At 48.1% G+C, this 63502-nt stretch overlaps 2 protein-coding genes across 2 annotated transcripts; both read left to right on the top strand.

Annotated features, from left to right (window-relative positions):
• The first annotated feature begins 23669 nt into the window (after positions 1 to 23669).
• Positions 23670 to 35229, top strand: PIRT (phosphoinositide interacting regulator of transient receptor potential channels). The gene is made up of 2 exons (XM_070479106.1): positions 23670 to 23930; positions 31560 to 35229. The coding sequence occupies exon 2, from the start codon at positions 31673 to 31675 to the stop codon at positions 32078 to 32080; it is 408 nt and encodes a 135-aa protein (XP_070335207.1). The 5' UTR covers positions 23670 to 23930; positions 31560 to 31672; the 3' UTR covers positions 32081 to 35229.
• Positions 35230 to 46357: 11128 nt separating this feature from the next.
• Positions 46358 to 46597, top strand: TMEM238L (transmembrane protein 238 like). The gene has a single exon (XM_070478414.1). The coding sequence runs from the start codon at positions 46358 to 46360 to the stop codon at positions 46595 to 46597; it is 240 nt and encodes a 79-aa protein (XP_070334515.1).
• The last annotated feature ends 16905 nt before the right edge of the window (positions 46598 to 63502 follow it).

Here is a 63502-nt window from a genome sequence, read left to right as displayed (position 1 = left end):
CCAAATGCTTAATAAGGGCCTGGATCTATGCTCTCTGGGCTAAGTTGCTTCAGTCGTGTCCGACTCTTTGCAACCCCATGGACTGCAGCACGCCAGGCTCCTCTGTCCATGGGATTCTCCAGGCATGAATACTGGAAAGGGTTGCCATGCCCTCCTCCAGGGGATCCTCCCAACCCAGGGCTGGAATCTGCTTCTCTTATGTCTCCTGCATTGGCAGGCATGTTCCTGCCACCTAAGAGCCAGCTAAGAGCTGCCAATCAGTGCAACAACCCTAAGAAGTAACTACTGGCATGCTTTTTTACAGCTGAGAAAACTAAAACCCAGGTTAGGTAACATCACTGGTTTCAGGAGAGCTGAGATTTCTATACTGGCCTGTCTCCGGACAAGAAGAGTAGATTTCTATTCCAATGGAAACACAAGAGTCTTTAGAAAAAGTGCTAACATGTGAAGCTGTCTTGTGAGCTGCCAATGAGCTTACATAGGTGCTGCATCTGAAACAGAAAGGAAAAGAAAGTTAGAAATGAAATGTACATCCCAATTAGCAGACTGCTTTTTCAGCGAAAATGGGACTCACTTTCTAGAACATTTTGCAAAGAGTCTCTGATATCTGAACTGGCTGCATCTCCACAGGGGCATCATTTAAATCCAGCCAGGCAGAGTCTTCCTGCTACAAACAAGCTTAGCCGTCCTTCACTTAATTCCATCCTGAATCACTAGGGCGGTGAACGAAAGGCTCCCGAGCTCTCTTGAACATCAAACATTATATGTTTCCATCAGAAGCCCAGAACTGTGGTCACAGCCATGCCCAGAGGTAACCCACCCTTGTAGACAGCGAATCTTTAAAGGAACAAGAAACTGCTCAAAGGGACAGGGGCAGAGCTTGCTGTAGGTCATGGCCAGGATGCAGTCCACTGGCAACTCTCCAGTTCCTCCCATCACTCAGGCCCTGAAAACCACTGTCCTGGCAGCTCCTCCCCGGCAGTCTCTGTCCTCCCGCACTTGGCTCCTGACACTTAGCATTTTATGCAGCAAGGAATGAAAGACAGAAAGAAACCCTGAGGCAGTTCCCACTCTGAGAGACAAAAGAACCTAAAATATGGGGGAGAAGAAGCAAGGAAAGATGATGGACAGTCATCACGGCATAATGCTCATGTCTGATTCCTGGCATGAGGCCCCTTCTGCTGCCAAGACATAGTAGACCCCCCTCACTTAGAAGCATACTCCGTGTATTCACTTCATGGTTCCAGACAATCAAGATCTGGAAAGGAAGGAAAGGGGTGGGGGGAGGTATTTATCAAGTTTAAAAAAGAACACATTTGATTTCATATAATCCTTCAAACAATACTATTATTATCTATATATTTCATGGAGAAGGAAACTGGAATACAGAGAGGTTAAACAGAGACCAAGTAGGATGGAACCCATGCCTGAAGGAGTGGAAAGTCCCTACTCTTTTCACTAAAGCACAGACTCATCAGAGAAGGGACATTTGCAAGTTTACTCACCAAAGTTTCTAAGCTGAAATGAGTATTCTTGAATGTTATATATGGCAGTACTTTGTCCTTTGTCCTCATTTTGTCAAGGTGCACCTGTTAGGCAGAATGATGTCCCCTTCCAAAGTTGTCCATGCCCTAATCCCTAGAACCTATGAAATTATAAGTTCCTTGGAAAAGAGGAATTAAGGTTACAAAAGGGATAAAGATTGCTCTGCAGTTGGCCTTGAGATGGGGAGACTAGCCTGACTTATCCAGGTGAACATGATGCAATCACAGAGACCTTAGACATGGCAGAGGGAGGCAGAAGAGAAAGCTGGGGACAAAGAGATGAGAAAGCTGCTATCTTGCTGGCGCTGAAGATAGAGAGAGAAGCCAGGAGACAAGGAACCCTCCAGCAGGAACCGGGCAGCCTCCGGAAGATAGAGAAGGACAAGGAAATTGATTCCTTCCTAGGGCTGCTGGAAGGAACACAACTCAGCCCACCCTTTGATCTTAGCTCCAGTGAGACCCATGTCTACTTGAATTTCCAACCTTCAGAACTACAAGTGATAGAATTATATTGTTTTGCACATCAAAGTGTGGTTATTTGCTTCAGCAGCAGTAGAAAACTAGTACAGCACATGGAAACCAAATTGCCATGCAAGGAGGTGCTAACTTTCACGGGGCAGGCCACGAAATCTCAGAGGGCCCTCTCCCCACCCATGGCTCTAATCCCTGCCTGACCGTGTCTGCTCGAGATAGCCCAGTGGAACGTCATCTCACTCACAGTAGGAAGATCTTACCAAGGCAAACTGAGACAGATCTGTTAGCTAAGATTCCATCCCGTGAGGAATGGTTTCATTGCATATCCCTACTCACCAAAGCTTAAATTAAAAAAGGAATGCCATTTAGAAGCAGAGCGAGACTTAAGGAACCAGAAAAATCAGTGGGTGTTTCTCCTCCCTTCCTCTCGTCCTGCTTTTCCGTACATAGCTTATTCATTCTTCTTTTCTGGCAGACACTTGTAGTCTTACTCCTCTTACAAGGCTGTCCCTCCTCTTACAAGGATCCTCTTACAAGAATCCCAAGACGCTGGCTTCTCTCCCAGGGACCATCCAACCTTCCAGCTTGGTTCCCCCACAGCCAGCTGATTCAGTCTCCCCACCCTTGATCCAAAACAGGGCACTGTGGTCACCTGAATGGGAAGGAAGTCCAAAAGGCAGGTGATACGTGTCTGTGTGTGGCTGGTTCATTTTGCTGCGCAGTAGAACGTAACACAGGCTTCTTGGGTGGCTCAGTGGTAAAGGACCCACCTGCCAAGCAGGAGATGCAGGTTCCATCCATGGGTCAGCAAGGGAGTTCCATCCGTGGGTCAGCAAGGGAAGATCCCCTGGAGAAGGAAATGGCAACCCACTCCAGTACTCTTGCCTGGGAAATCCCATGGACAGAGGAGCCTGGTGGGCTGCAGTCCACGGGGTCGCCAAAGAATTGAATATGATTTAGTGACTAAACAACAAACAACAGAAAATAACACAACATTATAAAGTGGCCATACTCCAATAAAAAGTAACTTTCATAAAAACAAGAGAAAAATTCCTTGCATGCCTGCCTTGTCCCCACAAAATGTTCAGAACACAGAGAAAATCATAGACTGGTATTAATCTGGTATTGGGTTTTATTCAGTCCAGTGGGAATATCAATCCGGCATTCGCTCTGTCCTGGTCAGCAGGGCGGCGCTGGGAGTAAGGGAATCTGCTACAAAGACCTCTGGCATCTGTAGCTGCGGGGTAGGTGAGATCTTTAAGAGGCATCGGGTGTAGGGAGGCGATGATTGGCATCTTTTGTGCGTCTGCTGACTCCAGGGATGGCCTTATCTTCGGAAACAGAAATGCACCATTCCAGGGGGCTGAGATGCCTTTTCTCCCTGCCCTGGCCAAGTTGAGCCCATTTGCATCTGTGATAACTTCTTCTGTCTCTGCATTCTGTGATTGACATACTGTCTTTTAATATGTTAATCTATTCAACCAAGTTACATTCAGATGTTGCTGGTCTGGGAACCAGGCTGTATCTTTCTGGTGACTTTGCATATTTCACAATTTAATTCTCCAAGGGAAAGAATGACAGCCTGGCTCTTGAAAGAAGGGATGCCTCAGTGTGAGCCCCAAGTTCCAACTGTTATAATCTCTAATGATAATAATCCAGATAACGACGAGTTTATTTAGGGTTTCAGAGTCCAGAAAAGGCCCCTCTACGATAATCTAAGGTGGCAGAGAAGATAAGAGATAACACAGATCATGAAAATGAGGCTCAGAGAGTCGAAACGATTTGGGCAAGGCCCCAGAGCGTTGTGGGATGCTTTGAGCTAAATAAAATGGGATGATAAAGCACTGCCTGCAACTCCATACTTGTTGTTTCATATCCCCACAATGCCCTTTTCAGGTAAGACTTTGCCCAAAGTCCCACAGTTAGAGGAGCATCTAACTTGAAAGCCCAGGCTTCTCACCAAGGACCCCATCCGTTTCCCTAAATTCTTGGAAGTGCCTTCGATGAGGGCTTCCTGTGTCTGTCCTTCAAAGCTCAGCTCAGACACTCTCTTCTGTACAAATCCTTCCCTGGCTCTCCGGCTCCCCCTCCCTGGCGCTCGGCTCATCCACAGATGTGCACTGAGGGCCGTCCGTGTGCCGGGCATAACACGGATGGCTGAGCATATGGCTTGGCATAAATCAGACATGATTCCTACTCTAGGGAAGCTAAGGTGTGGTAGGGGAGGGAAGGGTGGGGAGTGCCAAGCGGGGTCCCCCTCCAGAGGGGCAAGGGCCAGCCTGGGCACTCAAGACAGCTGGCTTCCTGAGGACCCGGCATTTACCTTGAGACTTGAGGAAGGGCAGGGTGGGCATTGAGGGGACCCCAGACAGCTGCATGACAGGGTCAGGGACCGAAGAGAAGATGGTATGTCCGGGATCTGAAAACTGCCTGTGGCAACTGGATTACAGAGAGGAAAGGGAGAAGGGACCCCAAGAAGCCTAGAGAATCTACCAGGGCCTTTGGGCCACCTGGGGAACCTGCTTTTGTGTCCCAGTGTCCAGGGGAGCTGGGGGTGGGGTTCACATGATGATGTCAGTGTGAGCGAAGACCGCTTGGTCTTAAGGAATGGAAACCAGGGCGGCTCAAGTGAAACTGGTGCATTTCTTAGAAATTCCCAGAAATTGAATGGAATCTAAGAGCATGAATAGTTCTCAGGAAGGATCTGGAGTCAGAATCTGGAACACTCTTCTGGAATCTGAGAGTTAGTCTCTCTCTCTGCCACATCCACTCCTCTCTGTGTCTGCTCTATTATTTTCTCTTTCTCTTTGCATGTTCTCTTTCTTTGCTTCTCCAAAACTAGGGTAGACAATGGCCAACCTTTCAGTGCTCAGGTTATAAGCTGTGTGGGTGCATGTGCCTAGTCACTCAGTTGTATTTGACTCTTCGTGACCCCATGGAATGTAGCCCACCAGGCTCCTCTGTCCATGGGATTCTCCAGGCAAGAATACTGGAGTGGGTTGCCATTTCCTTCTCCAAGGAATCTTCAAGACCCAGAGATCCAACCTGCATCTCTTGCATCTCCTGCATTGGCAGAGTTTCTTTACCACTGTGCCACCTGGGAAACCCCATAAGTTACAGTTCTAGCACAATGGTGTTTATGAGTCCCAAATCAAAATGCCTGGAGACAGAACTCAGTTGCCTGGGTCAGAGTATTTGCCCCTAACTCACTGAGCTATGGGTCCAAGAAGCTCAAGACTTTGTAATAAAAACGTGCTTTCCAGGAGGTGGGACGGGTCTCAGACAAGAGGGGGCACTGGCTCCTAGGCTTAGCACACCTCCAGTGGCAACTACTGCGGACATAATCAGACCCACATGTCACACAGATAACCACGCCATCCCTGGGGGAAAAGACAGGAGGGAGGCTCCGATGGAGCCAGAGACACCAGGAAGGGACTCCATGCAAGTGAGAGGTGGTGGCTGTGGGGCCGGGGGGATGCCCAAGAGACGTTGGGGAGCTCAAACTAGCAAACTGCAGGACAAGCTAACAAACAGGCAGTATTGGGGAGGTCCAAATAACAAGACGATGATTTGCTGTCCAGGAGGTCTAAATGGGGGAAGAATGTCAGGTGATGGTCAGGTTTAAGGTCGGACCAACTCGGTGGACAGTGATGTCATGGATAAAACTTAGAGAACATGGGGAGAGAAATGGGGTGGGGTGGGCGTAGTGCAGAGAGCGATTAATTCTGTTTGGGACAGTGGAGTCTGGAGTGGTCTGTGGGCTGTTGGATAAATAGGTCTGTTCTTAAGAGACTGGCAAAGGTGGTGGTTAAAACAATGGGAGTGAAAGAAATGACCTGGGGAAATCGTGGGGCATGAGAAGAGAAAGGGGTTTTTGGGATAGGTCCCAGGAGTTTCCAACTTCTAATTGTTCTAAGTATCCAGGGCATGGAGGAAAAAGAAGTCCAGGACAGAGACAGGTAAGAGCAGCCCAACAGATGAGAGGGCCACCAGGAGAATCTCACCAAGGAGATGTTTCAGAAAGAATAGATATGCTATCTTTGATAAGCACCACCTAGGGACCAGGGGGAAAGAGCCCACTCAATTTATTTATCGTCTTATACTTTTTATTAGTGTGTCTATTTCTCTACTAGAATGAAAGCCCCTTTAGTTAAGATGTTTTCATGCCTTTATTCCCAGCAGTTAGCCCAGATGCATGGCATGAAGTCTTAATAACAGTTGAATGAATGAATTAATATGTCAAGGGCATTGAAAATATTAAGGTTTGCATCTGGCTGATAGAGGAAACATACCCTGAGTCTTTAGTAATTTACAATAAATGAACAGGGCCGTTGATGGGACCTTTGGAGAGAAATGCCATCTCACTGTTGTCCTTTGTATGAATAACTCAAGGATGGCTTATGGGGACTGTCTTGCTGTAATTGGAAGCACTTCAGTGACTGCCGTGTAAAGAGCAACTTTGGTGGTGCTTGAAAATGGTTTTATATATATGTTCTTAGTATTCAAATGTATCTGAATAATTAAATCTAATTATCTCCAAAGTCAAGGTCATCTTGTCTAATCCTTGCCTGAATTATCCAAAGACTCTGCCATTGATGGGATTTTCTTCTGTTTATGAAATTCAAGTGCAACTGTGTGTATCAGTAGACATAGTCGGGGGTCAGTGCTTGACCCTAGCTGCCTAAGAACAAAGACACAGATGGAAAACTCTAAAAAAATATCCCTTTTCTTTTTGTTCGTTGGTAATGTAAACAGCTACTAATTCATAATGTGGGTACTGCTCTTCCCTAAGGACATGGGGTAATACTTAAACTGTTTAACCGTGGGCAAGTCAGAGGTACAGATGTCCTAAAATAAGGTCCTGATAATGATGCAATGTAGGGGCTTCCCAGACAGCATTACTGACAAAGAATCTACCTACCAATGCCACAGATGTAAGAGATGTGGGTTTGATCCCTGGGTTGATTCCCCTAGAGGCAGGAATGGCAAGCCACTCCAGTATCCTTGCCAGGAGAATCCCATGGACAGAGGAACCTGGTCGGCTACAGTCCATGGGATGGAAAAGAGACACGACTGAGGATCTGAGAACAGCAATAATGCTGTGTTAAGAGCTCCTGCTGGACCAGACATTAAACCTTAGTTGATGAGTGATGGCGGGGGCGTAGGGGAGCGTCAGGGGAAGGAATCTGCAGCCAGAGCAACAGAGAGGCCCTGGCAAGGGGTGTGGGCAGGGGGCGGGTGGGTTTCTGCGTCAGTGCAGAAGTGGATCAGCATTTTAATAACTGCACTGGCTGTGCCCCTTTGTGCCTGCTGACTCCCAGCTATGGGCAGAAGCCAGAGGCACTCCAGCTCAGACTTTCAGTCCTATTGGTTTCACAGAGAAAGAAACTGAGGTTTAGTGAGAAAAGGTTTGGGTAAAAGTCCATAAACCAGTGGCAGGAGAAGTGGCAACAGAACTCAAGTCTCCATATTCCCAAACCTGATGTTATCATCCCTAAGTTTTCCCAGGAATTTTCATGAGACAGAAATTCTTGTCAGGAATGAGCACACAAAACCTGGATTTGTTCAGCAATTGTTCCGGCACAACAACAGCCATGTGGTTAGAAAGAGATGCCGTCCACCACAGAGACACAGTACTGTTTTATCATGAATTATGCAGTCTAAAGGGCTTCCCTGATGGCACAGTGGTAAAGAATCCACCTGCCAAGCAGGAGATGCGGACTTGATCCCTGGGTCAGGAAGATCCCCTGGAGAAGAAAACGGCAACCTGCTCCAATATTCTTGCCTGGGATATCTCATGGTCAGAGGAGCCTGGTGGGCTACAGTCCATGGAGAGAAGAGTCAGACACTACTGAGCGATGAAACAATAGCAGTGCATTCTGATGAAGGCTGTCTCAAGGCCCTTCCAGCAGACAAGCCCTGAAATGTTCCCAGGGGAAGCCGACTGCGAGTGATCCATTTCAGGACAAGGAGGATCCTTCTCTGTGACTTTTCCACACACTTACTATTCTAGGTATGAGATACGATAATTAATTTCGTGTTCTTATAAACTGAGAGACAATTACAGGGGAGGTTGCTAAGCGGTCCTGAGCATGCTTGCCTTATGAGATGTACTTTTCATATTTTGTGACAATGGTCGGGAAAAAAAAAGCACATAATGACTCCTTGTGGATGAGGCCCCTGCTAGTTATGTTTTCATTATTAACCCAATTATACAGGTGAAGCAATAGGTGATCATTTCACTTCTTCACTGCCGCTTCATTCCTGCTCCCCCAACCACCAGCCTGGGGGACCCTTCAGAAGTCATTTAAAGGGGTTTGTTCTAGAAAACAGCCAGCAACAGCCGGGTCCCACCTCCTGGGTCTCTCACCTCATTTCCCCGAAACGCTGAGGCAGGAATGGGTTGGAGAGTGGTCAGGAAAAGAAGCCATGTGTCCTGGTAAATGGTCGTGATTGGATGCATGAGACAGCAGAGCGGAAGTAGCCCAGGCGGGGTCTGGCTTTGTGTGAAAGTCTGGGTGTGTCGGGCATCATCTGAATCTCAATTCCAGTCACTGAAGGGGAAGATGGAAAGGGGGAGTAACCTGCTTGGATTGGGGGGGATTTTTCTGGACACCCCTCCACCCTTAAGAGATGGGAGTACAGTAAGTCTCATACATACCAAAGAGTTCCATTCCGAGATAAGTCCCATTTTGTTCCTAAGTCCAGCAAAATTAGCCTAGGTACCCAACTCACACAATCAGCTATCTAGGACTGAAGAATCGTCGGCAACAGGAGATGGAGGGCATGCTGCAATGCCACTTACACCTGACACTGATGGAATGCATGTTTGCATCTTTGAAAGTTTTCAACTTGAAGGGGACTTACCATATGGGTTCAAGGTTTCTGTAGTTAGTATTTCTCCCGCTATTGCCTTCCATAAGAGCTTTACATAGTCTTACAGAGCCACTCCGTTCCCCTTAGAAAGATAGGGGCATCTATTTAACTGTGATACCTCTCTGACTTACCAGTGGTAGATAGACCTAGTGGGGAGGACAGAACATGATGGAGGAAGGAAACAAGAGAGAATATTGGGAGGATAATGACCCAGGGAAAACACATCCTGGGACTTTTCCTGGAAACTGGAAATGCAGTCAACTTCACAGGAGATTCAGGCAGCCACATTGGGAGCCCAACCTCAAGCCTGGACCCTGCAGCCAAGATCGGGAGGTGAGGCTTAATTCCAAACCCAACCCAGAGGGGGTGCTGAGCCACTGATGACATGGTTAGCACCTCAGTCAAAGTTAGTTTTAAAACATGGGGCAAGAGAGACATTCATATTTGTGATCTTTGTAAATACAGATATCCATGGCCCACACCTTGAATACCAAGGACTTAGAGCAGGGTTCCCCAACCTCAGCAATCCTGACATGTGGAGCCAGGTAATTCTTTGTTGCCGGGGGCTGTCCCATACATTGTAGAATGCTTGCTCAGTAGCACCACTGGATTCTACCTGCTAGATGCCAGAAGCACCCTGACCGCAAGCTGTGACAACCAGAATATCTCCTGAAATTGCCAGATGATCTCTGGAGGTCCAAATCACCCACTGGTTGGAAGCATAGAGAACTAGAAGTAAGGTATACCTCAGAAAGGGGCTTTAGTGTGACTGGCATCTCAAATGATGGCACCGTGTCTGGTATGTGATTTGCTTAACCTGTCCAGAGTAATTAATGAGAACTTCTTACATATGAAGTAGTTTAACTCTGCTTATGTACACTTCAAATATTTGCTCCCTTCTGGGACTTCCCTGATGGTCCAGTGGTTAAGACTCCAAGCTTCCAATGTAGGGGGTGCAGGCTCGAACCCTGGTCTGGGAACTAAGACTTCATGCTGTGTGGCATGGCCAAAAAAATTAAAAGACAACAAATACTTGCTCTTTTTGATGATCTGCCTTAGTTCAAATTATGCAGTAGTCAAAATGTTGATATTTCCTTCCAAAGGCAAGGAAAAAAAAAAACTCTATTTTAATCATGTTACTTTTTAGACAAGGAATGCTCAATTATTTGGGAATATAGGGTAGACCAGTGCCTTGTCAAAAAAAAAAAATTTCTGCCAGTGTCTTCATTTAACTGCTGAAAATTACATCCCCTGTGATACACCAATGGCAGAGCCATTCTAAGGAAGTGCAGGAAGCGCCCTTTGCAATACACACCTTAAATCACACGATGTGATGGCCACCTGCTTCGCCTGTCCAGGTGAACATCTGGTGAACCATTTCATCGTCCAGAAAATGATGCATTTCCCCCTTGCTCTCTCAGAGGGATTGTAGTGGTAAGACGAGCAAAGACCTTCTTAACCTACACTGTCCAGTGCAGCAGCCGTTTGTGTTTAGGCAGCTATTTAATGTAAATTAACGAAAAAATTAAACAGAATTTAACATTTAGTTTAGTCACATTAGCCACCTTTTCCATGCTCACAACCACAGCTGGTTGTCGTGTTAGTTGCTCAGCTGTGTCCTACTCTTTGCGACCCCATGGTCTGCAGCTCACCAGGCTCCTCCGTCCTTGCGATTCTCCAGGCAAGAATACTGGAGTGGGTTGCCATGCCCTCCTCCAGGTGATCTTCCTGAGTCAGGGATGGAATCCAGGTCTCCCACACTGCAGGCGGATTCTTTACTACTGAGTCACCAGGGAAGCCCTGCTTAGTGGGTAGTGGTTAATGGACAGGTAACAGACACGTACATAGAGGACATCTCTGGGACTGGAGAAAGTTCTACCCACATCACTATTCTCAATGATACAACCTAGTGCAAATAAAAAATAAGTCATAGTCTTGGGGCCACTGCTGGAGGTTAGGCCCGGGGTACACACATGAGGAAACACACCCATTCACAAACAGCCACTCGCCTTGAGCACCAGCATCGCAGACTGCCGAGGCGCTCGTATGTCACTGCTGCGTCATAGGCAGTCACAAAAGCAACAAAAACATAATTAAAGCCTTGGTGGCTCATATGGAAAATAGGGGCAAGGGTCAAATACTTACGGGTCATTGCTTTCACTAAATGTCATTGTCTGGACTACAAATAGATAGTTCCATGAACCTTTTAATTACAGCAGCAAAAAACAAGATGAGCACTCCTTTCCTATAAAATTACTAGCTTTGATTAGCTATCTATAAAAAGGCATGTTATCTTCTGGGTTCTAGTATCCTTTACTTGTGTTCTTCAAGACTGAGACCCAAGGCTGTGAGTGCAGAGAGCGGGAAGCAGCTACAGAAGAGCTGCGTCCCTGCTCACAAGGTACTGAGGACACGAGGGCTCCGAGGATGCACAGGAAGGACAGTCACAAATAACACGTCCGTCCCAAGGACTTAATGAAACTGTCATTGAGAGTAACAAGCGTAATAATACCCAACATTTATCACATGCCAAGGCTTATGCTCAATGCTTCAAAAACCTTACTGCATTTGTCAAGCGAAAGGGAAAGTGTTAGTTGCTCAGTCGGTCCGACTCTTTGTGACCCCATGGACTGTAGCCCACCAGGCTCCTATCCATGGGATTTTCCGGGCAAGAACACTGCAGTGGGTTGCCATTTCCTCCTCCAGAGGATTGAACATGTGTCTCTCGCATCTCCTGCACTGGCAGGAGGATTCTTTACCAGAGTCACCTGGGAAACTCAAAATAGTGATGTGGTGGATGTTCAGCATGTTTATGGATTGTACAAATTTACAGAGAAGGCTCAGAGAGGTTAAGTAACTTGCCTGAGGTCACTAAGTAAATAAGTATCAGAGTCAAGGATCAAACTTAAGTGTGGCTGACTCCAGAGACCATGGCTCATGAGCCCTGTTCCCAATCAGGGTGACCCCACATGGAGGAAGCCATTCCACCTGCTCCTTTGGGGAAGGGCAGTTTGGGTGGGGGTGGTGGTGGGGGTCTCACCCTCCCGTTCTTCCCCACCTTGGCTGCATCCTGAGTTGGATGGGGTCTCCCACAGCTTTTGGACCAACCCTCCCTTCCCCCGCCAACCTAACCAATACCTCCACCTCCATTCATTCTCTTTTCCATGTCACATGAAATGACCCCATGCAGGTCCTGCAAGCTGGCTCAAGGCTGCCTAGACAAAAAGTCTGGGATCTCAAGTGCCCAGAGTTTGACCTAGGAGCAGAGAGGATGGGTCCTTAACCACATAGACATCTTTGCTTTGGGGGAGGGGCAAACTGGAAGAGGGCGATGCAAGGGTCCTCCAAAATCATTTCTCAAAGCCGGGTCCAGCAGCAACATCCCCTGGGGGCTTGTTAGGAAGCAAACTATTGGTCCCCACCCCAGACCAACTGAATCACCAACTCTGAGCAGAGCCTGTGTTTTTACAAGCCCTCCGGTGATTCCGATGCTCAAATCAGAATCCTCTGAGGTTCTCTGAAACCTGAGGGCCACTGATCTGGGACAGCTTTTTCTACTTGTGGCCCAGGGACCAGCAGCAACAGCACTGCCTGGGAATTTGTTAAAATTGCAAATTCTTGGTCCCCTGCAGATCCGCTGAACTAGCACGGGTGCGGGTGAGCCCAGCAGTGTTCGGGTCAATGTCCTCTCCAGGTGATTCTTATCGCGGGAAGGTCTGAGAAGCAAGAGCTTGAGGCAGCCCCTCTTCCTTATCCTCCCCCTCACTGTTAGTAAGGTCAGTAAGGACTGTTTCTGACCAGCAGGAGGAGAAGAGGACAGAGGAGGATGGTTGAATGGCATCATTGATTCAACAGACACGAGTTTGAGCAAACTCCAGGAGACAGTGAAGGACAGGGAAGCCTGGCATGCTGCAGTCCATGAGGTCACAAAGAATCAGACTCAACTGAGGGACTGAACAGCAAAGTTCTGTCTCTAGTTCACAAGAGAGAAACTCATCTCATAAATGGGTTTAAGGGAGAAAAAGGAGTGTATTAGCTTAAATAACTGAAGAAACTGTGTTTGCAGATTTAGCACCAGAGTCTGGGGACCAATTACAGGCCAGGGGCCAGACCGGCCCACTGCCTGTGTTTGTAAATCAAGTTTGATGGGGACGCAACCACACCCATCATTTACGTACTGTCTATGGCCACCTTTGCACAGCAACAGTAGACTTGAGTAGTTGTGGCAAGGACATTAGGGCCCACGAAGCCTAAAATACTTACAGAAAAGATTTGCTGAGCCCTCCTCTTAAGCATGGTGGCAAGGACAGGGATCCTCCTGCCCAGATGTAAGTGAATGATGGGGATAAAAGATGCACATTCACCCCACATTCACCCCTGTGGGTTGTTATACGTTGTTTATTCAAGGGCAGGAATGCCACCAGCAGTTTCAACGCTATGAAATGGAACATCCAGAAAAACTTTAAACTGAAGAGGCTCAGAGAGGTTCGAGGTTGGTGACCCCATGGAGGAGCTGGGGGGTGGTGTGCTGGTGAGGGCATTGAAATTCTGCCCCTCTGCCACACACACACACATCCTTGCACTCACTCTGGGTATCTAGTGCATCCAGCTCTGCCTAAGGGTATCCTTCACAGTAAACAGGAAACGGAAGTCAACTACTGCTGAGTTGTGTGACATGTTCTAACAAATCATGGAACCTGAGGAGGGAGTCGAGGGGTCATTATATGTGTCAATGTATAATGTGTCAACTGGTTGTCAGAATCAAACTGACAACCAGTTGAGTACCCAGAGATTTGGAAAACATTTCCTAGGGGGCCTCAGACATTAATTTATAGGATCCCAGGAGTAATCACTTTGTGACCTATCCACGTGTGTGTGCTAAGTCACTTTAGTTGTGTCTGACTCTTTGCAACCCGAAGAACTATAGCCCACCAGGCTCCTCTGTTCATGGGATTTCTCAGGCAAGAATACTGGGGTGGCAAAGCAATCTATAGATTCAATGCAGTCGCTATGAAGCTACCAACGGTATTTTTCACAGAACTAGAACAAATAATTTCACAATTTGTATGGAAATACAAAAAACCTCGAATAGCCAAAGTAATCTTGAGAAAGAAGAATGGAACTGGAGGAATCAACCTGCCTGACTTCAGACTCTACTACAAAGCCACAGTCATCAAGACAGTATGGTACTGGCACAAAGACAGAAATATAGATCAATGGAACAGAATAGAAAGCCCAGAGATAAATCCACGCACCTATGGACACCTTATCTTCGACAAAGGAGGCAAGGATATACAATGGAAAAAAGACAACCTCTTTAACAAGTGGTGCTGGGAAAACTGGTCAACCACTTGTAAAAGAATTAAACTAGAACACTTTCTAACACCATACACAAAAATAAACTCAAAATGGATTAAAGATCTAAATATAAGACCAGAAACTATAAAACTCCTAGAGGAGAACATAGGCAAAACACTCTCTGACATAAATCACAGCAGGATCCTCTATGACCCACCTCCCAGAATATTGGAAATAAAAGCAAAAATAAACAAATGAGACCTAATCAAACTTAAAAGCTTTTGCACAAGAAAGGAAACTATAAGCAAGGTGAAAAGACAGCCCTCAGATTGGGAGAAAATAATAGCAAACGAAGCAACAGAAAAAGGATTAATCTCAAAAATATACAAGCAACTCCTACAGCTCAACTCCAGAAAAATAAATGACCCAATCAAAAAATGGGCCAAAGAACTAAACAGATATTTCTCCAAAGAAGACATACAGATGTCTAGCAAATACATGAAAAGATGCCTAACATCACTCATTATTAGAGAAATGCAAATCAAAACCACAATGAGGTACCATTACACACCAGTCAGGATGGCTGCTATCCAAAAGTCTACAAGCAATAAATGCTGGAGAGGGTGTGGAGAAAAGGGAACCCTCTTACACTGTTGGTGGGAATGCAAACTAGTATAGCCACTATGGAGAACAGTGTGGAGATTTCTTAAAAAACTGGAAATAGAACTGCCATATGACCCAGCAATCCCACTTCTGGGCATGGACACCGAGGAAACCAGATCTGAAAGAGACACATGCACCCCAATGTTCATCGCAGCACTGTATAATAGCCAGGACATGGAAGCAACCTAGATGCCCATCTGCAGATGAATGGATAAGGAAGCTGTGGTACATATAAATCCATGGAATATTACTCAGCCATTAAAAAGAATTCATTTGAATCAGTTCTAATGAGATGAATGAAACTGGAGCCCATTATACAGAGTGAAGTAAGCCAGAAAGATAAAGACCATTACAGTATACTTACACATATATATGGAATTTAGAAAGATGGTAATGATAATCCTATATGCAAAACAGAAAAGGAGACACAGATGTAAAGAACAGACTTTTGGACTCTGTGGGAGAAGGCGAGGGTGGGATGTTTCGAGAGAACAGCATGGAAACATGTATATTATCTAGGGTGAAACAGATCACCAGCCCAGGTTGGGTGCATGAGGCAAGTGCTCGAGCCTGGTGCACTGGGAAGACCCAGAGGGATCGGGTGGAGAGGGAGGTGGGAGGGGGGATCGGGATGGGGAATACATGTAAATCCATGGCTGATTCATGTCAATGTATGACAGAGACCACTACAGTATTGTAAAGTGATTAGCCTCCAACTAATAAAAATAAATGAAAAAAAAAAAGAAATAAAGTAAAACATTCATAATGAAAAAAAATATATATATATAATGGCTGGAATTCCTCATACCTAAATGTATAAGTCAAGAGTGTTCATTAATTTTGTTTTTTAAGGTGGTATAAATTAAACTCTTGGCATTAATAAAGTGCTAGAAAAAAAAACAAAACAAAACAAAAAAAGAATACTGGGGTGGGTTGCCATTTCCTTCTCCAAGGGATCTTCCTGACCCAGGGATTGGATTGAACCCAGGTCTTCTACTTGGCAGGCAGGTTCTTAACCACTGAGACTTGAGGAAAGCCCAGAGAGATCACAGTCTAGCATTAATTCGGCAGTTCCTGGAGCTGGGGCAACCATGTAATTATAAGGCATGCCTGCAGCAGAAACTCAGCAAGTAGCAGAAACCATAGGGAGGACTTTGACTCTCCTTAGGATTCTAGAAAAATCTTACCTGAATTTCAAGGAGCTCTCAAGGCCATTTGGGGACTTGCAAAGGTGGTAGCTACCTTTATGTTTGGAGACATCCAATCTTACATCATATTAAACAAATCAAATTACCCACATTGAACATAATTTATACGTAATGATGTAAGTGTTGAGTCATGTTTTAGTAGACTCTATGATTTAATGTTACCTTTTTAGCAAAGATTTGAGGAATAATTTTCTTTTTGTGTTTTTAAAAAGAAAAAAAAAAAAACTTTGATTATGCCTGTAGGCACCTGTAAATTTCACAGAGCTCTTATTTGGGAAGGGCTAGCCCTGCATTCACATGTCAAGATCCATGATGCGTGTCCACCTGTCTGGGCTGGCTGGAAGGAGACAGTGTGTGAAAGTCATCATCTTGGCGAAGGCAGAGGTCAGACTCCAGAGTTCTGCCCTTTGTAAGGTTAGCAGGAACAAAGCAGGACATCATAGCTTTGCAGTGTCATCATTTTTAGGACAGGGGTCCAGCATCCTACAAACACTGGTGGACATTGCATAGTCCATTTTGAGGATCCCCTCCCCGCTGCCCGGCCACCAGGGAGGTTGGCGTGAGTCAAACAGGTTCACAGAGAAATTAGTGGGAAGGACAAGATAAGATCACTTAAAATCAGTGACTGGCTTTGCAGGACCGGATGGGGACTTTACAGGCTAAAGAGGAGATGTCCATCCTTGGGGGGTTGTAATCCATTGCTGTGGTCCTTCTCAAAGTCCCTGGTGAGATTATCAGCAGAACAAGTGACCTCATTACTTAAAAGGGTTAATATGCTCCCCACGCTTCCCTTAGTTGCTATTCCGACTTTCAGGAGAGGGGTTCTCAAGCCAAATGGAGCACCCAGAGCCTCCAGTAACCGATGTCACAAAAAGTCCAGTGTGCTCTGGAAGTGATTACAAAGCTCACCGCAGAGGATGGGCTGCCCGGCTGACCTCCACCTCCAGGGTGTCCCTATGTGTCTCCCGGTCCTACGTACTCTGTCCCACTGACTCTGTCCTCCAATTGCAAAGAGCCCAGCCTGGCACATAGCGGGTAGTCACCACTATTTGTTGGATTAAAAACAAACAAACAAACAAAAAAAGAATAAATGTTAGGAGAGAGGGAGGGAAGGGAGAAGGAAAAAGGAAGGGAAGGAAGAAATACATCGGATTCTTCCTTCTGCAATGAAGTCAGATGAGGGAACAAACCCAGGCAGGGAGACCCCTGGGCGGCCTATTACACAGTCCACACTGGACTTCTTCAAGGCCCCAGCCTAACAGCCCGAAGCACAGGAAGGTGCTGCCGTTCTAGCAGGAGAAAACGGACACAGTGTAAATACAAGCAGAAAAATTGGTAAACACAGTAGATAGAAGTTCTTTGGGATCCTTTCCAGCTCCAAAATTCTATAATATTAGTATAATAACAAATCAAGGGGCTTCCCTGGTGGCACAGTGGATGGGAATCCACCTGCCAACGCAGAGGACATGGGTTTGATTCCTGGTGCTGGAAGATCCCACGTGCCTCGGAGCAACAAACTTGTGCGCCTCAACTGCTGAGCCCGCACTCCCGAGCCCACAGACCACAGCTACCGAGCCTGTGTGCCTAGAGCCCGTGCTCCGAAACGAGAGAAACCGCCGCAGTGAGGAGCACTCGCTCTCTGCACTACAGAAAGCAACAAAGACCTAGTGCGTTCAAAAATAAATAAATAGATAATAAAATAGAGAAAAACTCTGAATCTTAAAAATAATAAATCAAATACTTGGTTAGAACACATTCTGCACATTTTAGATTGAATTCCTTATGAAGTGAAAGTGAAAGTCGCTCAGTCATGTCCAAGTCTCTAAGACCCCATGGACTATACAGTCCATGGAATTCTCCAGGCCAGAATACTGGAGTGGGTAGCCTTTCCCTTCTCCAGGGGATCTTCCCAACCCAGGGATCAAACCCAGGTCTTCTGCATTGCAGGCGGATTCTTTACCAGCTGAGCCACAAGGGAAGCCCTTATAGTCACAACTGAATGCTTGAGGAATTCATAAAAGGAGAAACTGAAAACATGCCCCCGTGGTGTTTTCTGTCTCCTTATCATCACCACTCCCTCCATCTCCACCACTTGCAGCTCCTCCATCACTCTCTCTGGCTCTGATATGCTCTTCAAGGCTCACCTTAGGCATCATCTCCTCCAAGAGGCCTCTCCCTTCCCTCCCAGCTACCACTCTAGGCCGACCTGTCTTAAGACAACCCTCCTTAGTATTCTCAAAGCACAGCACAGACACATCTGTATTGAAGCATGTTTCCTTCTAGATTGACATTGTTGGTGTAGCTGGCTTTCATTTGCCACATAAGTCATACAGCTCATCGAGGTCACCTCTTTATTTACAATATCTAGCCTGAAACATGCCTGGCTCGTAATGGTGGTTTAATTGCTGAGTCATGTCGGACTCATTGTGACCCCAGGAACTGGGGCCTGCCAAGCTCATCTGTCCATGAGATTTCCCAGGCAAGACTATTGGAGCGGGTTGTCATTTCCTTCTCCAGGGGATCCTCTTGACATAGGAATCGAACCCAGGGTCTCCTGCATTGCAGGCAGATTCTTTACCGACCGAGCCGCGAGGGAAGTACTGGCATGAGATGGACCTACAGTAAATACTGATGATGTGATGACTACATGAATCGCCTAAATTATTCAAAAGCCAGAAAATAATAATTTTTTCAGACTTTGAAACTGCGGAGACTCTTTGGGGTATTTATCGGCAAACATTGTGACCAGTTGACTTTTTTTGGAATACTGACTTTGGGTCAGTTCAGTTTAGTTCAGTCACTCAGTCGTATCTGACTCTTTGCAACCCCATGGACCGCAGCCCACCAGGCCTCCCTGTCCATTGCCAACTCCCAGAGTTTACTCAAACTCGTGTCCATTGAGTTGATGATGCCATCCAACCCTCTTATCCTCTGTCATCCCCTTCTCCTCCCACCTTCAATCTTTCCCAGCATCAGGGTTTTTTCAAATGAGTCAGCTCTTCGCATCAGATAGCCAAAGTATTAGAGTTTCAGCTTCAGCATCAGTTCTTTCAATGAATATTCAGGACTGATCTCCTTTAGGATGGACTGGTTGGATCTCCTTAGTCCAAGGGACTCTCAAGAGTCTTCTCCAACACCACAGTTCAAAAGCATCAATTCTTCAGCACTCAGCTTTCTGTATAGTCCAACTCTCACATCCATACAAGACTACCGGAAAAACCTTAGCCTTCACTAGATGGACCTTTGTTGGCAAAGTAACGTCTCTGCTTTTTAATGTGTTCTCTAGGTTGGTCATAGCTTTTCTTCCAAGGAGCAAGTGTCTTTTAATTTCATGGCTGCAGTCGCCATGTGCAGTGACTTTGGAGTCCAGAAAAATAAAGTCTGACACTGTTTCCACGTTTCCCCATCTATTTGCCATTAAGTGATGGGACCAGATCAAGTCCAATGTTAAATACAAGGCCAGAGACCTATTGCTGGGCACGGACCGAATGAATTTCAGAGAGCAACACTACCCGAGTCTCACCACTAGATGGCAGCCGCGCCCCAGGAGCAGGCGATTCCTGCCCTCTGACCACACCCTGCCCGGGGCTGTCCACCTCTGGTCCTGCTCCTTCAGGGATCTCAGATCGCTGGATGAGGAGGGCAGGTCCTGGCAGGTATTGATGACCCTGGGAACCACATCCCCAGAAGATGTTCTTTCCTGCCCCTCTCCACTCTCATTTATTCTCATAAATGCCACCAGTCTCTTCCTCCTTCATGTCCCGCTTCTCTACCCGCCAGCCAACACTTGATAAAACTCCCCTTGCCTACAGGGCGATCCGATGCCTCATGCAGGACCCAACCCAGCTGCAAACCACCTGCTCAGTTAACATGCACTAGGAAAGACACGGGCAGTGTCTCCTGGGTGTCTCCCAGCGAAATCAGGCGTCTTGAGAACTGTCATGTAGGAGAAATAGAAGCTGCCCAGGAGGAAGACAGACAGACAGACAAGGGGGAAAAAAGGGTCTCAAGACACAAATAGAGAAAAACAAAAGATGGAAGCACCGGAGGAAACAGCTATAAGAACCTAGCTCTGGGTGCTGTGTGGCTTAGAGAGGAAGAGGCTTGACCAGTCAGAGAGACTGGTGAGGAGGACACTTGACTTAACTGAATTTGTCAAGAGGACCAAGGGGTCAGACCTGGAGAGACTCAGGGCCGGAGTCCCGGCTCCTTGTCCAGGGCACCTCTGATGGAAAAGGAAGGGAAGCAACTGTGGGGGCTGAGGAGGGGGAGGCCGAAGGCGGTGGCTTCTCCCTGGGACTCCCTGATCTGAGCAATTGCTTGGCATGATTTCCCTGTGCCCTGGAAAATGAAAAGGCTTCTCCCGTCTAGGTGACCTACCGAGAGACAGACACAAAGTGTGGCCCTGCCTGTGTCACAGGGCTGCTTTGAGGACCCAGTGTCACGGACATAATTATATGAATTATGTATTTATATACAATATAGTTAGTACGGCAAACGGCCTCTATAAATTGTAAGGTGCCTTGTGAATGTTCTCTTGGCTGCTCATTCCACGCTGACCACCAGCACCTCTCAGCCAAGGCCCTGTCCTAGGATCCCGGGCAGAGGCAGAAGTCCAGACCCAGCCCTTGCAGAAAAGAGGAAAATGTGAGATGACACCATTTAAGCTCTGCAAGTTAGCGTGGTTTCCAATTTCCACTTCTCTTACGGGAAGTCTTCGGTCATCTGAAGCAGCCGGCCAGGTCTGGAATGCGGGTTCTCCAAGCCGCACACCCTGGAATCTTCAGTAACTAGATGATGTGAGCTGAGGCAGGGGTGGCTACAGATGGGACAAAGTTTGGGAGACATGATGACTAAGTGTCAGGCTGGCCCTTGGGAGGACCTTCTTCATGGAGACCTGACCATAAAAAGATGTGTCTGAGGCAACTGGGGATCTGTGAATGTGGGGTGGTTAACATTAACGAACATGTACATTTCAAGTGAGCTTATGATGGCATTGTGGTTATTGTTTTAAAAAAGAAGAAGAGAGGAAGGAAGGAAGTCCTCATTAGACATACACATCTCCACTTGCAAGGATTTACTGATGGAAAAATTCTTGGATTTGCTTTAAAATACTTTTTTTAAAAAATGTAGAAAGAGGGGTAGTTCCCTGGTTGTCTAGTGATTAGAATTCGGTGCTTTCACTGCCATGGACCAGGTTCAATTCCTGGTCAGGGAACTGGGATCCCACAAGCTGCATGGGGCAGTCAAAAAAAAAAAGAAAAACGTGTAGAAGGGTGACAAGTGAAAAAGAATGAGCATTGGCTACCTGTCATGTGGGTGATGGCTGGCCATCCTGTGCCATTGGTACATGGACTTCTGCGCTAGCCAGGTGAGGGGGGCAGAGCTGAGCTGGAGCAGCTGGGAGCTACACGGTGGGGAATGGAGGGACACAGATATCCCCCAAGCAGGGCCTGGGCCTGCTTTCTGCCCCGTGGATACCACAACTGCCTGTGATACCTCCCCTGTCCTGTGAGGGAGGAGCCTACAGACAGCCCAGCTCGTACCTGGACACTTGTTCCTGGGCCCAGATCCCCCCAGGTCATGCATGTGCTTATGTATGTGTGTGTGTGTGTGTATATATATACACATACATACATACACTTGTGTACATATATACATTGATATTATACATACACATACACTACATGATATACACATTATATATGTGATATTAATTATATATTATTTATATATCATATATTAATCATATATCACACATTACATATTATGATTATGTAATATGTGAATTACTTACTCATATACAGTACGTAGCAGTGTTAGTCACTCGGTCGTGTCCAACCCTTTGCGACCCCATGGACTGTAGCCCACCGGGCTCCTCTGTCTGTGGGATTCTCCAGGCAAGAATCCTGGAGTGGGTTGCCATTCCTTCTCCATGTGATCTTCCCGACCCACGGATCAAACCCAGCTCTCCTGCACTACAGGCAGATTCTTCACCATCATATCTACAGGGAAGCTGTAGATATATTCATCAAGCCCTTGCTATCTGCATTTTCTTATACAAGCCTTACAAAAGCTGTCTAAGGTAGCAATGATCACATCCACTTAACAAATGAAAAAATTAAGGCTCAGAGAAGTTAAGTAATTTGTGCAAAGCCAAATGTAAGGATAGCAACATACCTCACATCCCTCCTGATCAGATTCTGTGGGGGAACCAGTGAATTGCTGTACATAGAAAGTACTTAGACTGGTGCCTGACACAGAGAAAATGCTAAATAAGGGTTTGTCTTTCTGATGGCTGTTACTCCACCGCCTGCCACACCCTGCAGAGGGTGGAGGAAAGCCGAGAAATCTGAACCGGGGGAAAAGAAATGATCTGATTATTTGCCTTGCAAAGTAAGTCACCCCCCGGGCTTCTTCACCAGCCAGGCCGTTGGGCTTGAGAAACTGACTGTAGGACTGCAGAGGCAGCTGAAGCCGAGCAAGCCACATTCTCAAACGCCTCCAAGTCCAGGTCTCCTGGTCACTCAGCCCCTGCACAGAGAATGCTCAGCTTCCAGAGGAGGCCAAAGGAAAAGCCCCTTCAGCTCAAGCCCCCCGGCGGCTCGGTGGACGGCTGGCCCTCCGGCCCTCTGCTTCTCAGGCCCCTCATCCCACATCAACCTCTGCAGAGCCTTCCCCCGCTGGAAACTTCATCTCACAAGATTCCCACTCCTGCCTGCTCTGCCCGTCCCAGCTCCCTCCTAGGAGAGCCTCCCCTATAGGCCACCTAGGGGGTCCTCACCCAGTCCTGTTACCCTAGCAGGGACCCCTCCAGCCTCACCCTGGGGCTCCCAACCAGTGAGAAGAGAGGCTTATCCTCCTGGAGTTGGTGTGAGAATGGAGGGTCAGCCTGGCTTTCTTGGCTTCAGGGTGCAGACTCGCATTCATTCTTCATCACTTCACACCTGGCTTCTGACAGCACAATGTGGTAACTGCTAAGAGAGATGGAAACCCTGCCCCTCCACTGCAGTGACATTCCTCATTGGCTTCTTATCACCAGGATAAGTGACATGAAAAGCACAGGGGTGCAGTCAGGAAAAGGGGGGAAAGAGAAAGTGAACATGCTGCTTTGCCCCCAGTTCAGAGATGTCTGGGCCCGAGGGTGGGGGCGGGGCGGGGGTGGGGTAGGACCCCATGTGCTCCTCTGACCTTTGGCTGTGGGTTCCTGGCCTCGGGTCACATAGGGTGCCCATACTTAGGCCTCGGGGCACTCCCAGAGGTACCCCTGCCGTCTTGGAACCGAGGATGTTAAAAAAGTCTACACTTGCTTTCTCCTACATCCAGAACAAACAGGCCTCCTAGGTCCCGTGGCCAAGACCTGCCCTGGACCGAGCTAGTGTAGACTCTGAGTGATCCACTTTTTGGCAGCCACCACCATCACGGTCACACACTCCACTGACCCAGGGACCCACATCTCCAGTTTTCGGAGCCTGGGGTTGGGAGGAGCGGCCCCGCCCTCCTCAACACACCAGCTTCATCCAGATCTCTCCGAAACCTGAGGACCAACTGCAGAGAAGCTTCATTAATTTTTCACCAGATTCATCTACTAGAGGCTGAGCAGAGCTGAGCCAAAGCCCTATCACAAGCGCCTCTGCCGGCGGCCCAGCAAGGGTTAACCCATTAGCCCACATCCTGGTGAGCTCACCCCGCTGGAGCCGGCTCTGCGCTGGGATTCGCTGCACGCAGCTCCTGGAGGGGCCAGGGAGGCTTCTTCCCGGGGCTGGGGTACAGGACTTGAGCAGGAACTCTCTGCCCGCTTCCTCTTGGCGCCAGCTGTGTGCGATCCCCAGGTCTCCCCCATCTTCCCCGGGGGGCGTTGAGCACAGTAAGTAAGGAGGCCACTGGCCCTCTGCCCCTCCTTCCACTTCCCTGGAGGAAGGAGCCGGTTTTAACTTTGCTTTAGAGCGCTTGAGTCTGTGAGCCGGAGGTGGGAGGCAGATGCGCACAGCCGGCTGAGGGGAGGTGGGCTGGCTGCACCCTGGGAAGGCAGCGGGGAGAGAGGTGATGGGGCGGGTTGCACCCGGTGCTGCACCTGGAGGAGGGGAAGCTGGCTGCAGGTGGCTGCCTCTGCCCTGTAGTAGGGCAACCAGCCTTCACCCTCCACAGCCGTGGGCGGGGACCACACTCCCGAGCTGGCTCAGATGAGCCAAACCGCCTGACTTCGGAGTGCTAGGCGTCCTCGGGTCCCGGAGGGCACAGAGGGACCTCAGAACTAGACCTAGGCATCCCCATCAGACCTCAGCGTCTGCCAGTCCATCCCTCCCAGCTGCAGGTGTGGCAGGCGCCCAGGGCAGGTGCGGGCAGGGGCTGGGCAGGCTCCCTGTCGGGAAGGGGAAACCAGGCTGGCCCATATAAACACAGACAAAACGTGCAGGGGAGACGTGTGCCTTGGGGACCACACACCCAGGGAAAAGCAGATGCTACCACCTGAGCTGTTTTTCCACCTTGTTACTGGGCAGGGCCTGGGCTCCGGCTGCATGGAGTGAAGCGTGAGGTGAGTGGCCCTGTCTAGATGGAGCTGGGGAACTTCCCTTCCTAGAAGCCCTGGGAGCAGGGTGGCCCTGCCCTGGGGACAGCAGCCGGGGATTCAGAAACCTTATCAATTCAAGCCCTAGGCACCACTCACCTCATCGGGACAGGGTCGCCAATGGAATGTCTGGTTGGGGGTGGCCAGTGGCCAGCAGTGACAGCTGGGTGGGGGTACTGTGGGGACCCCAGTGGGGAGAGGCTTGACCCTCCATGTCTCAGGAATTCCAAACAGAAACTCATGCTTGCATCTTTCTCAGGAATCCTCTTATCTCTGTCACTTGTGTTTTGCAACCTGCCCTCCCCTCTTGTCCCACCAGAGGACCCTTCTCTCTGGGTACCTCCTGGCTGGGAGACATGAGCCCTGCCTCCCCTGCTCTCAGCCCCTGCAGTTCCCAGAATAGTCCAGCTCCTATCAGGGATGAGAAGCTTGAGAAAGGATTGATAACTCCAGCCCCAAGTACAATGGGGCCTCTTACCATATCAGGGTTGCAGATATATTAACAAGGATGCCAGCTACTTTTGAATTTCTCACACACAACAAATGCTTTTCGGTGTAAGGATGCCCCAGGTCACCTTTGGAACATTCTTATAAGTAAAAGCATCCATTGCTTATCTGAAATGCAAATTTAACTGGGCATTTTGACATTTTATTGGCCAAATCAGGGAATCTATTAATATTGACAGTGTTAAGTGAAGTGGAAGGGCAGGCTTCTTCCTTGAGCAAACACAGTAGAGTATAAGGACCAGGATTCGGGTTTAGGCAGCTCTGGGCCTCAGTTTCCTTATCTGTAAAATGGGAATGATAATAACAGTACCACCCTCATAGAACTGGGGCTTCCCTGGTGACTTGGTGGTAAAGAACCTGCCTGCCAATGCAGGAGACTCGGGTTCGATCCCTGAGTCGGGAAGATCCTCTGGAGAAGGAAATGGCAACTCACTCTGGTATTCTTGCCTGGAGAGTTCCATGGACAGAAGAGCTTATTGGGTTACAGTCCATGGGGTCGAAAAGAGTCGGACAAGACTGAGTGACCAACATGTTCACTTTCACTTTCCAGTATTCTTGGTAAATCCCATGGACAGGGGAGCCTGGTGTGCTTCAGTCCATGGGATCACAAGAGTCGGGCATGACTTAGCGACTAAACAACAACAATAACCTCTTGGAGTTATTAAGAGATGCTCCAGGTGAAGAAAGTGGCAGGTACCAGGCATTTTGTACTCTACTGGGATGATGGCGGTGGGGGTTGGGGGAGGGCTTTGTGGCCACTGTCAGAGGCCTCTTGTTTCTCTGCTACTTGCAGCTTAAGGCCCCTGGCTCCAGCTCACACATCCTCAGCAGTTTCACCCAGCAGCGTCAGCCTAATGCCTCACCTGAAGCAGCCACCCTGCGATTCTGTTCACAGCCCGTTGCCCCCATTTCAAAGGTACTCTCCACGCACCACTCCCATACTTTAAAAAGAAAACCAAAACTTCAAAACCTTCCCAACAAGGAGCAGGATAGACTCAAACCCAGGCTCCGCAGCCAAACAGGATCCACAACTCCCATTTCTAGCCTGGTTCTCTATGCACCTGCTGAGTAACTTTGGGCAAATTACTTAACCTCTCTGATCCTCAGTTTCTTCACCTGCAAAATGGGATGATAATTGTCCCATCCTCAGTGTCTTGTCAGGAGAGGGAAATGATGCACTTCCAAAAAGGCACTCAGCCTGGTCTTCAACCCCTAGTAAGAGTCGGAGAAATGACAATTATTGTTATTGTATGACGTGTCGACCCTCCCCTGATGCACCAGGTACTGCTTCTGTTTGGAGAAGCTGCTGGGGCACCCTGGAGACTTCAGGAAGGCCAGCCAGCAGAAAGCACCCAGTCTTGGCAAGAGGTCTGTCCATTAGACACCAGGGAGGGAGGGGGGCAGTCACGGGGTCCCCCTGCTCCTCACAGCTGCCTCTCCTGCCCCCAAGTTAGCCAGTCCCATCCTTCCACCCCCTGTAAGAGCAAAGGGGATGGGCGATGGATGGGGAGGAACAGCAATGGAGACTTGACCCTGCGATGCTCAATCTTCCCGTTGCAGTTCCGCTGCTTAGTGAGTCATTTAACACATGACTGGTGATCCCCAAGCTCCAGCCAGGTGCTGAGCTACCTGCTGGAGGGCACGGGAAGCCGAGGGAGCCCCAGGCCCAGCCCTGCAAGGACTCGGGGAGGGACTGGAGAACGTCCAGCCCTGTAAGAACAGACACGCCTCTGGTCACCTCCAGGGCAGTGACCCACTTATTTCACTTTCAACTGCTGTCCACTAAGTGGTGCATTTCTGACACTCGAGAATCTACTGGAGGGAAAACTATATGGTCCTTACTATCCTGGACACTCGGCATTGCTCACCAGCTTGCACGATCCATGCAACCCACCCAACCGCCCACTGGGGAATGAACCTATGAGTGCATGAGAAACAGCCAGAAAGTCCCTGCATTCTGTCCCCTCTCATTTGAGATGTCACTTTACCTCGTTCATCAGAGATGCTGCTGAGCCAGGAAATGTGGATACCCAGAGCTCCTCTTCGGAAAGGGACATGGTTTGAGTTGTGTCTGTGGCTCTGCGTCTAGAGTTGGGTGCGGTGTCAGGGAGCCCTGTGGAGCAACCTGGGGAACAGAGGTCAAAGGGCAAACACTGGAGAGATATTCACAGGCAGGCTCTCCAAATACCCGGTCCATTACAAATAGCCACAGATAAGGATACAAGCTCTAACAAGATTAGAGACAGTCCCTTCTGGATACTAGTTCTGCCAACCAAACCCTGTCTTTGCTCTGTCCAGGGCCTTCTGGCTCTGTGAAAGAGTTTTCCCTCAAGAAAGAAAGTGAAAGTGAAGTCGTGTCTGACTCTTTGCGACCCCATGGATGGTAGGTCGCCAGGCTCCTTCGTCCATGGGATTTTCCAGGCAAGAATACTGGAGTGGGTTGCCATTTCCTTCTTCAGAGGATCTTCCTGACCCAGGGATTGAACTCTGGTCTCCCGCATTATAGGCAAACACTTTACCATCTGAGCATATCTTTCCAGAGATGAGGGGAAAACAGTAAAATTCTTGTTCTCTCTCTCCCTCTATCTCTCAGCTCCACCTCTGCCTCCATCGTCCGCTCTCATCTCTGCCTGCATCTCTGTCATCCTCTCCATCTCTTATCTCCACCTCTGTCTGCATCTCCACCTCCATCTCCACTTCCATCTCCACATCCATCTTCTATCCCCAAATCCCAGTCTCTCAAAGATGTACCTTCTCTTTCTCTCAGGATCTCCTCTTTCTCAGAATCAGCACAGAGGATTCCTATAAGAGTCAGGTGACACTCTCACCTCATTGATTTCCTTCTCTGTCTTATTCTGCGGTCACTTTGCCCCTGCCCATACCCCTACTTTCCTTTTCTGGGGCAACATGCCTCCTGCCCACACCTCTACCCTGGATCCCGATTTCCATCATAGGACTTCAACCATTATCAACACTCCCCTGTTCTTGGTTTAACTACACTTTCACCTGCTCCCTAGACTGACCCACTTGATTATTACCACTATGACTTTTACAGTTCTTTTTCACTGGGTATAATTTATACACATTGCAATGCACAAATCTTAGTGTACCACATTGACAAATGGATCCTCTATGTAACCCACACTGACATAAAGAGATGGAACATTTCCATTGACCCCAGAAAGCCCCAGTTATTTCCTCCCCACCCCTACAACCACTGTTTTGAGATCTGTCACCTTAGATTAGTCCTTAGAAAGTTCTAGAAGATCATGTAAGTGGAAACATATACTATATGTGCTCATTCATATCTGACTTCTTTCACCCACCATATCTATGGGACTCATCCAAGTTGTGTGTGTATCCAAAGGTGGTTCCTTTTTATTGTTGAATAGTATTTTGTATTTTTATGAACATACAGTGTGTGTTCATCTTTTCTCCTGTTCGTGGATATTAGGGTTGTTTTCTGGATTAGAGCTACTATGAACAAAGCTTCTATGAATATTCTTAAACAAGTCTTGGTGCACATAGGTTTCCATTTATCTTGGAGTGGAATTGTTAGCTCAAAGGGAAGGTGGATGCTTCACTTTGTAAGAAACTATTTGACCTGGTTCCAAAGTGGCTATCCCATTTTACATTCCCACAAGCAGTGCTTGAGAGTTCTGGTTGTTGTGAGATGTTTAAAGTTTAGCCATTCTAGTGAGTGACTGGATCTCCTTGTGGTTTTAATTTGCATTTCATCTTTCATTTAATTTGCATGGCAATCTCAAGGTTTTTTTTCATGGATTTCTTCTTCATCTGTCTTCCTGTAATGGATCTGTTCAAATCTTTGCCCATTTTTCAAATTGTGCTGTTTGTGTTGATATTAATCCCGTGTCGTAGTTCTTTACATATTCCAGATAGAAATCTTTTGACAATACATATTTTGCTAAAATTTTCTCCCAGTCCATAGCTTGCCTATTCATTTTCTTCTGGTAGCTTTTAATGAGCAGTTTTAAATTATGACAAAATCTAATTTATTGATTTATTTTTCTTCCTCGGTTATTGCCATCTCTGTCAACCTCCAGGTCACAAAGGTATTCTATTTTTTTCTCCTAAGAGCTTTATGGTTTTCACTTTTATGTTCAGGTTTTGCCCATGATCCATTGCAAATTCATTTTTTTGTTGATGGTATGAGGTGGGGACAAGTTTCATTTTTTTCTATATGAATATTCAGTTATTCCAGCACCACTGGTTGCAATGGCTTCCCTTTCCCCCGTGGACTAGTTTTGGTGTTTTTGTCAAAAGTAGTTGTCAGCAGTTACTGTTAGGCTTGTGGGGTTGGTTACTAGGGATAGTGCTGTGATTTCCTGAAAGTCTGACTTCCAGAGAGAGGGTTGGCTTCCTGGGCTGGTGGTTTCTCAGGCTGGTTGCTGCAAGTTCTGGGTCAGAGTTCCGCTTTTATACATGTCTGGCTGTTGACCATTTATACACATGGTCAGTGTCTCATTCAGTGTCTCATCTATTACAGATGTTTGCAAACATGTCTATAGTAGAATAAACAACTTAAGTAAGATAGTAAGATAATCAACTTCCATACATCCATCTTCCATAAAAAGATTTTATAACCTTTAACATTCTGTCATATTTGATACGGAGGTTCATGTTTTCATGTATATCATGCCATTGAGACATTTTATCCCTGTATGTGATTTCAAGATATACCTCCATTCTCATTAAAGACGCTTTCTTTTGTGTCCACAGTATCTTCATTATACCGAATACAAGATATTTTTTTTAGACACACCGAAGGGCTTGTGGGATCTTAGTTCCCCAACCAGGGATCGAACCCAGGCCCACAGCAGTGAAAGCACCAAGTCCTAACCTCTGGACTGCCAGGGAAGCCCCCAAATACACATTTTAAATCCTTAGTGGCATTTAACATCCAAACCAAAGCCAAACTTCCCTAAAACTATCCCAAAATGTACCGGTTGGTTTCTTCTAGTCAGAATCCAGAAAAGGAACATATTGTATTTAGTTATATTTTAAAATTTTCCTTACTGAAATATTTTACTGATCTTTTTTTTTTTTTAATCCCTCTTCCCCTTTTCCCTTTGTTAACCATAAGTTTGTTTTCTATGCCGATGGGTCAGTGTCTATTTTGTATTTAAGCTCATTCTATCAATTTTTTAGATTCCACGTATAAACAATATGATATTTTCTTTCTCTGTCTGGCTTACTTCTCTTGGTATGCTCATGTCTAGGTCCATGCCATTTTACTGATCTTTAACACATGCATGTGAGAGTAGCCATGTCATAGTAAACAGCCCATGTAACCGTCTGGGGCCAGATAGAGAGTTGGATCATGATGGCACTCCAGAAGTTTCCGTCTATCCCCCTTCCAGTCACCACCCCAGCTGAAGGTAACCACTACGCGGCACTGATCGTCTTACACGTTTTTGAATCTTCTGTAAATGGAAGATAGCATCTGGCTTCTCTTGCTCATGTTTGGGGTCCTGCACAGACAGACATAGGGTTCATTCTCTCCTCATGCTCTGGAGCCCCAGGCCGGGCTTCCATCCTGGCGCCAGCCTGCAGCCTCACCTTCCCTAGTTCTGTGCAACAGATATGGATGCATCTCCACGCACTACACCTGCCTCCTGACACCCTAGAAGTGGCCTCCAAGGGAAAAGGACCTCCATCTCCCTTCTCAAATTGCTCCCCTGGGGGCTGAGCCAACATGCAAATCCATGGAGAGTCTGGGAGGCCCGCACCCCAGACCTTCCTTCCACTGACTCCTCCCAGCCCAGCCCCTCAGGGCTTCAGTCCTCATCCAATGCAGCCCAACTTCCCAGTAAATTCACTGCTGTGTACAGAAATCTCTCCCATCCTGCTCACAAAAAGGGATATTAGTAAATGCTGTTTGAGAGGGGCCTGAGGTGCCCCAAAAGGAAACACAAAGGAAGAGGAAGAATGTGGGGCACCAGGAGCGGAGACCGGAAGGGAGACCAAAGACCAGGGCCGTAACTCAGTCTAGATCACATAGCTAGAAAGTGGTTGAGTCTGAAAATAAGATGCCATTTCGTAAATTGTAGCTTTAAAGGACATCATTGTTCCCTGATTTAAATAATAAGGACAGTTGATTAAAGTGTTAGTCGCTCAGTCGTGTCTGACTCTTTGCGACCCCATGGACTGTAGCCCGCCAGGCTCCTCTGTCCATGGAACTCTCCAGGCAGGAATACTGGAGTGGGTTGCCATTTCCTTCTCCAGGGGATCTTCCCAACCCAGGGATTGAACCCAGGTCTCCTGCATTGCAGACAGATTCTTTACCATCTGAGTCACCAGGGAAGCCCATTTATCTCTCACATGGGGGAAAAAAAAAAAAAACAGCTTGAGAGGCTTCTTATTTTTGTAGATCTCAGCTGCTTTTCCTTTTGACTTCAGCACTGAGAACCAGGCTGGAGACGGATGCTGAGAACAGGAACGGTATGTGAGGAGTCCTCGCCCTTGCTTCTGAGTTGCCGGTACCAGGAGCCCAGGCCATAGGAACGGTGACCATGGAGGCCCTCCCCAAGGCCCTGGAGGTCGAAGAGAAGTCTCCCGAGTCCAAGGACCTTTTGCCCAGCCAGACGGCCAGCTCCCTGTGCATCAGCTCCAGAAGCGAGTCCGTCTGGACCGCCACCCCCCGGAGTAACTGGGAAATCTACCGCAAACCCATCATTATCATGTCCGTGGGTGGTGCCATCCTCCTCTTCGGTGTGGTCATCACCTGCTTGGCCTATACCCTGAACCTGGGCGATATGAGCCTCAAGGTCCTGAAGATGGTGGGGCCTGCCTTCCTGTCTCTGGGACTCATGATGCTGGTATGTGGGCTGGTCTGGGTGCCCATTATTAAGAAGAAACAGAAGCAGAGACAGAAGTCAGTGTTCTTCCAGAACCTCAAGTCCTTCTTCCTGAACCGCTGATGGCAATCTTGCCCTCTGTCCGCCCCACCACCCCGACCCCTTGTCCAGGAGAAGGTGTCATGGCCAAAGTCCAACATCTCTGGTCCCTTGGGTGGTGGAGTCTGCCATAAAACTGATGCAGGCAAACCCTCTTCTGGGCCCCATGGGAAAAAGCAAGCTCAGGGCTGCGCCCTCCGTGTGGCTGGGAGGCACCGCTGGATGATCTCATTTAGTCTCTGTTATGTCTGACGCTTCCCCCGAGATCCTGGCCGCAGCCGTCGCCTTCCATGGCTGTCACCCCGGCCTGTGCATTCAGGTGTCACTCATCTAATGAACGTGCTCTGCCAAGCGCTATGCATGTTGGGAAATTCCTTGAGATGGACTATCCCCCGAGAAGAACCTCCCGCTTACATTTCTGAGTGCCTGCACTGGATTCTGCATTTGCTTCCTTCTAGAACCCAGACTGACCAGCAGAGGCCCTTTGCAGAGAGGAGGGAAATCCTGGCCATTGAGATTACCCCCTCCAGCTCTTTCTGTGGCCAAGATGCTGGCTTGTGTTTCAAGAGATCAGATAAGTCACAAGTACAAACATTCCAAAGAGTGAGAAGTGGCTGGGAGAAACACTTTCCAAGAAGGCACATTCTCCCCTGGAAATGGCTCTGGGAGTTAGCTGGAGAAGCAATTTAACCCTCAGTTATACAGTATTTACACCGGAGGTGGCGGCATGCGCCAGGGGGTATCACAGTCTCCCCTTGACCTTCTAACTCCTTCTCTGTGACTGCTCTTCCGTCTGAACTGGACACTTAGCCAAGGACAAGCGCATGTTGCCCTAACTTCCTTCTCCCCTGACCCCAGCCTCTACCCCACGATTCTGGAATAGCCGGGTGGAAAGCCGCTGCAGAGGGCTGCGGTAAGCGTTTGCTCTGCTTCACCCCTATCGAGAATCACAACCCAGAGATTCGACTCCACAGCTGAGTGTCTGGAGGTTTCCAGAGACGGTTTTTACTTCAGAAAGTCCCAACTTCTGCTCTCCCAGCCCCCACCCACCCACACACAGACATTCAGTGAGGGCTCAGCTCGGGGCCAGGCCCCGGGATGGAGCAAGCTAGACAGACAGCCGGTCCCTGCATTCATCTCCCACATGAAGAGAAAGACGCGGCCAGGCCAACAGGTGCTGAGCCAGACACGGGTGCTGAGTCCTTTCTGGGCAGTGAGGGTGGGGGCAGGAACATGGCGGGCGGGCGAGGGGTGGTCTGCTCTAGCTGAAAGCTGTGCAGCCGACAGAATCAACAGAAGCGGAGGAAAGAGAACGGGCACAGGCAGGAAGGGAAAGCATTTGGCAGGAACAGTGTGCGGAGCTGGGGGAGGGGAGCAGGATATGACTGGGACACCGTGGAGCAAGTTCCCTCGTCTGGAATGGTCGCCCGAGCTCCTCCCTTGGCCTGCTCCTCACCCTGCCTCCTGCTTCCCCAAGTGCCTCACTGCAGCTTCTCCTCGAGGCCCTCCTGGGTCTGTGGCAGAGACTGTGTAGGGGGTTCCCTGGGGCTAACCACACAGAAATCACCCGTGAGGTAAGTGCTCCCCAAACCAGGGGCGTCCTGCAGCATCCAGAGGTGGCCAGACCAGGAGGGCACCTGTGAGGAAGCCAGGCTCCCACAGGCCTGTGGCCCAGTGGACAGCATCTAATTACCAGGGAAGGGTCACCTCAGCCTTCTGCCCCCGCCTCCACCTCGGCCCTTGACTGCGTCACTGTGGCAGCCTCTCTCTAACAGGCCTCCAGGCGTTTCCATCCTTATGGGGGTGGTTCTATATGCAGAGTCAGGACACCACCTTGTTCACTCTGCATCATGGGAAATTCTGTGGAGGCAGGTACCTGTGACAGGGGGACACTCCCCTGCCCCGCCCACCCGAGGACCCAGAGTTTGGGGACTTTGAGCCAGCATGACCATGTTTCTCATTCAGACAACACAGTCACCTGGCCCCTGCACACAGGCAGTCAGGGCCCATCATGGGGCCTCACCAGTCACTATGTCACTCACTGTGGTCCCAGTGCCTCAGGTGGCTTACGGATGGTTTCTGACATGAAAGCAGATTCCATAACGGCCCTACCCTGTCACTCTCAGAGTCCTCTATGCTTTCCCACCTGGGAGCAAGCAGGGAGGACTCCTGGCTGGCTTGATGGTCATCCACATGTCCCAAGTCTCATTTCCTCCCCTTGCAAGCTTGTCATCTGGGCATTGCCATGGGACGGAGGCCAGGTGCATGTTACTACCATCTGTTGTCTTGGCAGAGGGCAGTTTGGGGACCACAAGACTCTAGAAGGCATCCAAGGTCTGGACTCACCTGGAAGGCTCCCACAGTCTCGCCCACATTCCCTAATTCTTAAGCTAGTTTCTCAGTAAGAAGAATGAGGAAAGATTCCAAGCATCATTCACCACCCTTCTCTTCTGGGCTTCCCCATATGACTGTGGACCAAGGAGCATGCCTGGGTCAGGCTGAGGGGCTTTTGCCAAAGACCGTTGCCACATGGAAGTCTGAGGAATGCATGTGCCTGGTCAGATGCCATGTTTCTGGCAAAAAAAACCCCCACCATGCCTCCTTCCATGCCATGAATGCAAGGTCAGGACCAGCATCCATGCATCTCGCTACTGGATTATATTATCCTACCCATGGCTGTTCTGTTTGGGAGAATTCCATTTAATCTAAGTGCTGAAAAAACTGATGGGATGTTAAATTGTATCCTGTTTGACAGTGTCCACTGTGTTTTCATTCTGTTCCATCAGGAATTGCAGACTCTTCCACTAATTCATTCCTCTAAAATGCCCCCCACCCTATCCCATCACCACACGCCCTCCCCGGCAATGTGCTATCTGGGAGAAACGGACTGTGTGGGATTCCTGTCTGGTTCCTCGGGGGCCCCGTGGGAGCTGATGACCCTACTCTGAGATGCTGAAAGACCAGACCAGACAGAACAGAAGCTCCTGTTTCCCTCCCCGCAAGCCTGGTCTTGAGAGATGGAAAAAGAACCTTCCTGAATGAATCAGTGGTCCAGGGGAAGAGACTGGACTGCCTGGCACTATGTCTTACAGGAAATACAAATAACATCTCATTTAAGCCACTATTTTTTGGGTCCATTACTTGCAGCCAAATAAAATTCTTATTTACACACAGGTGACAAGTCTGGGGATAGAGTTATTTTCTTCCTCTAAGCCTCTACGTTCTTTTCTTCCACTATTTGATGAGACTCAGAACTGATGTATTTAGAACAAAGACTTTCACAAATAAGCTCCAAATCACTCCAGTGTATCTTTCCTCCAAATCCTTCCAGGATTCATGACATCTCTAAGGAGAGAGACACGGGAGGGGAAAGCCAGAGCAGAAAGACCACGACGCGGCTAGACTTCCTGTCCCCGTCTCTGGGGGTCAGGGACCTCCCTCAGCCTGGGCATCGCGTGGTGGGCATGGAAAGAGTGGCGTTCACACAGGGCACCTGGAAGCCTCTGTGACCAGTCAGGCTGCCCCACCTACTCTAAGAGCTGAGGCAGGGGTGGGTGGGAGACAGTGGTTGGTTTATAGAGGGTTCTATAACCTAGAGTCATTAATGGGAGGAGACACCTAGACACTCAGTTCTCTTTCTCCCAGGTTTCAATCCCCGCATTTGTCAAAATTAAAGTGACCCAAGTTCACAAACACAGAGGATTCTGTATTGATCAGGAGCACAGATTCTAGAGACAGCCCACCTGGGCTCACGTCTCATCTGGTCTTGCCAGGTCTTTGACCCTGAACAGCTTACTTTATTTCTGCAAGCCTCCATTTTGGTGTGTGTGTGCTCATTTATTTTTAATTTTTCTATTGAGGTAATAATAATTTAGGGGCTTCCCAGGTGGCTCAGCGGTAAAGAATCTGCCTGCCAATGCAGGAGACACAGGAGACATGGGTTCAATTCATGGGTCAAGAAGATCCCCTGGAGGAGGAAATGACAACCCTCTCCAGTATTCTTGCCTGGAGAATCCCATGGACAGAGGAGCCTGACAAGTACAGTCCATGGGGTTGCAAAAAAGTTGGACATGACTTAGTAACCAAACAACAAATATTCCATTGCATATATACCACATTTTCTTTATCCATTCATCCACCAATGGGCACTCAGGCTGTCTCCATATCTTGGCTATTGTAAATAATGTCAGAATGAACATGGAGGTGTAGATATCTTTTGGGATTAGTGTTTGTTTTCATCCATACTCCCATCTTCACAACTGCAAATGGGGTTAATAAAAATGCCTGCCTCTTCCTGAACATTAACTGAGATAATCCACATAAGGCTTTTATGTATTAAGCCCTAAATACTAGTCTTTATTAATGTTAATGGACTACACCAGGCAGTATATTTTCCTGAATGGTTTTGCATAAGGAAAGAATGCAAGTCTGTACAACAAAGTGTGAGCTGATTGGGAAAAGAGAATTGAGTTGAGGGGATCACCGTGCACTGTGCTGGCTGGTGACTGGGGGCCTAACGCCACCAGCCAATAGTTTCATTCCGACCTTTTTCACTCTTGCCTCCCCTCTGCTCCACAATGCCTCCCAATCAACTGTGTATGCCTGCTAAGTCGCTTCAGTTATGTATGACTCTTTGTGACCCCATGGACAGTAGCCCACCAGACTCCTCTGTCCATGGGGATTCTCCAGGCAAGAATACTGGAGTAGGTTGCCATGCCCTCCTCCAGGGATTCTTCCCAACCCAGGGATCTGGCCCATGTCTCTTAAGTCTCCTGCATTGGAGGACAGTTCTTTACCTCTAGGGCTACTTCCCAGTTCAGTTCAGTTCCATCACTCAGTCATGTCCGACTCTTTTCGACCCCACGGACTGCAGCACACCAGGCTTCCCTGTCCATCACCAATATCCGAAGCTTGCTCAAACTCATGTCCATCATGTCAGTAGTGCCATCCAATTGTCTCATCCTCTGTTGTCCCCTTCTCCTCCCACCTTCAATCTTTCCCAGCATCAGGGTCTTTTCCAATGAGTCAGTTCTTCCCATCAGGTGGCCAAAGTATTAGAATGTCAACTTCAGCATCAGTCCTTCCCAGTGAATATTCAGGACTAATTTCCTTTAGGATTAACTGGTTGGATCTCCTTGCAGTCCAAGGGACTCTCAAGAGTCTTCTCCAACACCATAGTTCAAAAGCATCAATTCTTTAGTGCTCTGCTTTCTTTATAGTCCAAGTCTCACAGCCATACATGACTACTGGAAAAACCATAGCTTTGACTAGATGGACTTTTGTTGGCAGAGTAATGTCTCTGCTTTTTAATACACTGTCTAGGTTGGTCATAGCTTTTTTCCAAGGAGCAAGTGTCTTTTAATTTCATGGTTGCAGTCACAATCTGCAGTGATTTTGGAGCCCCCAAAATAAAGTCTCTCACTGTTTCCATTGTTTCCCCATCTATTTGCCATGAAATGATGGGACCAGATGCCATTGCATCACTTTAGCACCACTTGGGAAGCCCTAATCAAAGCCTGCAATTTCTATCTCTCAAGGATGGCCATTGAATGTAAGGAGGTCAAACCAGTCAATCCTAAAGGAGATCAACCTTGAATATTCATTGGAAGGACTGATACTGAAGCTGAAGCTCCAATACTTTGGCCACCTGATGAGAAGAGCCAACTCTTTGGAAAAGACCCTGGTTCTGGGAAAGACTGAGGGCAGGAGGAGAAGGGGACAACAGAGGATGAGATGGCTGGATGACATTACCGACTCAATGGACATGAGTTTGAACAAACTCTGGGAAAGAGTGAAAGACAGGGTAGCCTGGTGTGCTGCAGTCCATTGGTTGCAAAGAATCAGACACAACTGAGTAACTGAGCAAAAAATGTCATGAAGCTCTAGGCAACTACCTTTCTTAAGCATGGCTGGTGTGGCCTGAACTCCCGAGGGCTCTCCTCAGAGGTTGCACTCTGCAGAAGGTGGCTGGGGACTTTGCAAACCCTGATGACAACAGATTCTAGTATTTACTGATTGGATTTTCTATCAGCTTTACAAGATCAAAATTGTACTTAATATTCAAGGTTGGTTTAATTTGATTTAAAAAAATTAAGCATTGTGAAATTTTTCTGTAGACCTGAGTTTGTGGAAATGCCTTCATATCCACTAAAATTTATTCCTTTTTTTTTTTTTTGGACCAACACCATAGTTTATAGTGTAAGCATAATATACTTCCTAGAGAAGGAAACGGCAACCCACTCCAGTACTCTTGCCTGAAGAATCCCATGGACAGAGGAGCCTGGAGGGCTACAGTCCGTGGGGTGGCAAAGAGTCAGACATGACTGAAGTGACTGTGCAAGCGTAATATACTTTCTAGATGGCAAACCTAAAGGGCATGGAAAAGAAAAGCTAGCAGCCCAGTAGACCATTTCTGCCATATGAGAAGACTTTAGGGTGTCCTCTGAAAGTGTTTTGCTTTGGAAGGAGCTGTGGGGGCACTAATTTCTCAGAAACAGGGAGGAAGCAGGAGATGAAAACTGCAAAGGGACAATGAAGGGGTCTGTGCAGAGCTTGGGGAACTCTGGTGAGTCACTCTCGGCTTTCCCAGTAGCTGGGGGCTCCCAGGGTTATAAAATGAATCTAGTCATAAACAGTGGGCGCTGGGTTACAGGAAGGCAGAGCTGCTTCCCAACTGAAAGAGATGCCCAGCCTAGCGAGAAAGATGGAACACTCAACAAATTACCTCCATAAATGTACCAGGTGCTATAAAAGTAACCATGCAGTTAAACAGGCATCTGCTACTTATCCATTAGGGTGGCTATAATCAAAAGAACAGAAAGCAGCAAGTGTGGGTAAGGATGTAGAGAGATTGGAACCCTCATGAATTGCTGGTGGGAATGGAAAACAGTGCCATTTCTACTGAAAGTGGAATGGAAGTTTGTCAAAAGAAAGAGTGACTCCTCTATGATCCAGCAACTTCACCTTTAGGTTTGTATTGAAAAGAATTGGAGGCAGGGACTCATACAGATATGTGTGCACCCTTGTTCACAACAGCGTTATTCACAATAGCTAGAGGGCGAAAGCAACATGAGTGCCCATCAACAGATGAGCAGATAAACCAAATGTGGTCCATAATACAGTGGAGTATCATTCTGTGTGAAAAAATAAGGAGATCCTGATGCATGCTACACTGTGGAGGAAACTTGAAGCCATTATACTAAGTGAAATAAGTCACTTACTAAGAGATACATATAATGAGATCCCTCTCATGTGAGTTTTCTAAAGCAGTCAGATCCACAGAAACAGAAAGAAGGGTGGTAACTGCCAGGGTCTGGGGAGAGTGGAATGAGGAGTTGTTTCATGGGGACAGAGTTTGATTTGAAGATGAAAAGGTTCTGGAGAGGAATGGTAGTGATAGTTGCACAACAATGCCACCGAACTGCGCAGGTACAAATAGTTAAAATGCTAAGCTCATGCTGTGCATATTTCACTACCATTAAATAACTTCAAAAAATAATTTTTTAGGGACTTCCCTGGTGGCCCAGTTGTTAAGCCTTCACCTTCCCATGCAGGGGGTATGTGTTCTATCGCCAGTTGCAGAGACAAAGATCCCACATGCCTCAAGGTCAAAAAACCAGAACATAAAACAGAAGCAATACTGTATCAAATTCAATAAAGACTTTTAAAAAAATGGTCCATGTCACACTACACATTTAAAATAATTTTTAATTAAATGGGATTAAGAAAGGAACTAGTCCTCCTGGTGGCTCAGATGGTGAAGAATCTGCCTTCAGTGCAGGAGACCCAGGTTCGATCCCTGGGTCAGGAAGATGCCCTGGAGAAGTACAGGGCAACCCACTCCAGTATTCTTGCCTGGAAAATCCCATGGATAGAGGAGCCTGGCAGGCTACAGTCCATAGGGTTGCAAAGAGTCAAACATGACTGAGCGCGCACACTCACACACACACAAACATAAGAGTAGGTGCCTAATATGCTACTGGAGAAGAGAGGAGATAGAGTCAAAGCAAAAACAACACCCAGTTGTGGATGTGACGGGTGATGGACATAAAGTCTGATGCTGTAAAGAGTAACATTGCATAAGAACCTAGAATGTTAGGTCCATGAATCAAGGCACATTGGAAATGGTCAAACAGAAGATGGCAAGAGTGAACATCAACATTTCAGGAATCAGTGAACTAAAATGGACTGGAGTGGGCGAATTTAACTCAGATGACCATTATATCTACCACTATGAGCAGGAATCCCTTAGAAGAAATGGAGCAGCCCTCATAGTCAACAAAAGAGTCCAAAACACAGTACTTGGATGCAATCTCAAAAACGACAGACTGATCTCTGTTCATTTCTGAGGCAAACCATTCAATATCAGAGTAATCCAAGTCTATGCCCTGACCGCTAATGCTGAAGAAGCTGAAGTTGAACAGTTCTATGAAGACGTATAAGACCTTCTAGAACTAACACCCAAGAAAGATGTCCTCTTCATTATAGGGGACTGGAATGCAAGAGTAGGAAGTCAAGAAACACCTGGAATAACAGGCAAATTTGTCCTTGGAGTACAAAACAAAGCAAGTCAAAGGCTAATACAGTTTTGCCAAGAGAACGCACCGGTCATAGCAAACATCCTCTTCCAACAACACAAGAGAAGACTCTACGCATGAACATCACCAGATGGTCAATACCAAAATCAGATGATTATATTCTTTGCTGCCAAAGATGGAGAATCTCTATACAGTCAGCAAAAATAAGACTGGGAGCTGACTATGGCTCAGATGATGAACTCCATATTCCCAAAATCAGACTTAAATTGAACACAGTAGAGAAAACCACTAGACCATTCAGGTGTGACCTAAATTAAATCCCTTATGATTATACAGTGGAAGTGACAAATAGATTGAAGGGAATTAGATTTGATAGACAGAGTGCCTAAAGAACTAAAATGGAGGTCCGTGACATTGTTTAGGAGGCAGTGATCAAGACCATCCCCAAGAAAAAGAAATGCAAAAAGGCAAAAATGGTTGTCTGACAAGGCCTTACAAATAGCTGAGAAAGGAAGAGAAGCTAAAGGCAAAGAAGAAAAGGAAAGATATACCCATTTGAATGCAGAGTTCCAAAGAATAGCAAGGAGAGATAAGAAAGCCTTTCTCAGTAATCAGTGCAAAGAAATAGAATGTGAATGACTAAAGATCTCTTCAAGAAAATTAGAGATACCACGGGAACATTTCATGCAAAGATGAACACAATAAAGGACAGAAATGATATGAACCTAACAGAAGCAGAAGATATTAAGAATAGGTGGCAAGAATGCATAGAAGAACTATACAAAAAAGATCTTCACGACCCAGATAATCATGATGGTGTGATCATTCACATAGAGCTAGACATCTTGACATATGAAGTCAACTGGACCTTAGGAAGCATCACTACGAACAAAGCTAGTGGGGGTGATGGAATTCCAGTTGAGCTATTTCATATCCTAAAAGATGATGCTGTGAAAGTGCTACACTCAGTATGACAGCAAATCTAGAAAACTCAGCAGTGGCCACGGGACTGGAAAAGGTCAGTCTTCATTCTAATCCCAAAGAAAGGCAATGCCAAAGAATCCTCAAACTACTGCACAATTGCACTCATCTCACACGCTAGCAAAATCATGTTCAAAATTCTCCAAGCCAGGCTTCAAAAGTACATGAACTGTGAACTTCCAGATGTTCAAGCTGGATTTAGAAAAAGCAGAGGAACCAGAGATCAAATTGCCAACATCTGTTGGATCACTGAAAAAGCAACACAGTTCCTGAAAAACATTTACTTCTGCTTTATTGACTACGCCAAAGCCTTTGACTGCATGAATCACAATAAACTGTGGAAAATTCTTCAAGAGATGGGAATACCAGACCACCTGACCTGCCTCCTGAGAAATCTGTATGCAGGTCAAGAAGCAACAGTTAGAACTAGACATGGAACAAAAGACTGGTTCCAAATCAGGAAAGGAGTACATCAAGGCTGTATATTGTCACCCTGCTTATTTTACTTACATGCAGAGTACACCATGTGAAATCCCGGGCTGGATGAAGCTCAAGCTAGAATCAAGATTTCTGAGAAATATCAATAACCTCAGATACACAGATGACTCCACCCTTATGGCAGAAAACAAAGAACTGAAGAGCCTCTTGATGAAAGTGAAAGAGGAGAGTGAAAAAGTTGGCTTAAAACTCAACATTCAGAAAACTAAGATCATGGCATCTGGTCCCATCACTTCATGGCAAATAGATGGGGAAACAATAGAAACAGTGACAGAATTTATTTTGGGGGCTCCAAAATCATTGCAGAAGGTGACTGCAGCCATGAAATTAAAAGAACCTTGCTCCTTGGAAGAAAAGCTATAACCAACCTAGATAGCATTTTAAAAAGCAGAGACATTACTTAGCCAACAAAGGTCCATCTAGTCAAAGCTATGGTTTTTCCAACAGTGTGAGAGTTGGACTATAAAGAAAGCTGAGCGCCGACGAATTGATGCTTTTGAACTGTGGTGTTGGAAAAGACTCTTGAGAGTTCCTTGGACTGCAAGGAGATCCAACCAGTCCATCCTAAAGGAAATCAGTCCTGAATATTCATTGGAAGGACTGATGCTGAAGCTGAAACTCCAATACTTTGGCCACCTGCTGTGAAGAACCGACTCATTGGAAAAGACCCTGATGCTGGGAAAGAGTGAAGGCAGGAGGAGAAGGGGACGACAGAGGATGAGATGGTTGGATGGCATCACCAGCACAATGGACATGAGTTTGAGTAGGCTCTGGGAGTTGGTGATGGACAGGGAAGCCTGGCGTGCTGCAGTCCACGAGGTCGCAAAGAGTCGGACACTACTGAGCGACTGAACTGACCTGAACTGAAGAGTAGGTAAGTGGAGAGATTTGAGACTGATGACGATAAAGAGCAGCTGCAGTAGAGATGAGAGACTGGGGACTGGAAAAGCGTTTCACGAGGCCAATGGCTTCATCAAGGATGAATCTGTAGCCATCACAAATGGAGGCAGGGTATTCCCTGGGGGTCCCGTGGCTAAAAATTTGCCTGCCAACACAGAGGACACAGGTTCAATACCTGGTCCAGGAAGATTCCACATGCCCTGGGGCAACTCGGCCCATGCACCCCAACTACTGAGTCTGAGAACCCTAGAGCCCATGCTCGGCAACAAGAGAAGCCACCGCAATGAGACACCATCGCACCACAGCTAGAGAGTAGCCCTGCTTGCCGCAACTAGACAGCAACAAAGATCCAGAACAACCACAAGTAAGTAAATGATAATTAAAAGGATGGAGGGAGGGCTCAGCATGGACCTAGTGGGGGTGGGGTGTGGGGGCAGGGGGACAGGGAGACAGGGAGCTGCCCCAGGTGAAGCCAAGACTGATAAAGGGGAGAGGAGGATGGTACAAGAGAGTCAGTGGTAGGTCCCTCCCAACCTGGGGTTTTCCCTACAGGAGCACTGTGGCTGAAAGGATGTGATAAAAGACACCAGTGACAACCACACGGTAACACTTGTCTGTGTCCCAGCATGCAGGTTCCAAGCACTTTACACCTATGAACTCACTTAATCTTCACAGTAATCCTGTGAAATAAGGGATTATTTTACAACGAGGAAATCGAGGCCCAGGGAAGGCAAGTGACTTTTCCAAGATCACACGGCTGATGAGTGGCACAGGCTCGTGTAGTCAGACCTGCTCAGCATCTGAGCCCTGCCACTCAGGCAGTGACTGAGCCTTTGTCATTCAAAGAGTCAGGCCCAGAACTGTGGCTCTGGGTCAGCTCAGAACCTGGCTGGCCTGTCCCTGTCTCTGCCTGACCTGTAGGATCCAGGTCATGAAGAAGTGCGTCGTCACAGGCATGACAGACCGTGGTGACTTTGCCAAGAGAGTGACCGGGTCCCCGTTGCCAAGAGGAGCCAGGACTGTGTGATGACAGCAGAAACAGAGATCTCTCTGAGCTGCAGGGGTGGCTGCAGCCCCAAGGATTCCCAGAAGTGGAGGGGGCGAGGGCCCTAAGGGACCAGCACTCAGAGTCACTGGCTGGGGTTCAGGCATCTAGCTGTGCCCTACATACCACACTCATGGTTCAGAAAGCATAACAGATGCCTGCTGTCTTGCATTTCCCCATTTTTGTAATTTTTTCCATCATATTTTATCACTCAAACAAAGAATTGATGCCTTCATCAGTGTTGCTGAAGAAGACTCTTGAGAGTTCCTTGGACAGCAAGGAGATCAAACCAGTCAATCCTAAAGGAAATCAAGCCTGGATATTCACTGGACAGAGGAGCCTGGTGGGTGTCAGTCCCTGGAGTCGCAGAGTTAGACACAACTGAGCAACTAACAGTGAACGTGTGCTTCTGTGAACCCAAGCTCCTAATTTACTCTTCCTCAACCCCCAATCCCACCCTCCCCACACCAGCTTCCCTTTGACCCCACATGTCAGACAGAAGAATGGTAACCAACCATTTGGGCGGCCCAGGACTCAGAGACCTCCCGGCAGCCAGAAATTTTCCCACTAAAGTTGTTGCTCACACACACGTCCACAGGATGCTACCCAGGAGCCTGGGAACCTGTGGACAGGCAGGCGGGGACTCCAGCCTGGGGCTGCCCACCCCTCACCCTAGAGGCCCTTCTCCTGCCCCTAAAGAGGGCAGGGCTGTCCCTCAGCTAGTCTTCCCAAGAGACTCTCTAGTCAAAGCTGGGGACAGCAGATGGGAAGAGCCGCTGCTTCTCCCGCCCTGGGAGATGCTCTTGTGTCCTGGGACGTGTTCTGGGGTAGGTACCTAATCCCTCCTGAGGACAGACTGGGGAGACAATGTGGATACAGGGTGGGGGCTTGCCTTTAGCGATTTCTCGAGATGCTGATATTCTGGACTGGCTCCCTGACTTCGGTCAAGTCTTGTGTTTCAGATCCTAAAATCTATAACTTAGAACATACTCTCTCTCCGTGATGCTTTTTACCTGGGTTTCTCGCTCATCCTGCTTAGTTTACTCATAGGAAACTAAATTTCAACTCCCTCTAGATTTATTTTCATCCACATGCGAGCATGTGCTCAGTCACTCCAGTCGTGTCTGACTCTTTGTGACCCCCGTGGACTGTAGCCCACCAGGTTCCTCTGTCCGTGGGATTCTCTAGGCAGGAACACTGGAGGGGATCGCCTTGCCCTCCTCAAGGGGATCTTCCCAGCCCAGGGATCGAACCCATGTCTCTTGAATCTCCTGCAGTGCAGGCAGATTCTTTATCTTCCCAGAGCCATCTGGGAAGCCATTTTCATCCACAGGAGAAGGTCAAAGAAAAAGTAGAAATGATTTCAGTACAGCATGTTTCTCAGCTGACACTTGCTTCTCCACAACACCCTGGGAGGGGCTGGGTGAAAAGACACCCCTGTTTCACACATAACCCCTCAGGATCATGGGCAGCGGCCCCAACACAGAAAGCAAACGGGGAGTCAGTCAGTCTGGAAAACACACACTGCCAGAGAACCAGGTAAACATTTCTTGACTTTGGCCTGGAGTTGCCTTCTGGCCCACACCCAGCCCACCCAGATTGAGGCCATGCGTCCCGACCCCGCCCTCCTTGGTGTCCCTGCCCCGTCCTCCCCGTCCTTTCCATCGCCACCCCTCCCCAGGATCTGCCTTCAGGCCAAAGGGCTGTAACCAGCCCAATTCCAGGCAGCTCAGGCCTGGGGGGCTTCAGAGCAGAGAATCTACAAGACACACAGGCATTTCCTGCTGCTGACAGCACAATTTCAAGATCTATTTACAAGGACAAACCCTCTTCTCTAAATTTTACACGAAGCCTCCCGTCCCTGCCCAGAAGAGTAGGGCAGAAGGTGGGGTGGGGGTGGGGGGAAGCCCCCAGCTGACCGCACATCTCAGGAGCTCGGGAGGACACTCCCCCCCAGGACTGGAGAGGCCAGGGGCCAGGACAGCCCCTCCTCCAGACCCACAAGAGCACCCAGACCCCTCCCCTGCCACGCCATTCGTTCGGCCCCCCAGGGGACGACAATGTCAGGCTGCACCAGCGGTGATGTCAGACTGCTCCATCAGGGTCATACCTGAGCTATGAAACAGTTAAGAAATATCTTGCCCCACTGGCTGCCGCACTCATAAAGGGACATCCACCTGTACTTCCGTGTGGCTCCAGAAAGGGCGGCTCTCTCTCTCTCTCTCTCGGTTGCTCATGCCCGGCGGGGAGAGAAGGCAGCGGCTGGCAGCACCACCCCCTGCCCATGCAGGCCAGCCCGGGGAGCAAGGCCGGGCCCCTCCCGCCCCTGCCTTCCCAGCGATGCTCCTGGGGAAGCTGTGGGGAACGTGTAGCCTCGGACGCTGTGCTCTCTCCTTCGGCCTGGCCCTCCTGCTCGACGTCGTGGGCCTGGTCCTTCTGCTCGTGGGCATCTTCGCCTCCCTTGACTTCTGGGACTTCTTGATCTACACGGGGTCCCTGATCCTGGCTTTCAGCCTGCTCTTCTGGATCGCCTGGTACACCCTCAACATTGAGGTGCCTCTTGAGAAACTGGACTTGTAGTCTGGCCGTGGGCAGAGGAGGAGGACACGGGCTTCCTGGCAGGTGGAGGAGAGCAGGGGTATGCTGCCCAGCCAAGGACCAGGTGAGTGCCCCTGACTGGCCTGCAGGCCTGGCGGGAGGCTAGACCGAACGGAGGGGAGACTGGAGGGACAGGTGGCCTGAGGACCGCTTCGCGGCTGGGGACTCTGTCCACCTGGGTTCCAGCGGCAGGCACTTCCCTCCCTGGGGACCCCTTTCCTCACGGAAACTGGAAAGGGGGTCTCCACAGACACTATTACTTTGGAGCCACCACAATGGTCCTGCCGTGTGGAACAGGAAGTTATCCCTTCAGCTTAGAACGTGGAGCAAGGAGCCCACCTGGACTCTCTGTTTAGGAGAATGCTTGCTTGGGAGAACTTTGAGCACTGCAATAGGATGGAAAGTTCCCTGATGGCTGCTTATGCCCTCACCTTGAGGGCTGCTTGCTGCAGCAGGAAGCGGAGCAGAACCTTCCAGGATGGCCCTTCTCATTTCCTTCCTCCTGCACCTGCCCAGATGGGACATTTGGAAGGGGTCAGGACCTGCCTCCACGTCCCCTCTCAGCGCACCTGCCTCCTCTCTCAGTGGTGCCCCCACCCCACGCTCCCAGGCAGCCAGCACCCCACCCACCCACCCCCAGCCAGCCTGAGAGACCTGGAAACTGAGGGACTGTGACTGACCATTTCATCCCAGCTGGGCCAGCACTGGGTTGACCAAGTGTAACCAGGGAGGCAGATAATTGTAAGGTGTTTCACGTGAACATGGAATGCAAAAGACAGAGCTGGTCTGGCCCCCACAACCCTGAACTAGAAGTGGGTAGCTCTCCCCAGAGGACTGAAGTTGGGGTCCTGGTTAGTTTGGTCATCATCTCCTCCTCCAAGTGGGCTGGACCCTGCCCCTAGGCACAGCTGGGCACTCCCTTTTGATAGCTGCATGGGAAAACAAAGGTCATCTTCGGGTTGGAAGGAGGCAATCATAACTGTGTCTTTTCTGGGGGATTCTACCTGACCCTTGGAAGGGGGAGAGGGAACAGTGATTTGGAGAGGTTTCAGGAGGGGAGGCTGAACTGTCCCCGGCAGGCGAAAGGACAGAGATGAGAAGTCAGAGCACCTGGGTCCTGCTCGCAGCAGCACCACTTGTTTGCTCAGGAGGCATCATGCCTCAGTATTCCCTATTTACAATTCCACCTGTAAACGGGGATAATGACCTGCCTTTGTTGTTGCAACACAAGGATGTGTCAGGCACTGTGCAAGGAGCTGGGGATGCTGTGAAGAGTAAGACACACAAGCTCTTTATCCTCAGGGAATTCCCATCAGGTGAGAGATAGACATGAGTCAAATAGCCTGACCAATGAGGCATCAATACAAGGACAGTCTGGTGAGGATTAGGAAGAAAAGGGATATTGCTCCTTGGGAATGTTCAGTAGAGAAACTGACCCAGAAGGTGGGGTCTTACAGAGGGAGGAGGTGGCTTGAGCAAAGATCCTGGGGTAGCAGGAGAGAGAAGAGAGCAGATTGATTGAAGGACAGGTGGCGAGTGCAGCGGAGTTTCAGAACCCTGCGGCGGGGGGAGGCCAGACCAGGCAGGGCCTAAAGTCTTCTTAGTTGTGATTTCAAGAACAAGAAGTCATTAAAGAGATGTACGAAGGGGTAGGGACTTGACATAATTTGATCTTTTTCCAAAAGACCACCTTGGCCAAAGGCACGGATGACAATGATGGTGACCTGTGCAAGCCCATCTGGGGAGTTCAGTCGCTCGCCTAAACAACAAGGGGTCCCCAGTTCAGTCTCCTTGTCCTTCACATCCTCCCTTCATTGAATTGAAAGTAGTTCAATAACCCAGTGATGAAGACCACTGGTCAAGACTCAGACTGTCTAGTTTGAATCCAGTCTTGTTTCTTACTAGCTACAAGACCCGGGGCAAGTTACAGACTAGTTATAAACTAGTTACGACTCCGCGACCTAGTTTCCAAATCTGGAAAATGGAGAGGGTGCTAATAATAGCCTCTATTTCAGAGATGATGCTAATGATATCCCCACCCTCATAAGGGTGCTGCAGAGATTAAGTTCATGTGCGTACAGCACCATAAGAGTGATAGTTGATGAAACAAGGGGCCCTCCGATAAACCTGTGTCCTTATGCGGGTAGCCAGCCCATTACAGCGGGGTAGGACCTTCCTCGGAGACAGACATCCCTGAAGCCTTCCCGACCAAGTCCTCAAGCAGCAGCATATGGTGTTAAGATTCCCCAGTGGATATGGGTGAGGGTCGCCCCAGAACTCCAGACTTCTGAGCTCAAAGGGACGTCAAAAGTTGTGGGTCCATTGTGGTCTTACTGAACACAATCAGGCAAATATCTCCTTCACCAGTTCAGTCCCCAAACTCCGAGTTCTACAGGATCCGAGAGTCAGCTGGCCCTTCCATCCAGCTCAGCTTGGACTCTGCATCCCTGAGGGTATCTGGGGCTGCCCAGAGTTACAGGTTGTGGTCAGCCAGGACCCACTGTTCAGGGGCTGCTCACCACCCACTGGAAGACCTCGGGCAAATTATCTGACGTCCCTCTTGGAGTAGAAGGTTTGGTCCCCAGGAGAGTTTTCAGATTGTTTTCTCCAGAGGCTGCTGGGGGCTGGGGCCGCAGTAGGCAGGCAAAACCTCACAGCCCATCTGCCCTACACACCAGAGCCTTTGGGTCAAGTATGAAGGTTCATACCAGACTTTGACATGAGACTTCGTGAATTTGAACCCAAGTTTTGATGTTAAAAGATATTTCTGAAACACCTCGTCCCACCCACTTCCTTTCTGTGACCTGTGTTCCTGATGTACTCTCTGACCATATTCGCAATTTATGGGCAGTTTATAACTGGCTCAGCCAGTTCTGCAGTCCTTGGAGTGGAGCAAAGGGAAGAGTGCATGCCCGAGAGGCTTGGTGGGGTGGTTGCTAGGACACCCCAAACCCACCCACCCGGAGACCAGCAAGCAGGTCGCCCCCCATTCAGCAGTCAGGACAGGGCAGGGTCACCCGGTCTCTAAAGCCTCCAAGACATTCCAGGAGTTCTGGGATGAGCAGCTCGTTTTTATCCCTCGACTATGTACCAAGTGGTTTTATGATTCGGTCGCTCTATTTTCCAAAGCTTTGCTTGCTCCACGCTCTCCAGGTTGGGCATCTTTTGTGGATAAAGTTCCCACAAAGGCAGGGGAGGATGCGTCCTTTCCCAAGAGGGGGTGAGTTCACACTCCCCCCAAAATGCACACTCACACACACCACACACATGTACCCACAGCCCCGCCCTCTGCACACATTCCCAATGTACACCCCCGCTTGCGTCCCCTCATAAACATGCCCACAGGCACACACACTCAACGTGCACGCCAACCTCTCCCATCACACACACCCAACTTGCACACAATCTATCCCCGATACACTCTCCCCACACACCCACACACACCCACATTCCTCACCTACACCTTCCATACACATCAACACCCCACGCACGCACATGTGTCACATGTCCCTCACCCACTACACACATACATTCACACACACATAAAAACCTCACAATCACAAGGCTTCCACATCCCATCTGCCCTGTTCACACACAAACAGGCCCTCACACCTGCCGTGCACATGCCAGAAAGACACCCCCACAGCAACAAGCATTTCCACCTCCAGCGACCAACGCGGAAAGGTGTGGAAAGGCGCCCAGCCCCGAGCCCTGGGAAGAGTGCTTCTTCCTGCTCACAGGCTCTCCTCTCTGCCTCGGAGGGGCCAGGGAGGCTGCCAGGTCGACTCAGAGCAGAGCCGGCTGGAAAGGCCTGCCTACCCGTGCGGTGCGCACTCTGGGGCTGCAGGAAGAGCTAAACTTTCTCTAAGTCCTGGAGGAAATGTCAGTCTAGAAGGAGAGAGCAAGCAAGTACACAGCGCCTCGAAAATGTACACGGAAGAAGCAGGGTCTCAGAGGCGCCTGAAAGCCCAGATGAAGAAGAGGGCTGGGGGAGAAGGTGGGTGACATGTGGCTTCAGCTTCTGGGTCCCGAGCAACCGATAAGCGCACGCCGGGCAGAGCCGGCACTTGGGAAGGCCCAGAGAGAAAGGAAGGGAAGAAGAGGGTGGCCCAGAAAGGGTACGCAGATGCTGCGGACCCGGGTTCCAGGTTCTCACTGCTGAACTTGGAGGACGTTGAAAGCCAGATGAGGACCCTGGCACTTGGAAAGCAAGGAGGGACTTTTGATGACTCCGTGGTCTGGAGGGTGACTTGGCTAGGCTTTGATTGAGGAAGAGCAACCTGGTGTCGCTTGCAGCAGGGGCTGGGGAGGAGAGGCATGGAGACTGCAGGGGCGGGGTGGTGGGGGGACATTTGAAAGCAGGGGCAATAACAAGAAACTGAACCAAAGTGATGGCTGCCGGGAGGAGGGGAGAGGGACAGAGACCCTGTGGGTGGACAACAGACGTCCAGGAGACATCCCAGTCTCCCTCAAGTGGGAGCAGGGGGGGGAGTGGTCATGTCACAGGCTTCAGAAAACTCTCCCACCGTGGAATCAGGAGAGGTCAGGGGAAGGCACGGGCTTGCTCAAATCTGGTGTTTTCCTCTGCACATGCAGAGCTGGGGGTGCAGGGGATACCGGTCAGCAGAACTGCCCAACAGGCCTAGAATTTACACTCAGAAAGGGGCTCATACCTGGAGTTGGAGGCAGGGCCTGAAGACAGGACTGTGGACGGGAGTGAAGCAGGTGGGATGGCGGAGGAAAGGAAGGTGGGTCAGTATTCGTTGGGCTCGTCACTTACTTTCAAGACTTCATTTGATGCTCACAACTCTGTGGGTTTGGGGTTCAGATCCCCATTTTACAGGTGAGGAAACTGAGTCTCAAGGTAGTCTCAGGACTAGCTCTGAAACTGTCGAGAGCCAGCACTAGAATTCACACCCGAGTCCAGCAGGCTCTGAGAACCATGCTTGTTTCACCCTGTCCAGGCTTGAGTTGACAGGTTCAAGTCTCAGACTGATCTATTTCGTCTTCATTTATTTGGCCCAGGTGCCGTCTGATGGAGAAGCAGCAAACAGACGTCCTGTCTCTGCAGCACCTCCTATAACAGAACCCACAGAAGCCAGAGGCTTTCAAAACACCCATCAGGATGTCCAGGGATGGCTATGAGGGCCAGGCTCCATCAAGACACCCGAACCCCTGCCCCTGGCCACTGGCTGACTGCCGCTGGTGCCCCAACTGTCTGTGAGGGTCTGGACCCCTAACATTGGCACAGTGGGGTTTTATGGCAATAGCTCCACTGTGGGCTTGGGCAGTCGGTGAGAAGTCCCGTCCTGCAAGGCTCCTCTCATTAATGTGCCTTTAAAAAACACTGGAGTCAAGTATAGAAGTCCAAAGGAGGTTTCTACGAGCACGCATCATGTGGAATTGCTGCTCCCTCAGCTCTTCAGACAGACTGTGTGAGATGGTCTACCTCACTCATCCTTCCATGTCATCCAGTCAGCACATGGGTGCATATTTCAGCTTGCCGGCTGACAAGGCAGATGCAGAGCCAGTGTGAGGGCAGGGGCCCACTTCCTTGGCTCTGGACACTGGGATCTACCAACGCTGCCCCCGACTTGCTCAGCTGGACCGTGGTGGGGGGGCTCACGTCAAGCTTTCGGTCAAATGAAACCCTCTGGGGTTTTTCTGACAAGCAAGCTGGGCTCCGCTGCACTGTCCTTGAGTCACTCATTTCTTGATCCTAAGAGCAGTATTCTATTTTTATCTTGATTCAACTGCATCCAATTCAGTGCAACCCAACTAGAGTACCTGGATCGGGGCGGTGGTGGGGGCGGGGTCAATCTTCACAAGCTCATCATCACTAATTTATATTTTCCATGGTCTAATTTTGTACTTTTTATTTATTTCTCACCCTAATCGTGTAGGTGTTTCTTAGAAGCTGCCTTGGATCTTTTATGGTGTGAGGTAGTTACCTAAATAAAAGAGTCAACTGGCCTTTTGTTTTAACTCGACATTAACTGTTTCTGGGGCTTTCCGGGTAGCACCAGTGGTAAAGAACCTGCCTGCCAATACAGGCAACATAAGAGACATGGGTTTGATCTCTGGGTAGGGAAGATGCCCTGGAGGAGGCCATGGCAACCCACTCCAAAATTCTTGCGTGGAGAATCCCACGAACAGAGGAGCCTGGATGGCTATAGTCCATTGGATCGCAAAGAGTCAGACATGACTGAAGCAACTTAGCACACACTCATAAACACACTACCTGTTTCTGAGTCTATGTGGTTCCATAACAATACCCAAACTCCCAACTTTAGGGCAACTTCTCATTTGTTTCACCTGCCTCTGTGCAAATCCTGGAATCATATATTCAGCTCAGCACCTCTTGGGAAGAAATGCACAGAACCAGGTGGATGGAGACAGTACATGGGTTATCCTAACACCATGGAAGCTTCTGGAAGCTCTGTGCTCAGCCACCAGCCTGGCTTCTCAGAATTAGGCTGGACTCGGGAACCTGAGGGCTTCCCCTCAGATGGTGGCTCAGACGGTAAACAATCTGCCTGCAATGGTAAGAGAACCCAGGTTCGATCCCTGGGTCAGGAAGATCCCTTGGAGAAAGGCATGGCAATCCACTCCAGTATTCTTGCCTGGGAGACCCCATGGACAGAGGAGCCTGGTGGGCTACAGTCCATAAAGTCACAAAGAGTCGGACATGACTAAAGTGACTTAGCACGCATGCACGCACCTGGGGACCCAGGTTAAGAGCCAGAACTGAGAAGGCACACTTAGGCAATGTGTGTGCAATGTTGGGGTGTTCCCATAGGGCAAGGCTTGGTCTGCAACTGAGCATCTGCCAGGGCAGGACAGTATCTCAGGGATCCCTGATGGCACAGAAGTAGAGGCCACAAGCGCCACACTCCATCTCAGAGATGATGGGAGCAGCACCCTGCCGACGGGATGCAGATTCCCTGGGGGTCTCATTGAAAGAAGACTCCAATTCAAGGAGGCCTTCCATTTCTTACAGGCACCAGGCAGTATCACTGCTGCATTTAAAATGTCCTTAAGACACTTTGTGAGGACCTTGAATAACCCTGTCCATTTAGAGAAGGGGACTCTGAAGCCTGCAGGTGACCTGGGTTTCCCAAATTCAAGCAGCTGAAGGGCGGCAGAGCCAGGGCTTGGGCCCAGGTCTGCAGGCTGCCTGCGAGCCCTCCTTGACTGCCCTCCCCACCCCACCCTAAGCTGTTGACAGACTCTCCCGAGCCCTGCGGAGCCCCGGGCAGCTGGAGCAAGCTGGGCAGCAGCCAGCGCAGGTGAGCACCTCACGCTGCAGGTGAGTCATGAACAGGCTTCACCCTGGCTGTGCCGCGCACCAGGAATGTGACCCTGACCAGGCTTCCACGCGGCTCTGTGTCACTGCAGGTGACAGGGCCGTGAGCCCGTGAGCACCCCCCACCCAAGGCAAGCAGGGGGAAAGCAAGGAGGACAAGGAGGGGCTGCGTTTCCACCAGACAGGGCCACACAGAGCTGGGCCGGGTCTGATCGGGGCTCGTCCTCCCAGTCAGCTAGGCGTGCAACGCCTCCTACCGCCCTCACGGCCCCTCTTCCTATCTGTTCCCTGAAGAGACGACTGGTCTTTTTCAGTGACCTGACTCAGTCCACTCTGCCACTTACAAGCTGAGTGACCTTCCAGGTGACCCCGGCCTATTCAGGGATAATATTATAACAATAATGACATCACAGTCACAGGACCAGGTGTCATTCGGTGCTGGCTTTCTGAGACAACATCCTGAATGTAAACACCTCACAGAGTATCGTTTCCCCTTTTGTAGAAGTCAAAACAGAGCTATGAAGTTTAGGTCACCTCCTCAGACGCCTAGTGACTCCAGGACTGCAGGACCGGTCACCTGTAAAGCTTTTTATAGTCAAGACTGCCACTAATAATAAAGTCTACACTTCACACAACAGGCACCCACAAAGTCAGGGCAGATGGGTATTCTAGGGGGCCGGGTGGTCCATCTCGGTTCTGCATCCCACCCTCAATCAACAGCCTTAAAGCCCCTCTGAGTCAACTCTTCTCTCAGTAAAATTACAGTGTCGTGGAGGAGGTGGATCAGAAGCTGAGCCCCTCAAGGTGGAGGCCGGTTCCAAAATGTATTTAGGTGAAGGACCAAAGAACCTTCTGGGTAAAGACCTGATGGCTCAGATGGCAAAGAATCTGCCTGCAAGGCACGAGACCCAGGTTCGATCACTGGATTGGAGCAATCCCCTGGAGGAGGGCATGGCAACCCACTCCAGTATTCTTGCATTGAGAATCCTGTGGACAGAGGAACCTAGTGGGCTACAGTCCCTGGGATCACAAAGAGACAAGACTGAGCGATTAACACTAACACTAACTAAGGGAAAAGAGAGTCAGGCAGACAAGTGTGGTCCAGCAACAACTACTTCACACAGCCATGTCCAGTGTCCCGCCTTTCCCCACACTCCTGCTTGTTCTCAGGGAAGAAGGGCTGTAAGAAGGATTAGGCAAAGCTTGGAGTAAAGATCTGTATAAGATACCAATGCCCATATACCATCACTCGGGCACATCCAGCACAGACCTGGGTTGTGTTGGTTCCTGATAAACACGATGATATCTGGCAGAAAAGTGACACAGGAGATGCCAATATTGTTCATTATCAGTCGTTCAGTTGTGTCTGACTTTTTGTGACTCCATGGACTACAGCATGCCAGGCCTCCCTGTCCTCCACCATCTTCCAGAGTTTGCTCAGATCCATGTCCATTGAGTTGATGATGCTATCCAATCATCTCATCCTCAGTCGCCCCCTTCTCCTTTTGCCGTTCTGAAGAGTCCAGGCTACTGCAGCCATTCTAGCCTCTGCAGTCGCCTGGAGCAATGAAAGGGGGACTCAAGGTGCGGTCCTGAGACCAGCAGGTCAGCCTCACTGGGAACTTCTAAGAAGGGTGAGGTTCCAGCCCTGGTAGGGTGACCAGCTCATCCCGGTTTTCCTGCATTGGGGATTCTATCCCAGACCTGAACTGAGAGGCCTCTGGGACAGGGCCCTGCAGCCAGACTCTCCAAGTCCTGGGGACTCCTGTGCACACTCAAGTCCTAAATCCTCTATGGGGAAGGAGCTCTGAAACCCAGCTAGCAGGCTACCCCCAGCTGACCCCATCTCCTCCATCGCTGCCTCGTCCACTGTCTCATGGAGCCCTGGCCGGGCTGGACCAGCCCCGGGTGGCTCTGTCAGCTCTGAGGGACCTCACATCCTGGCCAACCCATGCTGTCCTGAGTCAGCTGCCACTCATGTCCCTTGCTGGCCAGGGGTGTTTTTTCTTTCTTCTTGCTTCTTCTGCATTTCAGTTTTTAAGACATTTAAGTTTCCTGCTGTTTCAGAAGAAAGTCAAGAGGGGGAAGCTGCTGAAGCAGATGGACAATAAAGGAGGGAAGAGGCAGAAGAAGAGTCCAGAGGGAAAGGGTATAAGGCCCTGAGGGCGTGCGAGCAAGTGGGAAACGAGTGCTGCTCACGTGCGCTTCCTGGACTGGCAGCAGCAGCCTGGCCTTGGGACCATGTTCTACGTGGAAATTCTTGATCCCGCCCCAGACCTTTGCAACCAGGACCTCTGGGAGTTGGGCCCACTTGTCTGTGTTTTTAAAAGTCTTCCCACCCTTTGCTGTTCAGCTGAAAGGATCACAACATCGTTAATTGGCTATGCGTGCTCGGTTACATCCAACTCTTTGCCACCCCATGGACTGTAGCCTGCCAGGCTCCTCTCCATGAGATTTTTCCAGGCAAGAACACTGGAGTGGGTTGCCATTTCCTCCTCCAGGGGATCTTCCCGACCCAGAGATAAAACCTGAGTTTCCTGAGTCTTCCTGCCTTGCAGGTAGATGCTTTACCACTGAGCCACTAGGGAAGCCCTAATCGGCTATACTCCCATATAAATTTCTTTTTTCTAAGGAAGAGAAGGAAAAATAAAAAGTCTTCCTAGTAACTGTGATGCACATTATAGCTTGAGAACCACTGGGCTGAATATTTCTATTGGGTTGGTCAAACAGTTCGTTCAGGTTTTCCATAAGAGAGTAGAGTAAAATCCGAATGAACTTTCTGGCCAACCTAGTATAGCAGGCAGACTTCACCTTGATCTTGAGTTTCAGTGTTTTTTTTGAATTTCTGCTTGGGGTATGGTGACTCAGAAGAGAGTCCTGACATGCTTCTCATACATACCAACTCTTGGCCTAATAACCTCCTGATTTTGCAGAGATGAGAAGAAACAGCTGTAACATGCCTTTTCCCCCCCTCACTCCCCCAGACCACTGGTACCACCAGCCTTGGGCGGTTCTGGACCATGCAGCCTTTTTCTAGAAGGGTTTTGGGCCTGTAAAAAACCTTAAGGAGCCTCTGAGCCTGTGTTACTTTCTGACCGATTCAATACTGAGACCCCGCTTTATTGTTTTTCTCCCATTTCTCCCATATTGTCTTGATACATAGACTGTCTGCTGAAGAGACTAATCATTGAGGAATAATTAATTCATTTCCCCATTATTTATTAATCAAACGCATCCATAACTGGATCTGCAAAAAGCAGAAAACAGATGTATTATGGTTTCCATTAGAGTTTTTGAAACATTTAAAACAATCCATTACAACCACTGTGAACCCCGAGGGACCTGGGGAAGAAGAGATGAAATGAGAGATCCCAGATCTCGGCTGCCGGAGTGAACAGAGGCAGGAGGAGTAAACAGTGAGACAGTCAACAACACGCCTGCAGGCTCCTGCTGCGGTCGCTCAGGACTTTGCCCCCTCCAGGAACCCCACCCCACCCCACCCCACCCCTGTTTCTGGGCTTCTTCAAAGGGCGTCTTACAGATTCATGAACAAGCCAGCCCTAATCCAGGGAGGCTTTGGGCCAGTGGCTACTGTCTCTGCTCCCTCCTGCCCCACCCCCTACGGCAGACCTCAAGACCCTCCTCCTCCTGCAAACACTGGATTCATCTTCCAGTCTCCACCGTTAAGCACACTGGAGCCCCTACAAGCTGCAAGGCCAAGGGGACAGCTGTGGCAGAGTTGTGGAATAATCCCCTACTCCCCTCGGTCAGGTCACCTCTGAACCCAGTTGCATTTCTAGGTGAGAAAGAAATGACTTCTATTTCTGTCTACAGAACCCCTGTTCAGACACGAATTCATGGGAGGCTGGAGATGAAGGCCGGTGATGGATCCCTCTTCCCCTCTGATGACTAAGACTGTCCTAGTGCTTCGGGCTGGATGGGCCTGCCTCTCATTGCCTGGGACACTGGTCAACTGAAGCATCTCAGGGCAGAGGTAAGCAAGCTGAGGTCCAGGATGCTAAGTGACTCGGCCAAGGCCATGCCACCAGCAACTGACAGAGCCTGGACCCACAAACCACTTTGAAAACTCACATAAGTCATGCATTAAGCAGAGTTCAGAAGGTTTTTGCCTCAGTAGTGGAGAGCATTAGTTCTAGACTAAATACTACTCTGATCTTGCATAACAAATTTACAAGCAAAATTCAATATGATCAAATTATATACTTTACCTGCTTATAAAATACATGACAAAAATTGTATAAAGGCCAGGAGGAGACAAATTAAAGCATAATCACACTATACATGGAGTGATAGATACTACTTGAAAATAGATCTTTATAACAGACTTTATAGCTAATAACTGGAAAAGACACTGATGCTGGGAAAGATTGAAGGCAGGAGGAGGAGGGGATAACAGAGGATGAGATGGTTAGATGGCATCACTGACTTGATGGACATGAGTTTGAGCAGACTCTGGGAGTTGGTGATGGACAGGCGTGCTGTAGTCCATGGGGTCACAGAGAGTCAGACATGACTGAGCAACTGAACTAACTATAGCTAATAAACCAGCAAATAAAAGGTAAGTGGGTAATAAAGTTATTCAATTTTATGAAAAGAAGATAGAAAAAATAAAGCTGAAGAAAACAAATAGCAGATGGGACAAATAGAAAACAAATCATAAGACGATAAACTTAACCATATCAACAATCAGATTAAACATAAGTGGCTGAAACATCTCCTAGGCAGAGATTGTCAAATTTGATTTAAAAGAAAAGACCAAAATATGCCACCTACAAGAAATGTACTTTAACTATAAGGACACAAATTGTTAAGAGCAAAAAGTTTGGAAAAGACATTCCATGTTAACACTATTCAAAAGAAGATTGGAGTGGCTACAATATGTCAGACAGAATAGATTTTAGAGCAAAGAATACGACTGGAGATAAAGAAGGTCATTTCATAATGATAAATGGATGGATTCATAACATAGCAATCCCAAACACATATGCACCTAATAAAAAAATTTCAACATATGCTAGATAAACACTAATAGAACTTCAATGAGAAATAGACAACTCCACAGTGATAGCTGCAAATCTCAACACCCTGCCATAATAGTTGATTAAAAAAATGTAGAGAAAAAATCAGCAGGGAGATACAATACTGGAACATTACCAACCAACTTGACCAGCCGGCATTTATAGAACAGTCCACCTAACAACAATAGTACATTCACCAAAACAAACCATATTCTGGGCCGTAAAACAAATATCAATAAATTTTAAATGACTGAAATTATACAAAGTGTATTATCTCACCACAATAGGATTCAACTAGAAACCATTTACACAAAGATATCTAGAAAACCTTCCAAATATTTGGAAACTAAGTAACACACTTTTAAAGAGTTCATAACTCAAAGGGAAAATCAGAACATTTTTGAATTGAATAAAAAGTACATACAACTTAAAATTTGTGAGATACAGCTCAAGCAGAGCTCAGAGGGAATTTATAGTTTTAAATTCTTGTGTTAGAAAAGAAAGTCTCAGATTACTAACCTAAACTTTGTTTTTAAAATACTGATTTAAATATCCCTTTGCACATATTCAGAGAACTAAAATTTAAAAGACTTACCTCACCAATCATTGGCCAGGATATAGAATGACTGCAAGTCTCATGCATTGCTGACAGGAATGTGAAATGGTACAACCACTTTGGAAAACAGTTGGCTGCTTCTTAAGTAAAACAAACCCCTATCATGTAATCCAGTCATTCTTGTCCTAGATATTTACTCAAGGGAAAAGAAAATCTGCATCTATACAAAGACTTGTACACAGATGACTATAGCAGCTTTATTGGTAATAGCCCAAACTGGAATAGTCATCAATCTTTCAACAGGTCAACAGAGATACAAATTGTTGCATATTGTACAACAGGAGTAGTACTACTCAGCAATAATTAGTTATTGATATAGCCAGCGATGAGGATCAATCTTCAGATTATAACACGGAGTGAAAGAAACCTGAAGAACTTATAAAAGAGCACATTTTGTATGATTTCCTCTGTATAAAACTCAAGAAAACTAAGCCACAGGAACAGAAAACAGATCATTGGAGGCAGGGCAGGAGGGAAGGGAGTTAGGGAGAGAGGGATTTCAGATTTTTAGTACAGGGATTAAGAGAGTAATTACCTCCTTTACTCCCCATTCCAGAGTCCACAGCAGATATTGTCAGTTGATCACAATGCTTTCCTGCAATTTACAAATATGTACAACACCCACCAACTTCATCCCAAGTCCTTCTCCTTGGTCCACCATCAGATAACTTATCACTTGGGTTTGTCTGTGCTTTTGATACTAATTTCTTCATCCTCTCTGCTCAAAGTGTCAGTCCATCCCAAGTCCAGCTTGGGGTGTTCTGAGAAATATACCACTTTCACATCTTGCCCACCTACCCTTGCTATAGATGCTTTCTATGGTGCCGGCCTCCTGGAACAAGGAGGCTGCGACAGGGATGTGCTGGCAACAACTGACTACAGGAGTGATAAAGCTGATGGGTGGGCAAGGCAGATCATGGGGCTCTTTCTGGGGAGGTGCAATACAATTCCTTTGGTAAGCACCCTGATAGGGATCTTTGTCTCTTTGGCTCTTTGATATGTTCCAAACACCTAGAACAATATTTGGCATATAGCAGATATTCAGTCAGAGAAGGCAGTGGCACCCCACTCCAGTACTCTTGCCTGGAAAATCCCATGGACAGAGGAGCCTGGTAGGCTGCAATCCGTGGGGTCGCTAAGAGTCGGACAAGACTGAGCGACTTCACTTTCACTTCTCACTTTCATGCATCGGAGAAGGAAATGGCAACCCACTCCAGTGTTCTTGCCTGGAGAATCCCAGGGACAGAGGAGCCTGGTGGGCTTCCATCTATGGGGTCGCACAGTCGGACACGACTGAAGCGACTTAGCAGCAGCAGCAGCAGGTAGTCAGTAGACCCCAGTTTGACTTCCGGTCAGTGAGTTCCCCCGGAGAAGGGATAGGCTACCCACTCCAGCAATCTTGGGCTTCCCTGGTGGCTCAAAGGGAAGAATCCGCCTGCAATGTGGGAGACCTAGGTTCATTCCCTGTGTCAGGAAGATTCCCTGGAGGAGGGCATGGCAACCCACTCCAGTATTTTTGCCTGGAGAATCCCTATGGACAGAGGAGCCTGGAGGGCTACAGACATGGGTTAACAAAGAGTCAGATACAACTGAGCGACTAAGCACAGCACAGATTCTCAGCAAGTACACATGGAAGGAATGAGTGATAAACATTCTAAATAATTCTTTCTCTTTTTTCCCATCAAAAGACCATTTGTCTTTCCATTGTTTATTAGCTGTTTTTCCACTGAGAGTAGAGTCAATCTAATGTCATGTGTTCACAGCCTACTGTTGTATTGCAAATGATTTCAAATCAGGTAAATTGGAAGCCACTGGAGGTATCTTACCTGCAACCTTAGGTCATGGCAGTATGGAGTCTAGGGGAGACAGGAGGGGTTTAAACAGAAAGGACCAGACTTCTGGGTCCCAGGCAGGTCCAGGGACCCTGCGCACTGGCTTTTGGGGAGAAAGGTCTGTAGAGTGGTGTGTTTTTGTGATTATGAGTATGTCATGAAAATTAAACTGCATTAATATTGTTTATAGATTTTGGAGAACAAAGGCAGGGAGAAAAATTTATGAAAACTCATTTTAGCTGAACGGTGCTAATTACCTACTTACACGAGCTACTTACCGTTAATGCGGGATTACTCAGCACATGAGAAACTGCACATGCATTACACTCGTGTCAGCTGGATTCTGAGGCTTTATTTGATTACCACGCACTGTGAAGGATTTGGTCTCCTAAATGGCTTAAACATTTGCCCATGACTTTAAGAGGCTTTACTGCATGCATTTCAAATCTCAGCTGACATTAAAATCACTTGGGGAGGATTTTTTTTTTTTTTAAAGCCAGTGAAAAATAACATGATATTGGGGATTTGTTTAAAATGATCCAACACAAAAAACGGGGTGGGGGCCGAAAAGATGAAACAAGATGGATGAAATGCTGATAATCATCGGAACTGGGTTATCTCTATTTTGTGTATGTTTGAAAATGATGCTGACAGAAAGCTGTGTGGGGCATTTCTTTGCATAGCCGTGAGAGGACAAAATACTCTGAAGCAGACATGGGGGATATGGACTTTTCATTTACTGGGTGCTTTTATCTCAATTTGCATGTTTGCATTCTCTGCCACCAAAATAATTCTTACTTGAATAATTCTTGGTGGTTTTATCTACCTACCTACCTACCTACCTACCTACCTACCTATCACCTCCTAGACCAATTGAATCAACCTCTGATGGGGGGTGGAGGAGAGGGCAGCATGTTCACACATATTCTAAAATATCCAGGTGACTCTAATGTGTAGCCAGCATAGAGAACTACCAGGAAGGGAAAGCTTCTGAGGGCAAACCTCAGGTGAGTTTTTTTTTTAAACTAAAACCAGCTGATTTGACATGTCTCTGAAGGCCCAGACTACACACAGGGAGGCCTCTGTGACATGAGCATAGATGCAAATAGCTTCAATAAAATGTAAGCAAATTGATTTCGACAGTACAGAAGAACAACATACCACAACTAAATGGTGCTTATCCCAGGAATGCGAGGCCGGTTAGACAAAAAATCCTTGGCACCAAAAGAATGATCCATTCTTAAAAATTGATAAACTGGACCTCATCAAAATTATATCCTTTCTTCTGCCTAGGACACTGTTAAACAAATGAAAAGAGAATCTATAGACTGGGAAAAAAAAGATTCTCAAATCACATATCCAACAAAACATTTGCATCCAGAATATATAAAGAATTTAACATATAAAGAATTCTCAAAATGCAGTAATAAGAAAATAACCTGTCAACTTAAAAAAATTCACAACTTGAGAGTCGCAAGTTAAGTTTTATTTGGGGTAAAATGAGGGCTGCAGCCTAAGAGACAGCATTTCAGATAGCTCTGAGAAACTGCTCCAAAGAGGCAGGGGGGAAAGATCAGTATACAGGTGATTTGGGGGAAGGGCGAGTGCATGCAACCAAGCACGTATTTTTTGAACAAGGTTGCTCTGAGTCATGAGGAGCAGTTGTCACCATGAAGGATTTTTAATGCTTTTCGGGATACGAGGAGATACAAGAATTGAGCTCACAAAATAGGCTCCTGAAAATATCTATCTGAAGACCTGTTCTGCCAGTTTTTCCCCCAGCACATTTCTGCTCTTCACCCTGAACTCCTGTCAGGGGTGTTGAAAATCCAGAGCTGCAGCAGTATCTGATTTAATCCTTGTGGAGGCAGATGGCAAGCACCCAAGGCACTTGTAGTTAACAAACCCAATTTGAAAACGGGCAAGGAGTTAGCAGACACTTCACCAAAGCTCACCATATGATAGTAAATATGTTCAACATCAATAGGCCTGAGGAAAGTGTAAATTAAATCCACTTCAAGACATTACTACACATTTATTACTATGTGCTTAGTCATATCTGACTCTTCACAACCAGTTGCACTGTAGCCCACC

The sequence above is a fragment of the Odocoileus virginianus genome, chromosome 17 (genome assembly GCF_023699985.2).
Source record: "Odocoileus virginianus isolate 20LAN1187 ecotype Illinois chromosome 17, Ovbor_1.2, whole genome shotgun sequence".
Classification (NCBI taxonomy): domain Eukaryota; kingdom Metazoa; phylum Chordata; class Mammalia; order Artiodactyla; family Cervidae; genus Odocoileus; species Odocoileus virginianus.
This window is presented reverse-complemented; position numbering and strand designations above follow the sequence as displayed.

Bases quoted from the DNA above. Each gene is read 5' to 3' on its own strand.
- PIRT (XM_070479106.1), top strand. From the start codon at position 31,673: ATGGAGGCCCTCCCCAAGGCCCTGGAGGTCGAAGAGAAGTCTCCCGAG.
- TMEM238L (XM_070478414.1), top strand. From the start codon at position 46,358: ATGCTCCTGGGGAAGCTGTGGGGAACGTGTAGCCTCGGACGCTGTGCT.